General features: G+C 37.1%; 4 protein-coding genes across 8 annotated transcripts in view; 2 read left to right on the top strand and 2 right to left on the bottom strand.

The window, feature by feature from the left end:
* Nucleotides 1-9,728, top strand: part of LOC108360926 (transmembrane protein 87A) — an 18,512-nt gene extending 8,784 nt beyond the window's left edge. The window contains exon 10 of one of the 3 annotated variants that reach the window (XM_017613394.1): nt 9,697-9,728. In XM_017613394.1, the coding sequence (XP_017468883.1) occupies nt 9,697-9,713 (17 nt within the window). In that variant the 3' untranslated portion in view covers nt 9,714-9,728. Of the gene's footprint in view, nt 271-9,696 lie in introns of those variants that run through there. The other 2 variants (XM_017613392.1, XM_017613393.1) reach the window with 2 other exon arrangements.
* On the bottom strand, nt 7,905-9,739 carry cpb (F-actin-capping protein subunit beta). Its single transcript, XM_017613395.1, has 2 exons — nt 9,437-9,739; nt 7,905-8,898 (listed from the first exon to the last, which is right to left on the bottom strand). Exons 1-2 carry the CDS (start codon nt 9,437-9,439, stop codon nt 8,071-8,073), a joined length of 831 nt encoding a protein of 276 aa, XP_017468884.1. The 5' UTR covers nt 9,440-9,739; the 3' UTR covers nt 7,905-8,070.
* A 441-nt stretch (nt 9,740-10,180) lies between these two features.
* Nucleotides 10,181-30,875, top strand: Dlg5 (MAGUK family member discs large 5). 3 transcript variants are annotated; one of them, XR_001847203.1, is made up of 10 exons: nt 10,181-10,560; nt 22,204-22,301; nt 22,367-26,683; nt 27,535-28,131; nt 28,202-28,421; nt 28,491-28,729; nt 28,833-29,062; nt 29,145-29,361; nt 29,923-30,276; nt 30,329-30,875. XR_001847203.1 is itself a non-coding variant. In XM_017613389.1 (9 exons), the coding sequence occupies exons 2-9, from the start codon at nt 22,247-22,249 to the stop codon at nt 30,021-30,023; spliced, it is 5,976 nt and encodes a 1,991-aa protein (XP_017468878.1). In that variant the 5' UTR covers nt 10,181-10,560; nt 22,204-22,246; the 3' UTR covers nt 30,024-30,875. The 3 variants fall into 3 exon arrangements, 2 of the variants coding, with proteins under 2 accessions (XP_017468878.1, XP_017468879.1); XM_017613389.1 differs by having other exon boundaries at nt 29,923-30,875; XM_017613390.1 differs by lacking the exon at nt 10,181-10,560 and adding an exon at nt 12,165-13,075 and having other exon boundaries at nt 29,923-30,875.
* A 10,536-nt stretch (nt 30,876-41,411) lies between these two features.
* Nucleotides 41,412-67,784, bottom strand: spz4 (Spaetzle domain-containing protein 4). Its single transcript, XM_017613403.1, has 4 exons — nt 67,734-67,784; nt 42,680-44,499; nt 42,030-42,577; nt 41,412-41,710 (listed from the first exon to the last, which is right to left on the bottom strand). Exons 1-3 carry the CDS (start codon nt 67,782-67,784, stop codon nt 42,043-42,045), a joined length of 2,406 nt encoding a protein of 801 aa, XP_017468892.1. The 3' UTR covers nt 41,412-41,710; nt 42,030-42,042.
* Nucleotides 67,785-72,089: the final 4,305 nt, after the last annotated feature.

The following is a 72,089-nucleotide window of genomic DNA, read 5'->3' as shown; positions in this document are numbered from 1 at the left end:
GCGTATGGCGTAAAAATGCGCAATTCGCATACAAATGGTGGCACCAAAACGCCACCAAATTCACAGCGCGGCACTACAACCGAGGAGGATGATTTGCGTTGGGTCGAAGAGAATATACCATCATCAATGGCCGATCCAGCGTTGCCGGTCTTGGATTCTGACGAAGAAATCATAAATACGAAATTCGAAGTTTCGAAAATGCAATAAAATTAGACTGTAGTAAAAAGAAAATTTAAACTAAAAACAAAAATGCACGACACAGAAAGAAAGAAAAAAATGATAAAAAAATGAATTATAATATTAATTTGTGATTATTTCCTTTTAAATATTTTCAAATATATTTTGTTTTATTAATTATGATTCGTATAAAATAAGCATTATAAATGCAGCTTTTCTTGTGTTTAAATTCTAATTGCTTATATTTATTTAATGTAATTTTTTTCTTTAACTTTTAAGTGACTACGTAAAGGAAACCTATAGTTTGTATGTAAAACATTGAAAAACAAAATGTATACAAGCATGCACAAATTAAATTTAAAAATGCGAAAAAATACGCTCGAACGAAAATATCAAAACAAGCAGATGTTAAAAAATACTATACCGTTTTTGCAAGAACAAAAAATTGGCTCCTCCCTCCATTTACTCAATATGTGTTCCTAAAATACTAATACCTAGAAATTTCAATTAAAAATTAAAAATTAAAAAATTAAAAAAGTAATGCCACGTGACAGCTGTACACAATTATTTGAAGAATAAAAAGATCAGTGAAATTAAGAAAAATATGTTGTAAAATAAATACTAAAAGCTGCATTTGATACGTGTACTATGAATTTAGATGTAACCGTTTATTTTAGAAATTAAAAGAAACGTAAGTTATTTTGTAAGTTGTAGATAAACTACATATACATACATATGTACATACATGCATACATACATATGTATGTATGCGATAAAAAGCTGCAGCAACTATTATTAATTTTTAAATCCTTGTAGTTTTAAAACATAAATTGCATACGCAAACACATATATACACACACACACACGCACTTACATAGCAAGTAGAATTGTGTGTAATTTAGCATTGAAAGGCCACTGCAAAAACAAACACAAACACATCTATATAAAAAGTATTCTTGTATATAGCTAACAATTATGTGAATATACATATATTTTTTTTTTTAGTTTTTCAGTTAAGATTTAATACTTCTTTCTTATATAAAAAAAAAATTCTGAATTCTAAATACCGAAGAGCCGAAAAACCTACAGCGCGGTGTAAGAAAATAGCGCGACTATGCTAATAACAAAATGTAATAAGCTCGTCAGCTGTAGTTAAATATTTTCGGTGTAAACTTACGTGCGGACTTATACATATACATACATACTTATTTAGATATCATTTATAGTTTAGACTATCAAAAAAAAAAAGAAAGAAAATTATTGAATGCGATTGCGCAAATTAGTTAATAACGACACGCATACACACATTTTTCTATATAAAACAAAATACCCTTTGTATTAACTGTAGTCATGCTTAATTATTTTATCAAAACGGAATAAAAAAAAAATAAAGAGAAACAAAACAATAAAAAAAAGAATTATAAATTAATTGTCATTACGACACAAATAATAATGACCGTCCCGAGTTGGCAGCACCCAAGGCGAACTTACACACCACCTTGTGTAAGTTCGCCTTGGCATGTTGTAGCGGCACTACTAAGCTCTACCTATTCGGTTTTCGGCAGGCCCAAGAAATGGGCAGTTTCGACGGGGTCAGATCAAAGGAAGAGTGGTATAAGTTGAGTGGAATTGAGCTGGCATGTGAAGAGGTGGTTGGTGTCGTGGGGGAGTCTCTACATGCCGTACACTCATTGGGAGTATTGCGGTCGAGTCGGGATAGGTAGCTCTTAAGCCAGCTACAGTATCCAGACTGCAACTGGGCCAGAGTAACGCGGGTCTTTCTTGGTATTTGAATATCTGTGGCTGCTACAGGTGGTGATTGGGCTCCGATCACGTCATTCATAGGCCGGGAGTCGTGGTAGGACACCCTATGAATAACATTGATCACTCGTAGTACATTCTTGTTGTTGTTGTAGCGGTGGTACGACGTCGGGTCTAGTGATTGGTCTGGACCGCGTCCATGTATATGAATATGTTTGATATCGGAAGATTACTGACGACTGTCGGCTAGGGAGAGAGGAAGCCTCAATGTCTACTAGTAGAGGGGAAAGACAAACGGTGTCAAACGCGCTACTAGGACTGTTCTCTCACAGTGAATGCTGTGGTTTAGGCTATGAGTTATTTGGGTGTTTATAGCATTAAGGGCTGTCGTTGTGCTGTGCACTTAACGGAAACCATGCTGATGCATCGCTGGGGTCAGTTGGTGTGTGAAGCACGGGAGTAGCAAGGCCTCAAGTGTCCCGATTTCCACAAATCGGTAATAATGAGAGTGGTCATTGACAAGTTGAGGACCTCGACGAGATATGCTACTCCCGCGGGTCTCAAATGTTTCAGCATCAGATACAAATTCCGTCGGGTGCAATGGATTTGGAGGCTTTCGCCTTCCCGAATGCCACCTTGACTTCACCGCTGGGGAAAGTAAGTGGTGCACTGTTTTTGGACAGTTTGTTCAGGCTCCTGTAGCTGGTTTCTATAACTATTCTCTATCTCTCTCTATTTCTCTACTGGCAGATAATATACGCCATTCTCTACTACTCATAGCAGTAGAGAATAAGGCGGCGAATTCATATCATCAATTCGCCTCGGTTGAGAACTGTTTCAGAAACAAGCTACTGGTCACTCGACATTTAGCTCTATACAGAGACCTCTCGGTTGACCAGAGCATACTCGCACCAAAGGCGGAGTTGCAGGCCTTCAAATGCTCCTCCCACTTTTTCCAAAATCTCTCCAAATTAAGGTCCTTTAAGCGAAGATCCCCGAGATCGACGTGGCGGAGATGTTCACGCTCATTTGCTAGAACAGCCGCATATGACGGGAAATTTGGGCAGACATCTTCGATGTGTCCGGATGGGATGAAACCAGCCGCTGCGGCAGTGACCACTTTGCGGAACTGGCGTTCGCCAGGATGTGTGTCTGTGTGGGTGCGGGAAGGGCGGCGAAGCTGTCCTATGTAACTTCCGCGAAACCGTTCCCATCAGCTTTGTTAAAGTTGATGCATTTAGGTTCGGTGGTCCGCGGAAGCAAAGTCAGTGGCCTTATTGATCGAGATGATTATGGGCAAGTGGTCTGATGCAAGTGTTAGCCATGTTATTTATTTTTATCAGACCTGCGCTAGCAATTGTTAGGCCTTGCGAACCAGAGAAAACTCCACTCGAATTTCGCTTCGGTTAGATGCAACAAGCGCAACGGGTGGAGCCGCCCAAAAACCTGCTTTGGTCTTAGGTAAAACAGGGAATGTCCCATACGGTTTGTGGCCTCTGGGGGATGACCAGGGGCTCTTTGCCACTTACACTCACTCCGTGCTAATCAGAACACTGTAATGTGACACATAAGTCAGATGCCGATCATGACTTGGATGGTGCAACTTTAAGGTATTCTCTGTCTACTCCTAAATGGATGATGGGAATCGAAGCCTTTGGGTCTGCCAACCACCACCACGAGGCAGCATGTGCATCAGAGCTAAGCACAGCAATTGCTCGTAGGCAGCCCCACTTATCGCGCAACCCCCAAACCACGAACACCCTAACAAGATGTACCAAAATTCTTCAACTGAACTGCAACGGACTCCAGCGTATCGATAACCGACATCCAAGAAACGAAGTTGTACAACCACTCAATCTTGCTGAGTTGCATCGGATACAACATGCTCCGCAGGCGCTCAAGCCTGTCTAACGATGATTGTGAGTGGAGTTTGTTATACCAACGTGGCGACCTATGCAATTGGTGGCATCCGACCACCTCGTCATTACGTTCGTGAAACCCGTTGGCGCAGCGTAGTTCAGGACCGACCGGTCAATCGCCTTGTAAGCCCAAGTGCTGCTGGCAAGTGAGTCGAGAATCTTATGTGTCGAACGTAGCTTATTACAAGTGGCGGTGATCCGCTCGGAGAATAGGCTATTGAAAATGACGCCAAGTATTTTGGATGTTTTAACGTCGAGGTTTTGGCGCTATCCACGTTTACGAAAAGGTTTATCCTCACGTCCTTTGTCCTTGTTGTGAAGAGTATGGCGGACGATTTAGCCGCAGACATTTTTCGGTTTCTGGATTTGAAAAATCTTGCAAGGTCGAAGGATAGCCAGTAATCTTTGTAAAGGACACAAAGATGGGGCAGTCATCAGCGTAACTCACTAGGGTAGCCCCAGCTAGTGGAGGAGGGAGTTTAGCTATGACTATATTAAAAAGCTTCGGGGATAGAACGCTGCTTGGGGAGCTCCTTGTTTAATACCACATGGTTTACTCGTAGCGTTGCGTGTGCCGTCCGCACAGATAATTTGTTTTGCCCGATGTGGAAGCGACGAGTCAGGGATGTCATGGAAGGGTGTCGCGTGGGTGACTGTATCGAAGGCTTTGGAAAGGTCAAACGCGGTGAGGGTCGAGCTGCCAAGGGGTTGATGTGGGCTCAAATCCGCGCTTATCTCTGTGCGGTGATGACTTTCAGTGATGTTGTTGTACTATGTATTTCGTTGAGTCCGTCCGTTTTAGTGTTTTGTGATGGGCAGATGCTTATTCAGGTTGGTTAGGAGAAGCGGTTCCATGACGTTTGCCACTGACTACAAAAGAACATTGTCCTGTAAGACTCTTCAATATCCTCCGACACGTTTCCCATATATCGGGAATTTTTAACGAGTACAATGTCACGTTATAAGCTGCGACGTAGTACTTCGAGACTCCCAACGACCCTGTTATTATTGCTGTTGTAGCGGCTCTACTAAGCTCCGCCTGATTCGGTTTATCCATCAGCCGTTGTCAAGCTCAACTAACGGTAGTCCCAAAAAAGGCGCTGTTTCGACGAAAAGGGAGTGGTATGTTAGTTCAGTAGGATAGAACGGACATGTGAAGAAGTGGTTGGTTTTATAGGGCGGAGTCTTCATATGCCGGACACTCATTAGGGGTATTGGGATCGAGTCTGTACAGGTAACTGTTGAGACGTCTTCAGCATCCAGACCGTAACTGGGGCAGAGTACCGCGGATCTAGCTTGGTAGTCACTCCCATTACGGTATTCATAGGTCCAGAGTCGTGGAAGGTTGCGAACCCCCCGCCCATATATTCGAAAACATGCGTTCTAACGTGCCTGGGCAGAGGCTTTTCCTCGAGCCTGTCCTTCTCTATTATGCAGTAAATAATGGTGGCGTCTCGGTAGCGGATCTGATATATTTTACGAAGTTCACTGCCGCGATCATTGCCTCTCTTTGAATGGGCAATAAACTGCCAAACTCAGCTTCGCATGTACCTCATAGCGAACTATGCAACATTAATGGGATGCCACCTGCGAGCCACAGAGCCGATCTCTTTGGAGTATATAACATTACTCGGTATGGGCAAAATTTGCGTTAACCCAGCAGAAATCTGTAATTATATCTTGTGTGTACAATGAACATTTCTAGACTTGTTCGGGGCTCTTTCTTCTCTAGTTTGGAACTTGTTCAGAACCATTTCGGGGACAAATTAAATCCATTTCGGGACTAGTTCACGAGTATTTCAGGACCAATTTGATACTATTTCTGGACCATTGGAAAACTACGATACTAGTTCGGCATAATCTTGCGACTAGTTCCGGACCATTTCGGGACTAATAAGGGACCATATCGTGACCGTTTGAAAACTTGTTCGATAACATTGCGGTACAAGTTCACGACTTATCAAAACCACTACTGGACAATTTCGGGACTGGCTCGGAATAATATCGGGGTAGTTCGAAACTAGTCTCGAAATTATCCTAAACTATTATTGAAGTGGTTTTGAAAAAGTACCGACAAAACTAATTTACAAAAAAAATTATATTAAATTAAGGTTTAATTTCTAAAATAACCTATTTATGTACATATCTGTGCCAGTTAATTAAAGTAGCCTAAATTGGGATAGGTAATTTTTCTTTTAAAGCAATATTTCATTGGGTTCCCAATCAATATTTTAAGAATTATCTGACTATAGATGTTATGAGGCCTAAAACATATATATTAAATTTGTATAGTGCAACTTATTTTTTAGTTCAAAGCTACTTAAACTGACTGGCGCAGATATGTATCCGAATCCCCTAATGTTCTTTTAGGTTATTATCGGTGAGGATATAGCAATTGGGGCTCATGCTGGCTGATTTTTCAACTTTATTCAAAATGTTTCGTTCTTAAAACCGGAGTTATTGTTTTAGCTTTTAAAATTTTTTGTTTTTTTTTATTAATTTATTAATGTCTTGTATAAAATTTTGCACAATTATTTTGCCGTATCAAACTAAATTATCAAATTACAAACCAGACATTTCGGCGGAGTAGATTTTTTTTGGGTTTGATCTTTCTTGTTTTTAGTGTTTTAATACAGCTGTGTTATAAAGCAAAGTATGAATGCACATATATATGTATGCATGTAATTTCAGTAAGTAAATAGTAGTAATAATATTTATTATAATATGTAGAAATAGACTTTATTTTATTGCAGCTAATGCATAAACTTATAATTGTAAATACATAAATCAGAAGTTTGTTTGTAATACATACACATATGCTGTTTTTTTTTAAGTTTATTAAAAGTAAATATATTTATTTAAATTATTTAGAAATCAGCAGTGGTTGAAAGTTTGCTACAAAACCACAGTAACTTAAATATTGTATTAATTGGTTGGGCAGAACAAATAGCATACTATGAAGTTTGAGAAGGAATAAACAATAAAACACAGGCGTGCACGAGGGCCATAAGTCAGGGCGGAGAGATTATATACAATTGACATTAAGAGCTTTTATTTAGCGTTTTTTTTTTTAGTTTTGCAGCTAAACAACAATCAGACTGTGGCTTTTAATAATACATTTTGTATATGTTTTATGGGTTAAGTACACATGTACATATTGTACATATGTACGTATGTATGTATAAATAAAATGTTTTTGATCGATACTGAAGATACATGATATACCATATAATAATTACTTAGCTCGCACACAAAATTTGCATTAATTTAATTCATTTTTAATGTGTTTCTCCCTTCTTTTGTTTTTTTTTTTCGAACTATTTCAACAAGTTTAACAATTGCTACATTTTAATTGTTTACTAAAAATCAAGACTACTGAACAATAATGCAAATGCTTTAGTTTACGTTTTAATGGTATGTTTTGTCCATTATATTTCGATGCGGTAATTTATTTATTTTTTGAAGATTATGCGCACGCAAGTAAATGCCATACTTTAAAGAATACACACATGCATGCGCGAGATAGTACCTAGTATATTCTGCAATGTAAAAATTTGTGAATTCAGTTTGTATAACTATTTTTAAATTTTCAAGCAAAAATCACTTAAGCTAAGCACTTAGTTACGTGCGACTGTTCATTATTATTTTATTCATATAATTCGTCNTGGACACCGACGCTCCAGCTCTGAAAGTATTCAACTCGGAACCCGCTGGTGGTAGCAGAGGAAGAGGGAGGCCCCCACTGCGATGGAAAGATCAGGTGGAGAAGGACTTGGCTTCACTTGGCGTTTCCAATTGGCGTCAGTTGGCACAGAGGAGAAACGACTGGCGTGCTTTGCTGAACTCGGCCAAAATCGCTTAGGCGGTTACAGCGCCAAAAAAGAAGAAGAAGAAGAATTCGTCCAAGACTTGATCTGGATTATTTTGTATTAAAAAAAATTATAATATCAAATATATTGTGTTGCATTTTCTTGATCGCTTGTTTTTACTTTGTTTATTTAATTTTGTTTTTATTAATTAAAAGAATTGCATCTAATTGGTTTATTAGCGTTTAACAGCACATGCCTTAAAACACAATTTAACTGCTCTGATACCGCTAACGCCGTTTATGCCATCCCATCCCTTGCTAATGTTACCACTCTTCGCCGTTTCCATCACCATACTCGCGTATCTCAACTTCATCGTACTCCCCCACTTTACATGCACATGTACTTCAGTTCGATTCCGGCTTTACGTTACGTTTTAGGATCGCCGCAGCCAAATCCTGTTTCATGGCTACCTCTTGTCGCTGGTCAGCTAACGGTTGCACGCTGCGTAGGCCATTTATGATATCCTTCGTCTTGCCGAAGTATATTTCGTTAAGCGTATTGCGTATTTTATTCTCCATTTCCTCTACCATCTTGCCAATGTTTACAATATGTGGCGAAGATTCACTTACATTGGCGTCTTGTTCCGTTTGACGTGTTAACGAGCCGCCAAGATTCATTGTGCCAGAACCTTGTTTGTTTGTTTGCAACCAGAGCATAGCAGTGGAGGTTAGTTTGTAATGTGCCGTTCGCCCCGTAGGTTTTTCTTGCACTTCCACGACGTGAATCGAGTCCCAGCAGCCACGTATTTTCTTATTACCATCGCCTGCTTTTTTAATCAATACTACCGCGGCAAAGCCATGCTCCAAGTCCCACAGGTATACCGAGGAAACGCCTCCTTCATAGTACATTTCGCGATATTGATCGAAAGCGTAGTTAGCTTCAATTTCTAATTTTCGCAAACGGTCTGACGGCATTTGTCCGTCTTCTAATGGGGGATAGTAGGTGTTTGACCACGGTGACCGATAAGAATCGCCATCGCGGTTATAATCGCACAGGAGGTAATCTTTGTTGTGTTCCTTATCTTTTGCGATTTTAAGCGGCTGATCCACTGACGAAAGCAAATCTTCGCATAATTCGGGGGCCAAGTCAATCAAATCAATTAGGTTCTTTTCGATTTGTTGTGGTGGCAGGCGTCTCATCAGATCAAGCGCACTGTCCATTTGTACGTCCGACTAAAAGAAAAATGAACGTTCAACAAATATGGTTATGTAGATTCATTAGAACTTTATGTTATTTAATAAATAATCAAATACGCTTAAGTAGTATTTTAGACAAAATTAGCGAGCGCGCGGTTATAAATTTAGGTTGAGGGGAGCATTACACACGGACCAAATGAAGGAGTTGGAAGAGTTTTACAATAAACAAAGGTTTAACGTAGCAATTAAAGGTATTAAAAAAGATCTGTAGCTGATTTCTCATTGAACTAATAAACTGGTTCACTTCTGAGTTTGACCACAATAACAAAGCCGCGACTAATACAGCAGAACACCAACCATAACATTAGCTTGAATGATTACCATATATGGGCATGGATTTACGTGTAGCAACTCTTGCGCCTGCCCATTGCTTAAGTGCAAGCAATGCACCGGCACACCTTCAAGGCCAGCTTTAAGTTATTTAGATCAAATAGAACTGGCGCCTAATCTATTAATATATTTAATTTGCGACTAATTTCGTGTAGATTACAAAATTATGAAAATTATTACTCACCATTTTGTTTGCTCCGGTTGTTCGTCGTTATCTCCCTTTATATCTGCTTCTTTTTCCGAGTTTTTGCTTCACTTTCAACTTGACCCTATTGTGCACAGTTGTAATTGCTCTAAATTCTAATTTCGTTTACCAAACACAACCCCGAATTGTGCTTAATGAATTTATGATGACGAACTTCAAAAATTTAGTTATTTTTAAACTAAATATTTCAGGATTTCCTGCGTATTAATCCTCTTGCTGGATCTTGTATTTTTTTCTAGTGGAGGTGGGCGAATGAGCAATACACTTTGACAGCCGTCAATGAAGAAGCAGAGAAGAAGAAGTGGAGGATAATGAAGGAAATGTCAGAGAAGAAACAAGCTACTCTATGTGAATAATTTATATGCAGTAAAAGTGGTTTAAAGATTTTCTCAAAAAATTACATCAAATAAAAGTAAACCCGTCATACATTTTCCTCCTACTTTTAAATAAAGCTTTAAAGATTGCATGTAAAACATGTAAACCTTGTTATAATTTTCTGCCGGTTAGTGACAATTTCCTTAGTCCACCCTGTACTTTCGACGTGTCTTGTCAATTGACCCAATTTGCCAGTATTTTTCGATCAATTGTCAAAAGGTGAATACTGGGATTCTGTCATCATTCATATAGGTCTTTTTCTTTTATTACTTCCCTACTTTCGTACATTGCGATAAAAAATTTCACCTTCTCTGCTGAAAAAAATTTTCAAGTGCCTTTTTATTGGAAAATATGTAAAATTCGCGCATAAAAAATAGTGCAAAACATAGCTACATTTATAAATAATACAAATTGTATAAAATATAGTGTGAATAAGTGTTATTGAATGCTAAAAATCCGTGCGAAAAATGGGCGTTAATCCAATAGTGAAAAAGTTGAGAAAAATAAAATAAAAGTGGAGAAGCGCAGAAAGAAGATTACAATAACAACGACAGTAGCAGCAACAACAGGAGAAACAACAAAAAAATTAATAGAAGCAGACAGCGCTAATCATCTCGTACACCGCAGAGTAGTCTACCAGTTTGGAAAGAGCACGAAGTGAAAGGTGGAGTTTTCTTTGCAAAGAGAAACTTTGCATTGCAAGGACGACTACAAAAACAAAAATCAAGGTAGGTGGTGACGACAATGAGGATTCCTTCTGTTAATGACAAAGTGCAGGTGATTCATGTAAATTTGTAGGGAAGTTTAGGATGACGTACAATTTGACGTTGTAATTGCCCCGAATTCCGATTGTACATAAATAAAAATATAGAGAATAAACTTTTTTTTTCATTTTCCGTATATGTAATAGCTTTTCCCTCTTTTCGATCTGCGTGATTAATATTAATAAAAACTTAATTAAAAAGGAGGCATTGAACGTTTAAATTATTCAACATAACTCAAAGTATGCACAAAAGCGATCCCCTTTCTAGTCTTCTCTGCTGCTCCTCTTCGAATGCTTTCAAACTGCATTCATTAAAATGAAAGCACAGTGCATACAGTGCTGTGGAAAAGAAAAGCAGTAAATCAGAAGTAATATAAGATATGAGTATACTGTGCTCGTAAATATTGGAAATGTGAAATCGCAGATGGAGACATATCAGTCATGCTTTACAAAATATATCCGGGTATGCTCATTCATAAACCTTAGTCAACCGACCAAAATTCATCTAAATACGTAAGTACATAAATGTGTATGTGCATGCGGCCAAGGACTACACCCTTAGCGGCATTTCAAAAAACACTGGGTAAATTTTTACACTGATATAACAAATCCGGCAACCAGCCGGTACAGGCCAATTATAAACCTCGCCACAGATAGGGAAATGATAATAACAGGTTTTCTGACGGGTCACTGCAGACTACGAGGTCTGTTGTTGTTGTTGTAGCAGCATACAAATTCCCCAAAGACTTTTTGGGGAGTGTTGCTGGAGTGACAGTCCTTGGCCAGATATAAATCTGGGTCGTTCCGGTTACGTAGACCCGACTGTCGTGGGAACGGACTAACAGGTCTATTCTGCGCTGGTTATAAAAAAAAAATTGGTAACCGGTAAACTCTCTTCGCATTCTGTGTACTCTTGTAACTGACTAACAGGTCTATTCTGCGCTGGTTATAAAAAATTGGTAACCGGTAAACTCTTTTCGCATTCTGTGTACTCTTGTAACTGATAAATTTTATTTCCTTAGGGCCGTTTGCACCATCTCTGGTTAATTTTAACTTTCAGTTAAACATCGTTATAGACGTTATCGACACCCAGCCTGTAACTTGAGATCGATAGGGCAGTTGGTGTGCTTAACTGAAGGATGTACCCCCAGTTAGCGTTAACTAGACATGGTGCAAACGGCCCTAAGAGGTCACCTGCGCTAGGGATCTGGTCGAACGACCTTTGTCGTTGCTGGGAGATGACTGAGGGGACTCCTTTGCACCTGCTTCGCAAGTGCTAGGCGGTTGCGAGAAGACGGGAGAGGTACTTAGGCCAACTCTGCCCAAGTTAAGAACTTATACAATCGCTAGCCCCTGGAAATCTCAAGTTTTTGGGTTCTATAGGATTTGATGTGGTACTGCAAACGGTTTAGGGCACAATAGAGTCTTGGTCGCAGTGCATAGCTCTATTTCAATCTATCTACAACACTGACAATTTTTTTTCGGCGCCTTTAATGAGGTTATGAAGATCGTGAAATATTTCCTACTTATGTGCGGTCATCACAGTGGTGTCGTATATTGTTCTTATTTCGGGGACAGATCACCATATAAAATATTTAGATAAATAAGTGTGCACAACACTGTATGTACTTATTTTTTAAATATTCCAACTCACCAACTCCAGTTGGGTTATGCCAGATGCAGGCAAAGCTGCGTCATCTTAACACCCATCACCCTCTCCCAAATAAAACAATACGACCAACCATATACTAGATACTTAGTAATTAAGTAGCATATGTCTGTATGTATTATACCTACAATTTTTGTTTTTGCTAATTACACGAGAGTTGCTCCATTCAAATCATTCAACCATTGTGTGTGGTGTGCGCAACAGTTGTGCTTCTTTGCATTACCGTCCATTCGGCAGAGTACAACAAGTACATATGTATATATTGTAGTTGTTCCATTTTTTTTAAGTTCGTTGCTTGCGCCTGCTGTTTTGTGGCTTTTTCTCCGGCTGGGTTATTGGTTGGTTAGGCTTGCTGACGCGCAGCTAAGTAGTTGGTTAGATAGCTTGTTGGCCGGCCGACTGTTGGTTATTTACCAGTCTGAGGTTGGCTGGTGGTTATTACTTTGTATTTTAATTGTGAAACGAACACATTTGTAAATCCTTAGTGCGGCGCTTTTGCTTATTGCTCTAAAAAACATTTGTATATGTACTTTGTAGTTCTAGTTTATACTTTTGAGCATTTTATGGTTTATTGCGTGTGCTACCCGATTGTACGAATTTTAGCTAATTTGTGATCGCATTAAAAGTCGGGGCGTGCGAAAAGTTCACAATCACCGGTCGTGCTCGTTTTTGTTGCCGCAGTCACCGTCGCCATCACAGTCATCATCTTTAAACTTCCATTTTGACTTCGGCTTCGAGATTTTTTGTTGTCTTTTGTTGTTGTAACCGTGTGTAACCAGTTACCCGGATTTAAGCCGCTTTCCATGCACGAGTATGTGTAGTGCTTTGTGTTTTTGCATTTTTTATTGAGCTTTACCGCAGTTCATTTGCCCCAAAAACAGCAACAATATGCAGCAGCAACCTAGCAGTTATAAAAAAAAGAATCAAAGCCTTTGTTGGTGTTGTTGTTGCTCGCATTGTATGTATGAAGACTTGAAAGAAAAAAATATTATTTATATATTTTTTTCCATTTGCCAATGCGCGTGTTTTGCAGGTTTTTTTTTGCGAACGTACTCATTTCTGATACATAATATTGTAGGCATGCTTGTGATTGTGTTTTTACCTTAAAAATAGTAAAAAATCGCAAACAATAAAACTTAATGCCGCATTGAAATGTTTCACTGAAAATAAATTAAGAATTTCTAATTGCTCATATAATTTAGTTGCAAAAAACTCTGGTGCAAAATATATGTATTTTATTTTATTTTAGTAGATGTTTCGTCGTCAAATATGCATACGACCTTGTCCACTCATAAAAAAATCAAATTAAAAAGCAGCAGCGTCAGATGCAAATTAGTATATTCGTTTAATATGTATTTTTTGTTTTTTGTTTTTAATTTTTAAACAAACGACCTTAACAATGCCATTGGACACAAGTTTTTGAATAGGGTGACAGTGTCTTAAGTAGAGAATATTGTTGCAAATAATTTTATAAAATAAATTACATACATATGTATGTACATACATATATCGTCATCTGAAATTCCAAAGGCCGCAACTAAGGAAAAATCCAAATTTAACTTTTTGATTGATTATGATTCATCGCATACTAAACTCCATTCCATCTCGCACCTTTGAAGCTAGGCCGAGCACAATATTATCCTCCTGTCCCATGTGGCAATGATTATGGAAGCGCATCTGTTTCTCAGCCTGAATAATAATGTGCCTTCGCGACGTTTAACGCCGACGGCATTCAACGCCATCACTGCAAATACATACATATAAGTAGGATCAGAACCAAAGTCGCCCCTGTCACAGGACGGTGCTCGTCGCGGTTGACCTCTCTCTGTTTCAGGACTCCCCTGACTCGCTCCTTTCAGGTTGAGTCAAACGTCGTCGGTCCATTTGCGGGGTCCTCCAAGGCGTCATGGAAACCCGCGTTACTCGTATGAGCGATGCACCAGAGCACTCCCGCGCAACTGATCAAATGAGATCGGTTTAATGCAATCTACTCAACAGCTATTTCTCAATCATAAACCAATTCCATTTAATTCGACGGCCTTGGCACCTGAGTTACTATTGTCGTAGCATGGTTCTAAGGTCTCGAGCTTTCCGAGTTGGATCTCGAACTCAAAAACCACTGATAGAACCCATTTTACGCTTCCTGCTAATACAAAACAACAACATTGCGGTCCCATCCACAGGCTTCGTTCTTCTTCGATCGACCTTCTAAAGGGACGCAAGAGGACTTTCAAGGAGGAAATACCGCTACCAGACTCCTAACCGATTAAAAAATCCAACTTGCCTATACCTCGTAATAGGTGATTGGACTGCAACGAAGGGCATAGAAATTACATTTGCCTTCAATTGTTGTCAGTAAAAAATTAACAATGAACAAATATACAATTGCAGGCATACACAAGAAGAGATATATACATACATATCTACATGCGTATTAAAAATCAGTTACCTTCCATGCGAATTCCTATCGCCTAGCATAGTTTAATAATTAATTTTAGTCTACTATTATTTTGCGTGGCCTACATGTATGGTGGTTAAACTCGTAACAACCTCGTCTGTTACATTCATATACACATTGACTCACCAACGCTTAACACCCGTTTCATAATATTTTTATTTTTAACTTGTAGAACATATCGCTAACTTACGAGTGAAAAGTTGCTAAGTCTATTTTTAGAAATTTTACAGGGGAGGATAAAAACTTCAAAATTTTTTCTGATCCGTTTATAAATTTCTGATCCCTTGCTATCGCTGGCACCGTGCAAACTATGGTTTAAAATAACATTTCTCCGAAATGGAAAACAAAAGATGTGCCTTTTAGTCCCGACAGGTGGGTTCTGCGCACCACCTTTTCGAGGAAGCAAATTTTCAATTTATTTTATTTATTTGTTTATTTATTTATTTATTGACAGTCTTTAAGACCTATAGAAAACCTTGTCAATTACATTATTAACTTATTTAAGTGATTGCTCTTCTACTAATACTATACATTAACATTTTTCATGTTTTCTTGACCAATTTTTACTTATTTTCAAATACATACTTTATACTTTTGTACACATTAATTTATTGTACAATTAATTAATTAATTATACGTACATTATAGCCTCCGGTTGGGTAGCTGGCGAGGCCTAGTCTCCAGTCTATCATTATGTCCAGCAGGCGGAAAGGCCTAGTTTCTGCTCTGCGTCAATAAAGGCGTTTACCATGGCCGGAAATGCCGAGTTTCCGATCCATGCTCGTAACGACTCTCATATGCTTGTATTTTGTTAGAATGAGGAGGCCCAATGGCAATCTTATATGTGTTTTTTGCAATGCTCATATAATAAACTTTTGAATTTTTGTAAGCTATTGCAGCTTCTCATATCTACGGGCAGTTCGTTAAACATTTTGAAACCTTTATAGTACAAATCTCTCTTTTGATTTTCTGTCTGACAAAATGGAAGTTTAAAGTTATCCCTGACTCTGGTTACATAGGTGTGAGTGTCACTGCTGTACCTAAAGTTATCACTCAAGTATTTCGGAAGGGCTCCATTCTTTATATTATAAATAAACTTCACGCTTTACGTTGCTGTTTACTCAAGAAACAACAGTGTAGATAGCCGTCGACCATGAGTCTAGCTCTGTGGCACCTTACAATTAGTTTTTCTCTAGGATTCTAGACAGAGTGGAGGAATAGTATAGTCGAATAGCGTTTTCTATTCTACAAAAAATGTTGCATTCTCACTGCCCTCTTCTTAGTATTTGTGCGCGGAGGACAATGAGAAGGAAACATTTTTCGGTAGAAAAGAAAATGCCATAAGTTCCGTAAATTACTCGGAAGAGTTTCCAGCACCTTCGCGTGTCCGAATCCGAGGTCTTTCCTCTGCTGAACCGCATTTAACCTAATAGCACTGCAACTAGTCTGGAATTTGCGAATAGATAAAACATTGGAAAGCTTAATATTAATTCCAGAGCTTTGGTAAATGTCGAAGGACGTATGAACGACGTCCACTGTATCCGATTCCATTTTCATTCTGGATGAAGTCCTGGTTAGATACCACCAAAACCTAATTAACTTAAATTATCATGTATCTATGGTAGAAATCCTTGACTATCAAATACCACTAGACCCGACGTTGTACAGACCGTTTTCACGGCAGTCGGGTATACATAGCCAGAACAACCCAGATTTATAACTGCATTTCCAAGTATTTTTCGACAACAACAACAACAAAAATGTATAGACATTCCATCACCGGGAACCTTTATCCCCTTATAGGCCTACCAGCCTAACATCCTTTCTCCTGAAATCCAACCACGCCTTTGTCACCTTTGTTCGGGACCCTCTATGAGTTAGATGCATTTTTAGAATATGATCCGTCTCTTTTATTTGGAAGAGTTCGTTGTATCTTCGTTACTTTTATAGTGGATTTGTATTCCATTTGAATCAAATAAATTATTCCCTCTCTTATTTGGCGCTGTAACCGCCTAAGCGATTTTGGCCGATTTCAACAAAGCCGCTGCTGTACCAACTGACGCCAATTTGTAATGCCAAGCGAAGCCTAGTTCTTCTCCACCTGGTCTTTCCATTACAATGGAGGCCTCCCTCTTCCTCTGCTGCTACCAGCGGGTTCCGAGTTGAATACTATCAGAGCTGGAGCGTCGGTGTATTTGTTTAATGACCCATTCGCTTTTCTTTCTTATTCAACTTAGAAAAGGCTGAACAGAATTCGCAGTTTTTGTTACCAATGATGCGATATCATCGGCATACGCCAGCAGTGGCACGCTTCTGAAGAAAATTGTTCCTAAGCGGTTGAGTTCTGCGATTCTTATTATCTTCTCAAACATCAGACTAAAGATATCACATGAAAGGGAGTCGCTCGTCTGCAATCCCGTTTGGTAGCAAACGGAACGAATAGGAATTTCACAATTCTGACGGAGCTGGTGGTATTGCTCAACGTAATTCTACACGCCAATATTAGTTTCACGGGGTAACCAAATTCGGACATGGCGGCGTATAGTTATCTCCTTTTAGTGCTGTCGAAAGCGGCCTAAAAGTCGACAGATAGATGGTGTGTGGTTCTCGCGGGTCTTCTCCAAGATTTGGCGATATGTGAATACCTGGTCTATGGTCTAACGCCACACTGATAAGGTGCAATCAGTTCGTTGACGGTGGCCTTCAGTATTTCACACAATACGCTCGATCAGACCTTGTAATCAATGACTAGAAGGCTGAAAAATAAATAAATGAAATAAATAAATACTCGTCTATGTGAGACCAATTATGTTCAGCCAGCGTAACCCAACCAAACCGAACGTAATGCCACCTTCTAAATGCCGTTATAGTTGAACCATTCAATCACCACCTATTGCAGATAAAGAACTTTAGCTTCAACGGGGGAGCCACATAGCTTTTGGCGTAATTATGGTCGGGTATATTGTAAGTTGATGAGGGTTTAACTTCAACTCATTTTTCAAGCAAGGGAAATTATAGTTCTTACAGCTACCAAACCAGGGCAGATTAGTTGAAGATGGAGACATTTTTTGGCAAGAGGAATCTGCGCGGAATTAATCGGTCACTAGATCGCACTGTGTGCCTTTTACTCCTAACTACTTACGTACTTATATTGTATGTATAACATCTACTTTCTTGCGTATTTCGTTCACAAAAAGTCAATAGTTAATATAAATTTTATTTATTTTCTTTCTTCTTTGAATACTCAGTACGGCACTTGTTTGTTTTGAGTGCTAACGCTATCTACTTGTTACTTTGTTGGCTATCTTGCCGTGCACTAACAGCATAGATAAGTTATCATATCTCGTTTTTGTAGTTTCATTCTTTTATTTACTTCAGTGCGTAGTCCAAAGAACATAGACGATTTGTATGCTTAGTTATCTTATTTAAAAAGGTTATTAATTTGTGTACTGCGCATAGATTGATAGCTGGTCGATTTATGTATGTAAACTAATGGCATGTATGTACTTCTTAAATTATTTGCTTTGCTAATTGAGTGAGTTTCATTGCAGTCGAGTGGTTAGGAGTTCGTCGAACATCGAGAGTTTTTTTTTCTAAAAGCTGGTTTTCACTAATAAATTTTATTTAAGCGTTGCTTTATTGTGTCGAGTCTACAGAAGATGGTCTACTACTACTTGATTTCGTAGCTGGTCATTATATATTTTTAAAATTATTTTTAAAGGTGGCAATTTTTTTTTGATGTGGCTGAATAAAAGCATGTACCAACACGCTTCAAAACTGTTATCGTTAAAAGCTTTCTTAAACATCTCCTTAAAAATATTTTCGAAATAAAGCTTTTTTTAAACATGTTTCGATTAACATCCATATTGTAATATTTCATTAAAGTAACTGATTACATTTTATTAGAATTTGAAACAGGTGGCAAGCCACTTTAAAAGTATTCTCGAAATAAAGCCTTTTTAAACATCTTCTTTTGACTTGGTATTAATTTGAAATGTTTAATTCAAATTAATGATTAAATTTAACTTTATTTTTAAACATATTTTCGAAGTAAAGCTTTTCCTCATGTTTTGTTTGACATCCATATTGTAATGTTTCATTATAGTAACTGATTAAATTTACTTAGATTTGAAACCGGTGGAAGCCCATTTTAAAAGTATTCTCGCAATAAAGCCTTCTTAAACATCTTTTATTTAACTTGACATTAAGTATTTTTTAATGATTCATTCAACTTATTGATTAAATTTAACTTTATTTTTAAACAGATGGCAACACTCCATAAAAAATTTGTTCGGAACAAAGCCTTCTTATACCTCTCTTTATTGGCATCCATATGGCAACACTTTATTTAACTTATGAAAAAATTTGAATTGTCTTCTAGATGGGTGCCAGTCCTAATAAAAATGTCTTCGTAAAATATTTTTTTTTTAATCTCGTTCGTTTAGCATCCATATTGAAAAATTTTGTTAAACTCATAATTTTAAATGAAATTTAACTTTTTAAGCAAGTGATAGAACTTAAAAAAAAATATGTCGCATGTTAATCCAGTTCATAAGCTATCTTTTTATCCAAATAAAGAGCAACAAACATGTTGACACACTCACTCAAAAATTTTCACATTTGTAATATTAGTGAAATTTCATTTAACTTGTTATTTAAATTGATTTTAAATTCCAAGGCTGGTGGCAACACTCGTAAAAATATTTTCGAAATATGCATATTTTCATTTGATAGCCATATTCAATTATTTTATTTAACTTGTACAATAAATTTTTTTCTAAACCGGTTGGACGGCCCCTTTAAAAATATTTTTTAAATAACGCTTACTTAAACCTCTCTTTAACTTGTCAATTAAATTGATTTTAACTTTGTGAATAGGTGGCAACCCTATTACAGGATATTTGCGAAATAAATCGTTTTCGAACCCATTATGTTTGACGCACACATTGTTGTGATACTTTATTTAACTTATTAATGAATCGATTTTAACTTTTTGAATAGGTGGCAGCCTCAAAAAAGACATTGACAACAAATGTTATTGAATTTGACATAGTGAAAACAAGCCTTAATAGTGCTGACATGCTGTGACCAAGCTCTGAGTGGAAAAATTTGGCCCAAAAACTTCGCTAAATATTTATCTTTTTTTTTTCTTTCCAAGTGTAAAAAGTAAAGCCTAGTCCTTGAAAATACGGATTAGCGTTGTCGTCTTCCTTATCAACCACTCACTCACTTCAGCTAAGTATTTGAAAGCAAGTGAATTATTTTTATTAGTTGTATTAAAATCGTCTATGATTTCCATCTGTCTGGAGCGCGATAAGTAGCGCAAGTTAAACTGACGATTTGTTTGTAAATAGGTTTGTTCGTCGAGCAAAAAATTTGTACGAATTTATACGAATTATCACGATTTTTGCCCAAATCGCGTTCGTGTAGACCAAAAAATTATCCAACACTCAAAAATTGCGAGAGCAAAGTGACAGTTCTCTTGGAGAGAACTTGCAAATTCTTGCTGGAAAAAATTTTGCCAGCAAGAATTCGCAAACACGAAAAACATGTGTGTGGCGCATGGTTCTATTTTTGTCCACGATAATTTGAACAAATAAGTTCGTTAAATTTAAAAATTTGTAAACACGATCGATTTTTTTATGAAAAAATGAAGTAAATACTTGTTGATATAATTAATTTAGTTATTTCCAAATGAACAAATGATTTGAACTTAACTCGGCTGAAAAAAATTGTATTCGCAATCGGAATGCAATTGCAACCAGAGTCGATTTAGGAAACCCGCCAGCTAGTACGATAAAGAAATTGAAATGTATGATAAAGAAAGTCAGAACAACAAGAAATATACATGTATATCCTGTTTTTGTTCATCTGAAAGAATTTTGAAAATTACATAAAAATTTAATATGTTTGAAATGCAACTGTGGACACCAGCTGGCAGGGAAACTTGCAAATTCCCGCAAATTTGCGTTCGTGCAGAAATTTGCAAGTTTCTCAACATGAGAGAGAATTTGAGAGAATTTTTTCTTACTCTCTGATATTTTGAGTGTTGGATAATTCTTGCTGGATTTTCGACGAACAAACCCAATATTTTATCGTCATCTAACGCTTCATCGTTTTCATTTCGACTACGAGACTTGGGTGGAAAAAGATCATTTATTTTGGAATGAATTTCCGTCATCCCTTGCCAAGTTTGGTTTGCACACAAACCGGTTTCGGCGTTGTGCCATCTTCAGAACGAAAAATGACACTGCAGATGGCACAACGCCGAAACTGGTTTGTCTACAAACCAAGCTTGACAAGGGATGGCGGAAATTCGTTCCAAAGGTTCATGTTTTATTTTTCGATACGTTTTGGGGTTGTAATTTTCGTGATTCTTCGTGCCTTACTCTTCGGGATTTTTCGAAAAGTTTTGTAACTTCTAGGCTCTTGGAGATGTGCTTGAACTTTTTTGGGATTTGTTGTGCTAGTTCGGAGTATTTTTCGGATTCTTTGTGCTTTATTTTTTGGGACGTTTTGTGATTATTTCGAAACTTTTCGTAATTCTGCTTGCTATAATTTTCGAAATCTTTCGAGAAATTTTTGTAATTTTTTCGGGACCTTAGGTGATTGACCATGTTTTATTTTTCGAAACCTTTGGATTTGTTTACGCTTTTTCGGGATCAATTGTGATTGCTCTGAAGTTTTTTAGGATTCTTCGTGTTTTATTTTTTGGTGATCTTTAAGTATTTTTGGGGAGTTTCTCGAACTTTTGCACTTTTTCGGCATTTCTAGGAATTATTTCCGGTGTTTTCGGGAAATTTCGAGTTTTTGCGGGGTTTGCAGGGTGCATGTTTTATTTTTCGGGCGTTTTAATAATGTTTCGGAACTTTTCGCGATTCTTCATTTTTATTTTCGGGATTTTTCAAGAAGTCATTCTTTCGGCGGTTACTGGATTTTCTCGGGACTTTTCTAACTCTCGTGACTTAGTTTTCCACACCCTTGTCGAATTTTCGGAAATTTGCTGGATTTCAGGATGTTACAGATGTTACAGTTGTTGTTCGGTATTTTTTGAGGTTCTTCGTCTTTTGTCTTTATAGACATCTTCGGTATTCCTTTATTTTTTATAGATTTTTCGAAATTTATCTGGATAATTTCGATGCTGTTAAAACTTTCAGGACCTTTCCAGATTTTTGCGGACTGTTGGAATGCATACGGGATTTTTTTCGAATACTTTGAAGTTCAAAATTATATTTAAATAATTAACTTGTCTGGCAAAATCAATTGATTGCACTCATTTCTAAGAAAATTACATATAGCGATTTTTCGGTGGAAAATGAAACGGCATTAGCTTCCTCGATTTAATCGAATTTTTCCAAAAATGTCAGCTCCAATTTGCGAATTGTATTTTTAGGGTAAACGAACAAACGACTAAGTTTAAAACACACTTTTATTACTATATTTGAAAATTTACATAACCATCTTCTCCACAATCTTTTCAGTTTATTTTAAAAGTGGCGCTTTCGATTGGAAAAAGATGGTGTGATGGCGAAGATGGCATCTGGAGATCTCTCTTTAACGAGCACGAGTAGTCAAGAAGGTCAGTTAGAATTTGAGTTATGCTTTGAGCTTCATACATTTATACAAACATTTTTTCGCTTGCAGAAGAAAGTCCCGAATATGTTGGCTACGATCGCACGCTTCGACCTTCATTGAACTCGAGTGGCAGCACAAATGCGGCCAATTTGGCCAACAACAATGGCCAAAACAGTGGCAACAGTAGTGGCGGAGGCAGCGGTGTTGTCGGTGGCGGTAGCGCCGGCGGCGGTGGTGGTGGCAATGGTAACAATGCCAATGTTTCAAATGGCAACCAATACGACGTTATGAAATCGCCTTACAGTCCAGCTTTCATGGAACTGAATCAGTTGCGTCATCAACGCGCCGATGCGCTTTGCCGCTGCGAAGAACTGCGCGGTCAGGTCGCTTACTATCAGGAGCAATATGTTAGCGCTATGGCACAGCTGGAAAGCACCGAGCGTAACAAGTATATAGACGTAGTGGCAGAAAATGCGCGGCTCAAGCAGCAGAATACAAAGCTAGAACGACAGCTGATACGACTGGAGAGCGAGAACGGTAATAAGTCGGCGGCAAATACGGCGAATGCGTACTATTACAGCGATGTGTCGGCCGGACGCGGTGGTGGTGGTGGCAGCGGGGGCGGCAGTGGAAAATGTGATGGTAGCTGTGCGGAGAGCGAAAAGCTGCTGGAGGAACTGCATTTGTGCAAGGAAAGAAATGCTGATTTGATGAAGGAGCGAAGTGTAATTGCTGCAGAGCGGGAAAAGTATAAAAAAAGTTTCGGCTCGACACTAGCTGAACTGGATAATGTGAAGAAGGAGCGTAATTTCTATCGTGAATCGCGTGAGCATTTCAATTTGCAACGCGACATAATGGAGAAGGAGATACAAAAGCTGAAGTCGCTACTCTCGGAGGAGTCTAAGAAAGTGTTACTGATAACTGTGGAGCGCAATCGTATCGATGAGGAGCTAAAACAGTTGCTTTCAGAGAAGGATAATGTTTTGCATGAGCATCAGAAAATGTTCGATGATTTGTCCGCAGCTAAGAAAGAAATTGAAAATTACAAGAAAAACGATTTGCTGTACCAGGCGGAGATCAATAAGCTGCATCAGGCCAATGCCGAGTTGCAAAAGCGTGATCTGCTCAAATCCAATTCGTGGTCAAAGGAGTTCTCCGATAGTAAAGATGATTTCAAGGAGGTGGAGAAGCTACGCAAAAGCCTTGAAAAGGCCAATTCTGAAGTGGAGCGTGCGCTGCAGGATGCCGAGCAGGCGAAGGGTGTGCGCGATTGGGCCATTTCACAGCGCGAGAAAATCGTGCAGGAGCGCGACTCAGTGAAGTCGCTCTGTGACAATTTGCGCAAAGAGCGTGACAAAGCAATATCCGATCTACTCTCGGCTATACGTGACAGCGAGAAAATAAAGAAACAAAAGGATGAAGCACAAAAGAAGATCGATGTGCTGAAGGAACAAATTGAAAATCAGAATCTGGATAGCGCATCGCGTCGCAGTTTTCGCATGAGCACATACGAGGCTGAGGATCTGCTGGACATCGAACTGAACTATCATTCCGATAGCGATATTGGCATAATATTGGACGACAGCAACAATCGACAGCTAGTATGCGGCGTTACCAATAGTTCGCCTGCTTTTGGAAAGCTAAAAATGAACGATGTGATTTGCAAGGTTAACAATCTCGATTGTCAAACGATGACCAAGCGCATGGTGCTGGACGAAATACGCAGCAGCGCGCCACGCTGCAAGCTATTAGTGTCGCGCACGCGCCACAGCAAGCGGCACTTCTACACAGTTCATCTGAATATGCAGAATAATATGAATCACGGCCTTAGTCTAGACACGGGTGTCTTCATTTCCAAGATCGAACCAAACTCGTTGGCCGCCTACGAGCCGGAACTGGACGTGGGCGACCGAGTGTTGAGCATCAACAATAAATCTATGGAGGGCGTGCACTCAGTGGATGATGTCATGAGTTTATTGAACGATGAACGCAACGACGCCATCACCATTTTTGCATTGAAGAATGTTCAAGACATTGGATATGGCGATGGGCAACGACGCATGACCACTTCGTCCGCGCAAACGGACTCCATCGACTCCATGCACCGCATGACGAGCGCCAAGCATCCCTCAAAGTTCTCTGAAATGTTGAGCATTTTCAAGAAAATACATATCTCTAAACCCGGTTCCGATGTGGATCACTTCACACAGGAGCATGATGCGCTGGCCGAATTGGATTCGGTGCTGAGTGAGAATTCATCAGAGAAGCCGCGTCGCGGCAAGCGCAGTAAGAAGGAGAAGGAGGCGGCTGCCAAGAGTATGGGAACTTGGCCGCGCGCCAACATTCTCAACGCCACGCACGAAAACCCCACAGGCACCATAGTGCAGCAGCGCGAGAAGAAGCGTCCACCACTGGCGCTCTTCACTGCTGGTCCGATCAATGTGGACAAGGATGATGAGCGCGAGACTTCCGACGAGCAGCCGCCGCCATTGCCGCCGCAGGCTAAACCACAGGCGCATATGCGTAACGGTATTACTGGCGCAGGCAACGCCATCAAAACTAATCCGCATCGCAATTCGAATCCAATACCCGCATCAGCGCTCTTTAGCCCCACACCCGGCGCGTCGGGCATGCCAGGCGTAAACGGCGGCAGCGGTAATAGCAATAATGTTTATGCCAATTATATGCGCCACTCAGTTTATGTGGATCCACAAATAGACAATGTGGGCCTGTTGGGCGAACCGACCAAGCCACTGCAGCGGCCTGCGCCCATCATGGGTGCGAATATGCGCGTCAAAATGCCGCCGGTGCCGGACAAGTATGGCAATCAGCGCGTGCACAACTATCAAAATCGCTATTCGTTGAATATAACGCCCACTGAGTTCTACAAGACTAGCGGCCAGCAGGCTCAGCAACAGGTAATACATGGCGGCAATGGCGCTGAGTTTTTGCCGCGTAAGCCGCACATCTTCGACATGTTGAACAGCGGTAATGGCAGCATGGGCGGCATGCCGCACAGCGTCAGCTCAAGTAAATCACAACCGCATCCAGCACTCTTTGCGCCCTTGAATCTCCACCCGCCAAATTTCGCACGCAGCTCTTCGACAACGCAACAGAATTCATTGGATATGATCTCGATTAAGTCGCAAAACTCTATCGATTCCATATTGTCAGCGAAGAGTCCGCCCATCAGCGAGTGCGCGGTCATAAACCACTATCCGAAGCGTGGCATGCCAATGCCACAGGCTGTCACATCGGCTGCTGGCAAGAATGTCGCCAAGTATCCTAGTGATAGTGAGAGCATTGCCTCGGGCATAATGAGCGGCAGCGTTGGCGGCATAGGTACAGGTGGTGGCGGCGGTGGCGTCAGCAGTGGACTTTTCCATACGAGCAACATGGCCGCGCCGCCACACAATCGACACTCGCAGCTCTTCCCTACATTCACGCAGAATTCCAGCCACCCGCATTCGCATGCCATGCGTCAAATCCGCCACTCTAGTCCGCTTACATTGCCCTCCTCACCACCACTACATGCGCATCCGCACGCCCACGCGCACCCGCCGCATGCCTCTGCGCTGCAACAACAATCGCAACACGGTGTAGTAGACACGGCTGCAAGTAGCGCGATTGGTATACCTACCAGTTCGGTGGATAAGTTCGATATGGACTTTGTTACGCCCGGATTGCCAATGCATTCGCAATATGTGCATGATTACCCGCTTTCTACCGGTCATTATCATCCACACACTGGAATACCTGGCGGCGGCGGTGTCAGCGGTATCATTTATGAAGGCGGCACATTTCCACGCAAGAAGGATCATCAACGTTTGCGTATACCATCCAATCCGAGTGTGGCGAGCAAGAATAGCGCTGGCGTCAAGAATAGTTCCGGCTCCATAGATCATCATTATGGCGGCGGTGGTGGCGTCGGTGGTATGCCCAATGTTCCATCAAGTATGGCTGGCGCACCGCCGACAATGCTAATGCATCATTCAGCTATTGCTGCGATAGCAGCCAATGGTGGTGGCAGTGGACGCGGTTCACCCATGCCACAAGTGCATGTTGAGGTGCTGAGTCATGGCGGCAGTAAGCGTAACTCGAATACGCCGTCGGATTTTTTATGCCCTGGAGACCTTAGAAGAGTCACGATCGAGAAGAGCGATAAATCGCTCGGCATTACCATTCAATGCAATAACAATGGTGGCGGCATCTTTGTATCGACTGTAGCCGACAAGAGCATAGCCACGCGTGCAGGTCTTCAGGTGGGCGATCAACTCTTAGAAGTCTGCGGCTTAAATATGCGTTCGGCTACAAACGACATAGCGGCAAATGTGTTGCGACAGTGCGGCAACTCGATAACAATGCTGGTGCAATATAATCCGGAAAGTGAGTAAAAATAATTTTTTTTTTCTTGATATCGATAAACAAAGTGTTTGATAATTATTTTAATAAGGATATCGATGAGTATTTTTATAACCATATCGATGGAAATACCCATAATTATATCGATAACAATGTTGATAACATTTAGATAGATAAACACTTTAGTAGTTAAAGATACAAATACCCAGCCGATGATTAGTTCAACAAATAAATACATATTCGATGGGTATATCGATATTTCTACCATACATTGAGAGAATAACATCGTTAAAATATCTATCGATAACAAAATGTTGTTGTGTATTATAATGCATTAATCCAGAGAATTAAAAATATCGATAAATACTGGTTATTACGTAAATAAAGTTTAATTTCGTTCATTTTTTTTTAAAACATTGACAAAATTTTTTAACTTTTATGCAAATACATAAATTTCTGTTTCACGTACAGAATATCATTCTGGCGAGTACGAGAGAATTATCGAAAAAAAGTCGATAACCAAAGAAAAATTACCGATGGGTATATCGATAGTAGTTATGTCATACATTTAAAGAATAACATCGAAAAAAATATCGACAATATATCCAAAAACTATGTAATTTACATTGAAAAAAGTTCGTTGTGCATATCGATATTTATTTATATGGAAAAAGTCAAATGTAACGAAAAATATCGGTAAGTTGCCTACAAACGTGCGACCGAACAGGTTACCACATGATTATAGTTTAGATTGACGATCTTTTTTAATAAGAAAAATTTATCAACATTGGTGTAAATACATAAATTTTTGTTTAGTATTTTTTTGGATACCCCACAATTTGATTCACTTCTTATAAAACTCATTGCACTTACAGAATTTCATTCCGGCGAATACGATGGCACCAATAATCTCGAGACTGAATCTCCAGTTAATCACTCTGGCTCGCCAACACCTCGCAACTCACCACGTCCACCCGTACGAACCATGATGTCATCACTACCACCACTACCTATCTCAGCACCCACTAACAATCCGCTGGCACAGCAGACCAGCCTAATGCCACAATCAAGTTCACTCATTTCCACACAATCGATTAAGGATCAAAGTTTTGCCGACAGTTTAGAGAATCAATCGGATATAAGTAGTAGTCAAGATTTGCCATCGTCAGCCGCTACAACAACCACAGCCTCGACGACATCAACTGTTTATGAAGAGGAAGCGCGCTATGTTACCTTGCGCATGGATAAGTCGAAGAATTTGGGCATTAAATTATTTGGTGGCAACAAAGTGGGTATCTTTGTGCATGATGTGCATCCGGGCTCACCATCCGACATCGCAGGCATACGTAAAGGTGATCAGATATTGGAATATAATGGTGTTGACTTGCGTTGTGTCACTGCCGAACAAGCGGCCAATGAGATATCCAAGTTGACGGACACTGTCACCTTGTTGGTGCAGAATAAATTGAAAAGTTCGTCAAGTTTGTTGGTGGTTTGAAGGGAGTTTTTTTTTTGTAAAATCGTTTCCCTTTTTGTTTACAGAATTGAAGCAAATCAAAGACAAGTCGGGTGACTCTTTTTATATACGCGTTGGTTTCGATCGCACTGGTGAGCTGAACGATGGTGACTTGCGTTTTGTGAAGGATGAGGTGCTGTATGTGGACAATACGGTTTTTAATGGCACATTTGGTTTATGGCGCGCCTGGAAGCTGGATGCGAAAGGACATCGCAAGGAGTGCGGTATTATACCAAGTCAAATGAAGTAAGTGGATTGCTACCCATGAGATTTTAATACAAATACGGTTTTTTATTTTTTTTATTGTCACATTAGAGTTGAAGAAGAGTTACGCGCGGGCGAAGTGGTCGAATGTGAAGGCGGCACTGCGCGCCGTGGCAGCACATCGGCGCGTCGCTCGTTTTTTCGTCGCAAGAAACATCAGCGCAGCTCATCGCGTGACTCCACCGAAATTGCCAGTTTCAGCAACACACAGCTAAGCTTCTTTCCTGATTCGGGGATATTAAACGATGATGGCGGCATATTAAGTTATCAGCGTGTCGAACGACTAGATTGTGAGTGAGCAATGTGTTAGACACTTTTGAAGTGTTTCAAAAGCAAAAAAAAAAAAGAAAAATAAATTTAATCTTAACTTTGAATTTTACTTTGACTACGCAGCGCCAGTGCGACGTCCGGTGCTCATAATTGGTCCACTATCAGAGCGTGTTATGGAACGTTTGACTATTGATTTTTCGAATTTATTCAAAATGTGTGAAGTCACATCTATGGATTGCTCACAGGATGCCATGGAAGAAGGACTGCAGGAGAATATTTTCGTAGACTATCGTCGGCGTGGCAATAAATTTGAGTGCACCACGGTAGAGAACATTAATAATGCATGCAAAAATGTGAGTAGGAAGAAAGAAGCAGCAAGTGAGGAGGGGATGCTAATTTTTTTTTTTATTGCTTGTATTCTAAACGCTTTTTTAGGATCGTCGTCACTGCATCTTAGATATCTCCATTTCGGCCGTTGAACGCCTGCAGCGCTTGCAAATCTATCCAATTGTCTTGCTTTTACGTTTCAAATCGGCTAAGCAAATACGTGAAATACGCGATTTTGGTATTGATAAGATATCGGCAAAGGCGGCTAAAGAGATGTATGAACGCGCGCTAAAACTCGAAGCGGACTATAAGCAATACATATCAGGTAGGCGGCAATTAAATAGGTGATAAGTAAATACACTCCCCTTTACTTGAATATGCATATTATTTGTCTTAAATAACCGGTCTCATACTTTTACTTTTTGGTAACTGAAAATCTTATTTTTTGTTTCAGTTTGAAGAATGATAGGTTTCATCCGAGTTTTTTTTTTAATCAAACTACAAAAAAAAAAATCTTATTATTTTTTAATTATCCTAAACCGGTAAGGTGCACTGCGGACCAAAAATCGATTTGGCATAAAGTCTAAGAATGAAGAAACTCCGTTTGAGTATGTATTATTGAGTTCTGAGTTGGCCTACTAAATTTTTGGTTCGATTCAAGGCACTATATCATATATCAGCTATACAACCGATCTGACCAACTTATCTATATCAACTTCATTGTTTTTGGTGTTAAAAAATGCGATAAAAAACGGGGCAATGATGTTAAAAAATGCCATGAAAAAAAGACGTGCCTATTCAATAGAATCGGGGGTGTATACATACATATGTAGCAGATAACAAGTGTGTATATATGTATATCTAATATTTGCTCTGCATTTTACAGCTGTAATACCCGGCGTTAGCATTAAGCATATGTGTACACAAATCAAGGACTCTGTGGACAAGGAGCAGGATAAGCTATTGTGGGTGCCGGTTAGTGGTTGACGTGCTAACGGTGTATAACTGTATTGGATTCAGGTTTAAGCGTGAGACGCACAAAATTGATTTCTAATATTTGTAAGATTTAATTTTGTTTGCAATGCCATTGGGAGGTTAAAAAAAAACGACTACCCTTTGGAGTTTATGGCATCTATGTACGTATGTTTTTTTATTTTTATTTTAATTTAGCTTTTACGTATGCGGCAGTCTTTAGCAAAACTGTTTTATTTTGCTTGAACTACAGATTAATGTCTTGCATGTCAGTAAACTCTGGATTCTTATGCTAAATTTAAGCCCTAATCGCTGCTTAGTATTCTTTTTTTCTTGTATTCTGTAAATTTTTTCGCAATGTTTGGTCATTACCTTACATTTTTAATGCAGTTACTTTACGCTGTTTTTAATTTTAGGTTTTAAGCTGTATTTACTTGTGTATTAACTAATCCACTAAGAAGTATTTTGCATAGTATGATTTGCTTTTAGCTGCTTTTACTATTCATTTAACTACTATAAACTATATTATGAGTTTACTATGAACTGCTTTAACATTTCCTGTTAACTATTAGCTATGTATGTATGTAATATTTTCTAGCTTTAGTTTGTTGGAAAAAAATTGATTTTACCATCGCCCTCATATTTTATTGCTACTCTTTCAATTGAGCTGCCTTAACGCGCTTGAGAACGTAAAGTATTTTCTATAGGTTTTATTTTTGCTTTACATTATTTTTCCTGTATTCAAATGCTGTATTATTATTTCGAAAATGTTTGCGCTTTTCTAAGCTATTCAATTTTATTTTGTTGGTATACTGCAACTGCACTATGTGCCTTTAAGTGGTGCCTCCCACAGAGTGTGAAATTAAATGAAATATATATGTATATTTCAATAAGCATAACTAAAAATCACTTAGCCCTTAAGCCTAATATTCGAAATCGTCAAATTCATACACAAGTGCGCGTATTTGAGTCAGCAACGAAAATTTAATTAATTTTGTTACTATTTTTATTGTTTTATATATATGTAATCTAGTGCAGGCCAAGCCTGTGTTACAGCGCATTCATTATTATTTATACAATGCTTTATAATTTTTTTGCTTTAAATTTTATTAATTTAACAGTGGTACAGGGTAAAAAACAAAACAATATTGCAATTTTTAATAAATTATGTACTTTTATTTACTTATATACATACATGCATGTATTACATATTCATACATACACACTTAAATATAGGTCATTTGTAAAAAAGTTAAAATATATGCACAAACAGTACTCTGCCAACCCATTAGAAACAAAGCAGATATACATATAGCTAAATACATATTTGAAATTTTTTCTACCATTTAATTTGTTAAGCAACCTGTCATGCATGCCAGCCTTTGTATTTTACTTGATACCGATAAGCAGAACTAAAATGTAGAGTCCATTTGAAAGTTTTATATTTGCTAATTCTTGTCCTTGGTAAGTGAATATTTTGAACCAAAATTGACAAGGGTAATGGAAATTCGTTTCAAAATACAGCAAATAACTTCGCGCTTCTTTATTAGCGTTGTTGTTGGGGTGGCGTTCCATGTATAATATTTCTTGGTCGTAAACCGACCATCTTGGGATTGGTTTTTTACTAGAATTAACCTGTTTGCTAATAGTTTTTGGAGATTTGCTTCGAGAAATTCTTGCATATTTTATATTTATATCCCAAAAAGTAGAAATCTTTAAGGAATTGCGCCAAAAATCTCGAGCTTTCAGCTTTCAGAGGGTGCAAAGAAACTGCGAAAGCGGAAGCGTTAAAGTTGCTATTGGGGCTGAGGTTGCAAAAGTTCTGCACACCTTTTACAGAGCCATTTCTAGTAAGGTACTTACCTGAAATTAGAAAAACACTCTGCTAGAGATATCTCCAAGCACTTAGTCGCCTGGCAATACTATATCCATCCTACTCCATCAGAATAGCTGGCAAACAAAATTTGTTGAATTGAATTGCCATAGTACAGCAAAACAGCCTGAAATGGTAGAAAAAATGGAAAAGTAACCCTCACCGTAGCCTCTTTTAATAAAATGTGCTGAATGTGCGGTTCAATGAGCCAAAATTGTGGAGAATAATAAAAAAAAAATTACAGAAATTATGCACAAAAAAGTGGAGGTTGTGGTTAAAAATGAAGACTTGTGGTCAGCATAGTGCTTTAAACAATGAGTTTATTTTCGTATACATACAGGCGTCGGGCGTATCGTATTTTTTATACAAATTTATACATATATGTATGTAAATTCTTTTCTTTGTTTCTAATGGGCTATTGGTAGGCTACTGCATCTTTGTATTGAAAAATTATAGTAATTATGTTTGTATTTAGATATTTCTGACAAATGATTTTTTAAAAATTTGTATTGAAAATTTAAGAAAATTAAATTAAACTAAATCAATATTTTAAATTTTAATGCGCTAAGTTTGTATGTTATTTTAAGAAGCTTCGTTAAAAATTACTTCTTTATTTTTATTCTTTACGCACATACGATTATCACTAGCCTTACAAATCTACGGTGTAAATTGTATGAGACATGCAATTCCCACTGACGAGCAATTATTATTTTTTATTTATTTTAAAGTATTTTTTATAGTTTTAACACGAAAAGTGAGTAAACTTTGTTTTTACGAAATTTTCTTTCAAACGCGCATGATTAAATTTTTTGTTTAAAAGTAATTTTTTGCTTAAAAATAATTTTTTTGCTTAAAAATATTTATATTTTTTTGTGCACTAAGCCAATCGTTGGCGTATAAGCAAGCAAAAATCATAGTTTTATTAAAAAAAAACTTTCATAAGAAATACGTTCGTATTTACTCGTTTTTATTAAGTGAAACGATAATAAAGTTTTCGAAAAACATGTTGCCTTAAAAAAGTTAACAAAGAATTTACTAAATTAACACACTACACTACTTACTTAAAAAAATTCTACACTTAATACTTATACATGCAAAAATTTTAAATGTAAAAAACCAAACAATTTATAAGCACTATAGTATTGTACATTTCAAAAGTAGCATACGTTTAAAGATTCATTGATTTATAAACAGAAGTAAAAAAAAATCATAAAATATATAAAGCTAAAATACATACATATTGTACTACTTATGAAAATGCACTTTAACAATGTATTAAATACAATTATAATGTATATAAAATATACTGTACACATACATAGTATACAACATATTTATGTATGTATTTGCAAACACACACATACAAGTTAAATGATGAGAGTTTGTACTGTTGTACGCTATTGCGAAAATTATGTCAATTATGTGTGTGTGTGTGTGTTTTTTTTTAAATAATCTGAAAAGTAGTAGAATTCTACAAACGCATGAAAGAGACAATGAAAAAGTTATTAATATTATATTATATCTACACAATTATTTTACATATAAAATAAAATAATAAATAAATACCTTTTGCGAAATAATTTTGCATACTTTTCAATTGTAGCTATGACAAGACCAACAAATAGTGACTTTCAGTCCGCGTAAGTGAAATGCGTATAAGTTTTGGAGCATCGTAAGATCCATGTCGAAACTGCGTAGAAATTTCATTCGAGGATAGTGGCTAATCAAACGCGAAGAGATGCGAGAGCTATAGGATGAGGCAGATATTTGACAGCCAACATTTGTGATATGTTAATGTTTTTATTTAATTATTATTTTTCAAACAATTGGTACTACAGGCTTTGGTAAATTTAGTCATAGAGCGATACTCAGTTGAACAGCGCGTGAAAGTAATCCAAACGTTTTATGCAAATGGTCGTTCTGCTAGCAGTGCATTTCACGCATTGCATGCTATTTTCGGTCAATAAGTTAGATATTAAGCATTAGTCCTCTGCGGGACTTTTTCATATCCACTTCGGTAATGGTTGACAATTTCAGGATCATTTCTGGATAGTTTTGAAGTACCCCAAAATAATCCCGAATCAGTAAAAAAATCTGCACTGAAGTAGTCTTGGAGTGGTTCTGAAAAAGTTGTCAAATTATTCCGAAAGGATCTCGAACAAGTCTTAAAACGGTCCCAAATAGTCTAGAACGCGTCTCGACATGCTGCAGACGAAGTCCCAAAATGGTCCTTATATAGTCGGCGACTAGGCCCGAAATGGTCATGAACCGGTCCAGAACCGGCACTAGAAATATCCCGAACTTGTGGCGAAATGTTCCCGAAATGGTCCTGAAACAATCGTGCACTATCCCGAAATCGTCTTGAACTAGTCCCGAAATGAATCCTAACTAGTTTCATATGGCCCTAAACTCGACCCTAAGTGTTCTTGAAATAGGCCTGGAAGGGTTTAGAAATGGTCCAGAATAAGTTTCAAGATGGGCCTGAAATAGTCGTGAAATAGTCTCGAAATGGTCCTGAAATAGCTCCGAAATGGTCCTGAACCAAGTCACAAAGATTCCAAAATAGTCGCCAACTAATCCCGAAATGATCCTGAACAAGTCCCGAAATGTTCCTTAAATAGTTCTGAACGGGTCTTGAAATGGTCCTCAAATAATTTTGAACTAGTAGCGAAATGGTCCGGAATTCCGGATTCACGGTTCAGAAATGATCCCGATCAAGTCCCAAAATGGTCTGGATATATATAGTTCTGAACAGATCCCGAAACGGTCTGAAATGATCCGGAAGTAATCCTAAACTAGTCCGGAAATGGTCTGGAAATAGCCCTGAGCAAATCCATATTTTCATTTGAAGAAGCAACAGATTTTCTGCCGGGTCAGGAAAATTTTAGCCATACCGAGAGCTAAGATGTTTCAACATAAAAAACACTTCACCCAAAACGAGGAACTGTTTTTTTGTGGTTTTTGTGCTGGCGGACTCATCGGATCGTATATCCCCGAAAATAATGCTGGTAACACCGTTACGGCGAACGGTGAACGTTATCGTGACATGATAACCAACTTTTTATGGCTTGATTTAGATGATATGGACATGGACAATATGTATCTGGTTTCAAAAGAACAGTGCCACTTGCCACACAGCACATGAAACAATGGCCCTATTGCGAATGAAGTGCCCAGGACGCATTATCTTACGAAGCAACGAGATCTAATGGCCGCAGAGATGGTCCGATTTGACACCACTGGTCTTATTTTTCGGAGATTAACTTAAAAGTATGGTCTACTATTTCGATAAGCCCAGGTAATTTACACTGCATCCTTCGGTGGTTAAGGCCAAACGTCAAGTGATCAGAAGGCAACACACACTATTTACCCAAAGACGCGTATTACTCTAACCTTCGGGGAAGTTCAGGATGCCATCCAAGCTTCCAAAGCCAATGAACCCGACGGTATATGTTTGTTGATGCGGAAAAAATGGGTCCGATGGGAATAGAATATCTCAACAAGGTCCTCAGCCTCGTAATTCCTGATTTCCGGAAATTGGCGAGGGTGTTCGTACTTCTCAAACCAGGCAACAAATGGGAGTCTTATCGTCTTATTACTCTCCCCTCCCCAGTAGTGCAGACTCGTGAGATCCATTCTATACATGTATTCCATAAAATGCACAGGACCATGACGGCACTTAACATCATTATCACTCCCCGGTAACTCGCGATCTTATGCGCTGGACTTATCAAAGGCTTTTGACACCGTTTGGCATTCCTCGATGCTGGAAGACAAAGTGGCATTCCCTCTTCTACAGGAATTAAAACGGTGGATGTCGAAATACTTGAGTGATCGATAGTCGTCGGTCTCGGGATCATACCTTGAAACCAAGGAGAAGTTTCTCTGATCGCTCCCATGCTGCTGACTGCACGATATTGGCGTGGAGCCTAATCATATCCCCCATGAAATAAACGGCGACTCTTTCATCATCTGATCCAAGGAGGTTGAGCTGGAATTAGGCATCCACTAATTCCGACAGGGACAGCGCCAAATAAGAATTCCGACAGTGATTGGTCCGGGATTACCCGTGACAGGTTATTGTACTTCCCTGCGCATACAACCGCAATTATCAATAAGGTACTGAGCCGTAAGAAAGTTTTCAAATCGCACGCACATGGCATTGCACTCAGGATAGCAACGAGATAACTTTTGATATTGCCTGAGTTACCGCTCGACTGCTATCACAAGGAGCCTCCGAGCAGACAATTTTTGGAAGCAGAGTCTCCTATGTAGATACGTCGGAAGGCATTTCTATTAAATCACGGACGAGATCCAGATATACATAACTCAACCGCTAGACCTGACAGCGTACCGAAAAGCAAAAAGCAACGTCCACGAATGTCATAGTTGGAGTTCAACTACCACCCATCGCAAACGATAAGCTTCAGCTCGTGCGCAACTTTCGAACAGTTACTATGCCAGGCTTAACTCTTACTTATCTAGACTCGATCACGACATACCCAACAGATTCCTGACTTGTGATTGTTCTCTACACATCACCAAAAACTTTGCACTTTCTCCCTCGAATCCACCAAGCTAACACCCTTCTCCATTTAGTCCGATCGCGTTGAAGCAGCGCGTTTCCTGGGCCTACCGTTAGTTGAGCTTGATGACAACGATTGATGGATTAGCCGCTTTAAGTAAGACTTGGTAGCCCAGCTACACCAACAAAAACAACTGACATGTATCCAGGGGAAACCCATTCTCAGACCACATTTATATTTTTGACTGAAAAGGGAGGTGTTTGGCGCGGTCTAATCAGATTCTTGCCCAAAACCTCTGACAATCTGGTTTGTGAGAAGTTTCCTCATGGTTGCAGTACACTCGAAGGATTGCCATTGACTGCCAAGGGTGGACCGCTATTTGCAAACACGCTGACGACCTCCGCCCACTTAACAATGGCTGTCTGCTAGAAGCAAACAGCGGGAGAGAGGGTGATTGACTTCGCCGTGGCACAAAAAACTTTAGTTGGCAGTAGCTGATAACTAGCACCATTGAAATACTCCCTTGGGTGTCCATAAAAGAACGAAGAATCAAGTTGATCGTTTTTCCATCTTTTTTGGTACTTCCACGAAAACAGGGCCATAGATTTTGCACAGAATAGTTCTATCGAAAGCCCCCAAAGACTTCTCATCTTCGTTCGACCACGTTTAGGCGCCATATAAAACGGAGGGCATGATGAGAGATTTGTAGAGCGTAATTTTTATTCGTCGTGGGAAGGCTCTGCTTTTCAATTGCCTATAGAGCCCAAAGTATTTAGCTCCTCTTGCCAAGAGCTATTCTTCGCTTTATCTTGAGGCTGACGTTGTTGGTGGTATTTATGCTGTATCCTAGGTATTCAAAGTCCTTTAGTACTTCAAAGTTATGACTTTCAAACAGTGACGTGCGTCCCAATACGCGAAGACTTTTTATGTGTTACAAGGAGGTAAGTACATTATCTTGCCCTCGTTCACCGCTAGACCAACCTATTTAGCTTCTTTTCCTAGCCTGAAAAATGCTGCGTTGACTTACCACCTGAGTCTCAGGCAAACGATGTCAATATCATCCGCATACGCCAGCGCTGTAGTTCTACAGCTATATATAGTGCCGTAGTATTTCCGATTGCCAGATTGAAAAAGTGGCACGATAGTGAATCGCCTTGTCTAAAGTCCGGTTTCGGGTCTCCAACGGTGCGCAGAGACGGAGCTGAAAGTTGTGCTCAACGCCACTCTACATGGCCCTATTAGTTTTGCGGTGATCTAGAATTTAGAACGGGCGTTGTATAGACAACTTATCTTTGTGCCATAAAAAGCAACTTTAAAATCGGCAAAAGATGTTGCATGTCGATTTGCATATCGAATGTCCTATCCTCCCCAGAATTTGACGTGCTGTGAAACTTGATTAATGATGAACTTAACAGGCCTACACCAGCCGCACTAGCAAGATCCAATCAGTTGGTTCGTGAAGGGCTTCAGTCTTTCACACAGTATCGTTGACAGGTCCTTGTATGCAATATTAAGAAGGTTTACTCCGCGATAATTGGCGCAAACGGTGCTATCTTAATAGCTTAATAGCTGGCACATGCATCCGACCACATCTTCGGCGCCGGGTTTAAACAGCTCAGCTAGGCCGCGGGCCCTGTTGTTTCTTTAAAGCCGCCTTATTGCTGTTCTCACATCGCCTTGGTCAAGTGGAGGAACGCGAGCTTCGTCCCTATATATTGGTACTGGGTAAAAAGCGTTTATGTAGAAGTGTTCTCTCCATATCTCATGTGTCTCTAGACATCTCTTATCAGATTTCTGTCTTCATGTCTTGGAGCACAGTGCACATAAATGGCAAGAGGAAAATCCAATTATATGTACGCTTGGGCTCCATGCAATTCACCACTAATCGCTGAAGCTTCATCATATCCTTGGCCATAAAGGTAAGAACAAGCTATGTATAGCTGCTGGCGAAAAATAGTTCTTGATAGTTGTTGATAACTATCTTAAAGTCAAATAGGTGATAAGATTAAAAATCTAAAACCCCTCCCCATAGTAAAGTCCTAGATCCGAACACTGAAAGTATCCTGCGAAGATATTCAAAATCACGATCGTCATTTTTATTTATTTATTATGGCCTCAAATCGATTTTTTTTTGTATATTTTTTTTATTATTTATGCAGCTAATTACATAGAATATGTAGTAGTGTAGTGTGTACATAAATGTATTTAGAATTTATATAATATATAAAAAAATTAATCATATTTTTATCATAAAAATTATAGCTATACAGCTTTATTCTATCTCGTGTAAGTATCTATAAAAGTTATGTGTCCTATAATATATTTATATATCTACATATTATATACAAATTACATATGTATACATAAACTCAAGTAAAGTGGGCATATGCCATACAACAAACAAACATACATAAATGTGTATGTTTGTATGTGAGCACTTCGTCTTTAAGTATTCAAGGTACATTCGCTCGTGGTAAAAAGGTAAAAATATCGTAAGCGTTATATCTGAAAACTATATTTACAATTGATTTAACGCATTGGTGATGTTTGTTTTTTTCGATTTCCAATTTCGCCTTATAAGTTAACTTAAGATTAACACAAAAAATAACAACAAAAATTTCGACTAGTTGCAACAAAAAGTTATGTTTAAACATACACTTATTAAAGTTATAGTAAAAATAGTACTAAAGTGCGTAAATATTACAAAAAACTTGCGCTAAAAAATAATTAAAACAAATCATACTCTGGAACTACTGACAGAGCAAGTGAAACGTGAGCCGCATTGCATAAAGAAGTTGAGTAACTTTTTTTTTATATTTTTAAATAAAATGTGTTTCTACGTTAGGGTTCTCGCTAGGGCCCACAACCTCCGACGACTTCAACAAAGACTTCCAAACAGCAGTGCTGCGGTCATTTCCCCTAGTGGATCAAAATATGACGTAGCGGTCCCTACAGTCCAGTAGTTCACTTTATTTTTCTACCGTCTCGCCAGATTTACATGTAATTATATTATATTTCATTAAAACTTTGAAAACTCCCCTAATAACTTGAAAGACAGACAGAAGTATTTTTGTTAAGTCAGCTTCGAACATAATTTTTGATGATAAAAATCATCACGTCATCGGTCTACTGCGAGTCGTGAACAAAAAAAAAAATGGCTGCGTTGAACGCCACTGAGGGCGGGGAAAGAGCAAGACAAATTAAAAAACAAGGACAGGACAAAGATAAAGACAATGGCAAAGATGCAGTCAAAGGCAACGAGATGGACAAAGGCAATTAAGAAAGGTAAAGATTAAGATTGGGATTAAGGAGGAGATGAAGATAAAGGTGAAGATGAAGATGAGGTTGAAGAATCTCAAGGAGAATATGAAGGTGCGGATAAGAGATAAAGATTTAAGATGAATATCAAGATGATGGGTAAGATGACGAAGATGATGAAGAAAAAGATGAAGATGAAGACTGAAGGCGAAGATGAAGATGAAGAGAAAGATGACGATAAAGAGGAATATGAAGATAATGATAAAGATAAAGTTAAAGATGAGATAAGATTAAGGCGAAGATTAAGATGAAAAAATAGAGAAATATAGAAAAAGATAAAGATAGAGGTACAAATAAAGACGAGGAAAGAGATAGAGATATAAATTAAGATAAAGACAACAATAAAAAAATATCAGTAAAGATGAAGCTAACAATAAAGACATATAAAGGTTAAGATAAAGAATATGAAATTAAACATGAAGGTAGGGAATAAGAGATGACGAGGAAGATGAAGATTGAATACGAAATTAAAGAGGAACATAAAGATAAAGATTAAGATTAAAATGAAGACGAAGAAGAAGATGAAAAGGAGTATAAAGATAAAGATTAAGATTAAAATGAAGACTAAGAAGAAGATGAAAAGGAGTATAAAGATAGAGACAAAGATAAAGATAAAAATAAAGATAAAGTTACAGAAAGAGATAAAGATAACAATAAAGGTAAAAAAGGGAATAATAACAATAAACACGAAGATAACAATAAAGATAAAGATACATATTTATCTATGATCAAGACTATGAAGGTAAAAATGAAGGTGGTGATAAGAGATGACCAGGAAGATGAAGATTGAAGGCGAAGTTGTAGAGAAAGATGAAGCAAAAAGGATAAATACAAAGACAGAAATAAAGATAAAGTTAAAGCTCAAGATAAAGATTAAGGGGTTATTCTGTATAACGAACGATAGGCAAAACGAACTATTCGTCTGCAGACGACAACCTCTCTGATTACGATTTTAAACTCTATCGGTCGTCTTCGTTTTGCTTTTCATAAATTACGTTGCAATGGTCTCGGTTGCGTTTAAACCGGCTAAAATGATGCCGCCGGCCTAATTTTTGAAGCATTCCTCTGCAGACGAATCGTTCGTGTTGCCTATCGTTCGTGATACAGAATAAGGCTGTTAGATGAATATGAAGACGAAGACGAAGAAGAAGAAATAAAAAAATTAAAATAAAGAGATAAAGATAATAATCAAGATAAAGATAAAAGTATAGATAAAATAAAAGCTAGTCCGAAGGGGTCTTGAAATAGTCCTGAACAACTCTCGAAATGCTGCTATAACAGTCTTAAACTACATAGTTCCTCGAATAGTCCTGAACAGGCTTCATAACGGTCGAAAAAGTCATGAACTTGTCCCGAAATTATCTCCGACAAGTCTTGAAACGGTTCCGAAATTTTCTCTTATTAGTCCCAAACTGATATCGAACTACTTCTAAAATGGTACTCAAGTAGTCCCTAAATGTGACCTGAACTATTCTCGAAATGGTGCAGAACTAGGCCCGAAATGAGCCTGAACGTTCCGAAATGATCCCGAACTAGTCTCGAAATAGTCCTGAACACTTCCTGATAAGGTTCCGAATTATCCCGGGCTAGTCGCGAAATGGTCCTAAACAAGTCGTGAACAAGGCTCGAAATGATCTTGCAATAGTCCTGAACTAGTCCATAAATGCTTATTTGTACACACAAGAAGCAGTGATAGATTTTCTTCTGGCTTACACATGAAGCAGTTACAAATTTTCTGCTGGGTTAACGCAAACCCGAGAGCTAAGATGTTTACACATTAAAAAGTAAGAAAACATTAAGACTTGCCCACTACTACATATGTATGTACATAGTTATAAAACTCACTGCCGAGTTTGAATCTATGGAAGGACGTTACAATTTTAACACCAGGACTTCTGTATTCCCCGAAAAAAGGCTCACTTAGCCAGTTAAGTTGCGGAATCAGCGGAGCTTTGTGGCCCATTATAAACTAAGCACCTTTATAACTTCAAAAGGCACAAATTTTGCCTCTAGAATAATGACCTTTTCTAATTTGAAGATAATTGTATACTACTTATTATAAATTTCTACAGAAACAAAATGTTGTTATTGAACTGGTAGCCTTGCTACTTTCTTTCGCGCATCTTTCTAATCTCTCTAAAGTGTATTCGTAATCGCAAAGCCTCTGTACTTTTAACTGAGCACGCTTCACTTTATATGCAAATCTCTTCAGCATAGCGCCAGTTTACGATTTCAAATGCAAAAGAAAGAAGGAAGGTACCTTATCTCATCACTTCCCCCAATCACTTACTCCACTTGCTTCACTCTCATCATATTCTTAACCTTCGTAAATATCAAATTCCTCTTTAGGTCGATACCAGTCTTCAGTAGCATGTTCGTAGATCGCCTGTCGTACTAGTTGCTCCGCCACATCTATAGGATGCCGCGATCGCTGCTCCTCTGCCGATTCCACAAACTCTTCGTCACTCACCGTGCCATCATCATCGAAATCCGTTTCTTCCACTACCGTCTCAAAATCATCCATACGCTCGGAACGAGGGCTACGTGATGTGGCACGAAACTCCATTGGCATGCCATAGCATTTGCAAATGCAACAAGAGGGGAAACGGAACCAATCGGAGAAAATGCCACGACATTCGTTGTGCGGATCGTAGGCGAGTAAACGATGTAGGCGATATTGCTGTTCGCAGCGGCAACCGTCGCGACAGTACATCTGACGATTTTCCTGCGTGCACTTCTCCCAATGCACATACTGCTCGAAAGGATAGACATTGAGCAGGGCGAGCACTTCGCCGCGGGTATTGTTGGCCCAAAATGGTGCAACCACCTCCTCCTTAACGGGACAGGCGTTGCTGGAAAGTGAAAAAAAGGCAGAAAGGAATCAAGTTATGATTGTAAAGCTAAAGTTTGTTTAATTTCCTTGCTAATGCAATCTCTTATTCTCTATCACTTACATGCCACGCATATTGGGACCGGGCTTAACTTCCTGCTTAAGCGCATCTTGATATAACTGGCCGTCGCGCAGCACCGGTTTTGTAGACGCAGCAGCAGCAGCAGCAGCCGCGGACGGTGTTGTCTGTGGCGGCGCCGATTGTGGTCTTTGAATTTTCTCCCCAGCAATCTCTTCAACATGAGCTTGCTCCTCCTTCGCGTCAGTGGTTGTTGCAGTGCTTGACGCTATTGTAGGTTTAGCTGCCGCAGATAACTCTGCCTGTGTTGAGGTGAATTTCGTAGCGGCTGTTGTGGGCACAACCGCTTGCTCGCTCAACACTGTAATGGGCGGGAAAACGGCTTTATTCTCATCAAAAGCGTGCTGTTGGTTGCTAAGGTGTGCTGCTAACGCCGCGAATGGGTCTGTGGCCACTGCAGTTGCAGCTGTTGGAGCTGTCGGCGCGTTCATGTCTGCGCTAGTTGCGCCGCCGCCGCCGTTTGATAGCGTTGTCCCATTATCGGCGTCTGTTGTGATGTCTGCATCATCAGCGACGGCTGTGGTCGATTGTTGAGCTGATGTACTGCTGTCTAGCTTGGGAGCAAGCGTTGTGGCGCTTTGAGTACGTTCACTTTCGTTGGCCGGTTTTGATTTTAATGTTGCACTTTCTTTTCCATCGCCCGCAACAAATATTGGCTGTAGTCCATTCACTTGTTGCAATTTGAGATTATGCGTTGGCTGTTGTTGTGCAGGCCGTTGTTGTTCTGTATTGTATGCTGGATTTTGTTGTAGAGGTGTGGGTGCGACGGGCGCTGGTGAGTCGGGCGCTTCATTGAGTGCAGATCCCAATGCAGTTGTGGGCGTGCTAACCACCTTGAGTGTTGTGGAGATGGTTGCAGACTCGGAATTATTTCTATGTTCAGTTAGTGGCTTTTGCAGCTGCCCGAGCTTAGGCGATTCAATTATTTGTATATTGTCACCCATGTGCAGCGTCATGGCCGGTGAGGTGGGTATCTCGTAAACGCTATTCGAGGCGAGATTACCATCGTCTTCGGGTATTTCGAGTATGGTTTCTTCATGCAGCACCGTTTCACTAGTGGCGCCAGTGTTTTCCCCCAACAATTTCGGTTCCTCCGTAGTCGTTGTCGTGGTGGTGATCTTAGTTGTGCGTCGCCGTAGAGAGGAATGTGTTGGTCTATTACGATTAACATAGACATTAATGCGCCGTCTATGCCCGCCTCCATTGAAGCTCATATTTGTTCTTCGTCTATGCGTACTACCACCAGCAGGTCTCAGAGGCTGCTCCTCATCCATCTTGGCTTCCACCTTTTCACTAGGCCCCTGGATGTTCCCTTCTTTCCCCACTTCCGGTATTGCCGTCGTCGTTGTAGAAACCGGCCGAAAATGTGGTTCTAATAGCACATCTTTGTTTTTATTACCCGCATATTCTTCTCCTTCCGCATGCATATACTTGGCCGCACGCGCTCTATGCGGCTCTTTCGAATAACGTTCTGCAGCATCTTCAACATCATCTACATCGATCTCATTGTACAGTATCTCATCGCGCAGCACCGAAATATGTCGCATATCGCCATACATGCGTTTCATGAGACCATGATTTTCGTGTACGAATCGACGTACTGCATGCCATGGATATGCAGAGCCGGGTAGATGACAGTAGGCTTGCCGCGTTAGGTCGCAAGGTATGGCAGCGAGTATTTGCGCTCGTCCACGACGTGAAAGTTTCGGCGTGTGCACGGTGCATGAGTTTGCGGAATCGAAACCAAAACCGTCAATTGGCCGACTGATTGTGGTGATGAGTAGCAAAAGGAAGAGAAAATTTTTCTGAAAATGAAATGAAATGAATTGTTAATGCTGACGGAAATGAGTATATGGTGGAGCATCCTACTGTCAAAGTTCCCACGTTCAGGCTTAAGGAAATTTAAACATGACGGTTAAGTTTAGTCAAAGAAATTTGTAAGCAATAAATGAGTTGAGATGGAGGTAGAAATCGATTCACAACATCTAACCTTGCCTAAACCTAACCTAATCTAGCCTAAACTTTCTTCATTTAGTATCGAGCCAACCTTGGATTGGGAAATTTATAAAACTGCGCAAGTGACATCTATACAAACGAGATCTAGAAAGCTAAGAAGTATTCTTGGCAAGTCTTCTGCAACAGCGTAGATGTATGTAATGAATTCTCCCATTAAGACACATTCTTGCGGGGATTCCGCTTCTCTTGGAATATTTAAGCTTAAGCTTCCACTTGATGCCCATTTTCCATGCAACCTAGACTCAGAAGAAGCCTCCGATATGGGAACGGTGAATTGTATTATTTGACTACATTCTAAATATTATTTATTAAGCATAAAACTGGAGAATTTCGGGACTATTTCGGGTCTTTGGGATTAATCCTCGATTTTCGGCACTATTTCAGCATAATGGAGACTTCTTCGGGGGCAACTTCGGGAGCATCGGGATGTTCAGGACTACTTTGGAATTTCCGGGAGTATTTCGGGATTGTCGGAACTACTGCGGGAATTTAAGAATTTTCGGGATTTTCGGAACTAGTTTAGGATTTTAGGAACTGTTTCGAGATTTCCGGAACTATTTAGGGACTTCGGACCATAGCGTCTACTTATAGATTTTCGGGGTTTCTAGGACTATTATTCGGTTTTTATGCCCATTTTGGGATTTGCGAGATCTGGATTTTGGAAATATTTCGGGTCTTTGGGACTACTTCTCGATTTTCGGCATTATTTCGGAATTTTCAGAAATAAAAATTATCTGTGAATTACTCTTTTGTGCTAAGATGAGGTGAGTTAAAGTGAGGTGAGTTCAAATCAGACGAGGTGAACTGATTTGAGGCTGCATAAGTTGAGGTCAGTATACCGTACGGTGTTAATAATAAAGTATTTAGTTTGTAAATAGTTAGCCAGAAGGTGGCGCTCTTGCATTGCTGTAACGACCTGTTGGGGTAGTTGGATAGGAAAGGCTGCTGGTTGATTGTCTGTGGGGATGACCCTGCAGTTTTGGTAAGGTTTATGTTTCTGTATACCTTTTGTGATCTGATTCAAAGGTACTTGAGCTTAGTGATTACTAAGTCTGCGTAAGGCGGACTTTGCTATGTTCACTTGGAAGTAAATACATAAGGTACGCCATGCGACTCTTCCCTCAATTAAGGGCATTTGCTTGCGCTTTCTAATAGAGACAATATTGGCAAGCTACACGTCAGCAACGATAACATTGAAAAATAGTGAAGAAGACATCAGCGACTCTTTATTTCTGCAGCGTGTTAATAGATAATAAATTTGGTCCTTCTACTAAGATTCCTGACGCAACAAAAGCATAGCCTATAAGGTTATATGTAGTCTTCGTTGGGTAGAGAGGTTATAATGGGTCGCGCTTATTATAATCTGCAATACGGACCACGCCACGTTCTAGTTTTCAACGTCTTGCTTAAGGTAGCGCCCGTCAAAATCGTTGGTAAAGTCGTGACAGAAAGGGCGGCAGAGAGGTGCTAGTCGATCTGGATTGGGACACTTTTCTTAGAGGTTTCGAGATTATCCTGGATAACGCGGATTACTGCATATAGACTGGAGCCAATCAGTGTAAGGCTGGATCTAATCAGTTTTTTTTCTACTCAAATACTCTTAAAGAATGACTGTACTGGAGGAAGAAGTTGGAAGGAAGCTTGACGGAAGGATATTTTGAAAAAGAACCCGCCTGTTAGCTGAGCGGTGCATTCGAAACTACTAGTAAAGAAACGTCTGACTTCTGTTTGAGTTGCCTCTGATGTTTCCTAGTTAAACTTATGTATATATGTAGGTACCAGAGCACAGGGATTTTGCCGCAAACTGCGTGCCGGTTAAGTTCGCTTGGAAGGGTATTTTCGAGTCGATCTCGTTGAAAAAAGAGAATAGGAGTATCTTTGACAACATATGGACTACTCTTGCACAGATGGACCTCTTGTCAACTATGTGGGTGCTCTGTGAAAACCACTTTATGTATCTGTGGCTGCATTATTTCCTGGGAAAAGGTGGTCGCAACTGTAAATTTTGCTGGCAATTTTGAAAAGACTTTGCCTGTTGGAAATGTCCACTGTGAGATAAAATATCAATTCCCAACTGTTCAGAGTATGCTGTGGTGAAATCATCTCAACATTTACGGTAAATCCAATATATCGTATTTTTTAGGCTGTAAAAATAGCGTATCCAGCGGGATAGGGGGATAAGATATACAAAAATGGAGAACACCATTTCTAAGATATTGATTAGTTTTATATGACTGCACCACTAACTAAATTTTTGCTAAATTTTCGAAAAAAATGTAGTCAATATGTCGGAAACTAGAGGATATATCTAAAAACTGATAACACCAATCGAAGACCTTATTTCGAAATATATAACCACATCTAGAACTAAAAATCGTCAAAATGGCGCTTACGACAATCTTTTACCCAGGCGACGACATATCTATATACATACATAGATATAATGGCATTGCACTGAAGCTCATGAAAAACGAAATGAATAATAAAAGAAAAAGATGCCAAATGAAAAGAGAAATGCGTCAATCAACCGAGCAACTAACAACAAACAATACCAACCGATCAACCGATCAAGCATGTCCAAGCCGCTGCAATCAGCTCACTATCGCCGGCTGCGCGTAGCTACGGCGGTCTCCGGCACCGTCACAAGCACCACAAACACCAACTCAGCTGTGCTGCTGGGCTGCTGTTTGCGCCGCATGACTGGGTGGGCAGACATTAGCCGACATTATCAGACAGACAGGTACATAGTACAACTCGTACTGCACGTAGTTGTCTGCGCCAAGAGCAGGCTGGTTTCACTTGTGCTTAAGTGAAATGTGAAAAAATTGAAGAATGAAAGAAAAAATAAAAATAAAAAAAAATCAACAGAATCTTGGGAAAACGGTGTATGCCATTAACATTATTGGTGTTCTTTTTTTCTAGCTTTTACTTTGTCTGCGCCCATATTGCGTTTTTTTTTTGTCTTCTATTTATGTACTATGTAAGCGCATACACCGCTTCTTTGGCGGCAAAATGACGGTAAAAGTTGTAATTATGGCTGTATGCGGTGGGCTGTATGTGTATGCTGCAACTGATGCAATTTGTTGCTTTTGTAGTAAAAGTTGTGAGAAGGTGATCAAATAGATGCGCATAATGAGAAGATAAATATGTGAAATATCGCTTTGAAGTATGCTCAATATATATATTCCATTATTCCTATGAAAAGAAGTTATTTTCTGGTAATTCAAATCGAAACGGGCCCTAAGTTCAGTTACGTAAGGTGGGCATCCTTTAAAGGGTTCACTAATAATCGAAACCGTCCTGTTCCCGAATATATACAAATATTTTATACAGAGTCACTCCTGATGTATCGAACGAATAGCTTTGCTTTGGATATGTATGCTCATCACTTATTTATTTTTCCAAAACGCTATTCACATTCCGATGTGGTTACGTTGCTTTTTTAATCATGAAAATAGTAATTAAGCCTTAACAACATTTTTATTAGCGTATTTATAACACCAAAAATCCAAAAAAAAATTTAATTTTTGATTTCCAAATAAATTAATCAAAACATTATTTATGGTAAATGGTTATTTATGGTCTCACTTTTCCTTTTCATATCGACACTATTCACAGCTCTCGCCACAATAAATTTCAACCGAACATGCATATTTAATGCTTGTAAGTATGCCGATTTACATACAAATATGTATGTTTGGTATTACTGCGCATGCGCTGCATACTTGCATGCCATTGCCCTCTAAAGGTAGTGAAAGCTTTTCAAAAGTGCACGGTTGGTAAAATGACTGATTGAGTGGCGGATTTACGATTCACCCGCAACAATATTTCAAACGAGTGCGCAGTGAAAGTGTTGAAATAAAAGTTATAGGCTAGGATTCTTTGCTATTAGGATTTTAAAACATAAGTATATATTTGCATTTTTAATTGTCATTTGTATAAAGTCGTCAGAAATTCCAGAAATTGCACGTTTTATATGGGGTGAAGACAGTACCTCTGGCAGTTAGTCGATGGCTCGAAGTATTCACCGAGGTAGTTTCTTGTCTAGGTTCTAAGTACTGACTTTGAATACTTAGAGGATGCCGGAAGATTATTTAAAACCAATAAAAGATTGTTTAAATCTATTCTAGCTAATCAGTAATCAGTTTTTCCTACAAAGGATTTAGATAACTTTAGCAGTACTCGCTTATACCATTTACTGAACTAGTCAGCCTTCGCAGTAAATAAAGAAGCCCTACATTTTAGCCTCTCTTAGATTGAATTTGATTGATGTTTTGATACCCAAATTACCGTATTTCATTTAATTTATCAAAATAACTGAGTTTAAATTTTCAAAGATGTGGCAATTTAACTCAAAAATATTTCCAGCAGTTATCTTTCTTAAACCTCTTAAATTTAATATCTATATTGTAATATATCATGTTGTTTACCAATTAAATTGCGCTAAACTTTTTAACATGTGGCAACCCTCCTTTAAAATATTTTCGACTGTAAGCCTTCTTAAAACTCTTTAGTTTGATACCTACATAGCACTATTTCATTTACTTTATCAATGTAACTGAGTTAAAATTTTGAAATTAGTGGCAACCCTTCTCAAAAATATTTCCAACAGTTATCTTTCTTAAACCTCTTTAATTTGATACCCATGTTGTAATATTTCATTTATTTTATCGACGTACTTTAGTTAAATTTTCAAACAGGTGGCAACCCTCTTCAAATATATTTTCGGCTGTAAGCCTTCTTAAAACTCTTTAGTTTGACACCCACATGGCAATATTTCATTTATTTATTTATCAATTTGACTGAGTTAAAATTTTCAAATAGGTGGCAACCCTCATCAAAAATATTTACTGCAGTTATCTTTCTTACACTTCTTTAATTTGATACCCATATTGTAATAATTTATTTATTTTATCAATATAATTGGGTTTAAAAATTTTCAAATAGGTGGCAACCCTCATCAAAAATATTTACTGCAGTTATCTTTCTTACACTTCTTTAATTTGATACCCATATTGTAATAATTTATTTATTTTATCAATATAATTGGGTTTAAAAATTTTCAAATAGGTGGCAACCCTCATCAAAAATATTTACTGCAGTTATCTTTCTTACACTTCTTTAATTTGATACCCATATTGTAATAATTTATTTATTTTATCAATATAATTGGGTTTAAAAATTTTCAAATAAGTGGCAACCCTCCAATTTTTTGCGATATCATTGGTCCTGGTATTATACCGCACAATACCAAAAAGAATTATTCAAATCGGTTCAGATGTTCTCGAGTTTTGACGACCGTGACATACGAACACAACATTTTTATATATATAGATTTTTAAATTCATATTGTACTCATTTTTCTCAACTTCGGTGTAAAAAAATGCATAGCTCAAATTATTGTAGAGTGCACCCCATAATACTATACTTAAATATTGCACAATACTCAGAGCTACCATTGTGATTTGATTAAATTTTTTTGAGATGGCATATTTTCAAAAACTATTTTTTTTTATCAAGAAATTTGTATGAGAAAAAATTTTCAAGAAAAAAGCTATACAAATATTTATTTTCATAGAAAATTTTGATGTGTATATGTGTGATTTTTTTTCAAATTTTTTCCTTGCCCCGTTCTCGAGATATTTGGAAAGCTATTAAATCGAATTGTTTTTGTTTTTGTGCTGTAAAATTTATAAAAATGTATTAATCAAGCTCAAATTTCATATTTATTTATTATTTATGTTTATGCATCAACCCTAAAAATTTGAAACAAATCAAACAAACGAAGTGTGAACCTCGTCCGTTTTGGTATGGAACACACCATATACATGTGGGCTATTGTAACGCAGGAATTTATAATAATCATATATACCAGAATATTCCAAGAAATAATCGCGCTACATAAGTCGGCAAGTGCATGCCTGTAAAAATTTACAAGTAAATGTGTAATTTGCTGACTTAAAAAAGCATTTCAAAAGTACTCTCGTAATGCCTTAAATAATTCCTTGCAAATTTTCCATTTATTCTCAACAGCACATAATTAATGCTACATGCATATATAACCTCCTAAGCCAACACAAACACCGAATCATCAGCTTATAAAAGCGCATAATTCGTAGCATAACTCTTATTTGCATGCGATGCATAAGCAAATTTAATTTATATACTCGTACATATGTAAGTTAGGGTGGTGCAAAAATACATACGGACTAAAAAATTTTGAAGTGTAAAGCACATACCCCTAGGATTTTTATAAATAGAAAAAAAGAATATTATTTAAAAAAATATTTAGAACTGCCTCAAAGCCCATGAAGTTTTCCACGTTTTTTTATAAGACGAAAAACACTTCTTTAGAAAAATCCCAGGAGGTAAGAGATTAACATTTTGAATTTGTTTTGGGCCACCCTAATGTGAAAATTTTCACTGTTGCGTCCTCTGGTGGAAGTTTTGAGAAAAAGATAAGTGCAGGAATAGATTCCTCATACCAAAAACCCCTTATAGCATGTTTTTTTTTACAAAATTTAAGCACTTCTTTAAGACACTGCAGCAAAATGCTAAGAAACATATTTTCAAAATTTGGCAAGCTCCAATTTTTTTTTAGACCCATGGTTTATTCGTTATACTCAGTGTTGCCAGAACTTTTTGGATGAACCGGCTAAATTGGCAAATAAAACCGGCTAAAAACCGCTAAAATGTTTCAACTAAATTTCACATGTTTTATTTAAATAAAGCGCGAGTAAAAAGAAGTTACAAATTCGAGCCGGAAAAAATTTTTCCAGCAAGAATTTGCAATTAGGAAAAAGATATGACATGGTTGGCTTTTTTTGTCGACGATAATTTAAATAAACAAGTTCGTTAAATTTAAAAATTTCCAAACTGGAGCGATTTTAAAATGAAAAATGTAAGTTAATACTTGTTTACTTAATTAATTTAGTCAATTCCAATGATTTGAAAGGTACTCGGCAAAAAAACTATCTATTACTATTACTATCTGATATTTTGAGTGATAATTCTCGCTGGATTTTCGACAAACAATCCTATTATCTTCCCTACAAGGCCTTTTCAGACTGACCGATTCTCAATACACTCAAATAGAAACCAATACACATAAAAAACGCTGTAAAAATGTCCCTTCAATTTTAAGGCAGTAAAACAACGACCTTAAGTTAACATCAACCGAGGCCATATGTTGACAAGGGATGCAAAATCACAGTTACACAAAAGAACTGGTCAGATTTTTCAGAAATCCCTTCAATTCTGATGTAAAATATGATGCCAAAAGACTGCAGATCTCCCATTTAGATGACCGGTCATATGACCGGGAGATGTCTCGTAGGATTCCCAGGGAGTTTTGCTTTACATAGAAATTTGTGCTCTTTTATTTTCATTTTGACTCACTTCAGTGTTGGTTCCTTTAATTCAAATTGGCATTCGGTTTTTTGGAATTTAAATAAGTTCTCAGCAAAAACGTTTGTTTAAAAAAATACATATGTGTACATAGTGCTTGAAAATATCTATTTTTCCATTACCTTAAACCTTTGGGAGTGGGCAAAAATTATGTTTTTTAATTTAGGCAGAATTGAATATGCGCTATCTGGGAAGACAATATCTACATGTAATATTTATTCTGTTTGTTGGCACTATATCCAAACACAAACGCATCTTAAGTGTCTTAACAGTGAAACAATTTCTTATTTTCTAAGTTTGCGAATAAAACTTCACACTTAAAATTAAGACATTTATAACAAACATTTTATGAAGAAAATCCCTTCTTCGTTTAAAATAAAAATAAGCGAAATCGGCCCAATTTCATACAATCCTGCCTGACATGAAAATTTTCTCCACGATAAGGCTAGCAGCCATTTCTAACAGATTTTGGGTCGCTTAGTCAAAAATGGAAACATATATACATATTTGAAATTTAAGAAAACAAGGCAAATAGCAAAATCGGCTAAAAACGGCTAATTTTTTTCTGCAAAACGGCTAACAAATCGGCTGCCGGCTAAATCGAAATTTCTCCGGCTGTTTGCTGTCGCAACCGGCTAAATCTAGCTGGAAAATGACTAAAATGGCAACACTGGTCATACTTACTTAGAATTACACGTAGAATCCTGTTGTGCTATACGCGCATAGCCGAAAAAATCTCCCATTCAAATTGACCCGTCCTAATGTTGGTACATATGTATATGTACATAATTTTATGCATATAGCAAAATGCGTGTAAAAGCCCTCATAAACGGCTAAATGCCACTTCATTCCAATTGCTAGTAAAAGTGTTAGGTAATATGCGTTGTTCCGCTTAAATTAAGCTTTTTATTTATGCTTGTTTATACGGGGTGATGGGCTTGTTTGTGTAATAGCACTGTCGCAATTATGCTAATCGCGTTTTATTTTCCGACTTGACTTATGTTGATTATAATTTTATTATATGCAAATGGAAAGTGTATACTTGTCTGTCTGCTCAATTCACCTGTTAGCTTATGTTTTATGATTCGATTTGGTTTTTTATTCGATTTTTGATTTATATTGTTATAGTAGTGAATTGTGTTTGCCTGTATGTTTGTAGACATTTGTACTAGTACAACAAGAAAAGAAACCATCAAACAGTCAACGAAATGGAATGCTGGTAATATTTGTATGGACGATTGTAAAAATGTCAAAAGTAGGAGTTTTCTTTAAGCTTCCTGAAAATATGTTTGGAGTGTACCGCTATATTTTTTTTTGCCTGATCCCAAAGCTTAAATGAAAATCGCAGTATGGGAAGTGCTTAGTTTATTAGTTCATCTTACATTCCATTTACCCAGAAGTGATCTTCCGATTCCAGGAAAAAGTGGCCAGCAAAAAGGCGGTAAAGTAGTTCTTCAGATCTCGTTGTTAATACTTTCGGCATGAAGGATTTATCTCTCTGTTATCTTCCTATATTTTCCAGTAATGTCGCGCTTCCTTCTTCACCCAGAAATAACAATGGCGGTAATATCTGTTGCTTCATTTCCCCTTTATTTCATTTTGTTGCGGTAACCAAATGAGGTAAGCCAGTTCCCTGGACGTGATGAGTTAATAAAAACTGAAGGTAGTCACACACCAACTTAATGGATACCTCGTATGCTTCCATTTTCTATGTATGTACTTTCTTACTTTTAAATAAAAGTTAATTAGGTCTGAATTTTTGCAAATTTCGGACGCCATATATAATTTCGCAATTTGAAGTTTCAAAAGCTAGTTTGAAATTTGTAATGAGCGAACTTAAGAGCCTCTGAATGCCCAATTTTATGAAAATTCAGTAATTTCCGCTACTCTTATTGGCGCGAGTATGCGCGGATTTTCTTTTCGTAGATCCTTAAAGGGACCTTTTAGTTAGTTTTTGGTAAAGGAATGAGCATCCTACTCGGCCTTACAAATTAGTTATACCTTTTTGGAGAAAATATTTCTTGAAAGATAAGCCGCGTTATTAAGGTGCTGATAATTTAGCAACCAAGCGTTAATATGTATATTTCATATGAAATCATTATTTTTCATATTTTAGAAGCAACACCAAACCAGCAATTACTGTTATAATTGAAAGTTTCCATTAAAAAAATGGTTAAGAAAGCTATCAACTCATAACTGTTAGAACGTGCCACGATCGAATTCGTTAAATAAAATGGATTCAACAGCTTGCTTAGCAGATATTATTAAAAATACTAATCAGTTTTGAGTTGGACATTTCTGAATAGCTTTACTCCGGTTACTATATCACAGTTTTAGAATATGCCTTTTTCGCGTAAAACATGGATTTTCCGACCACTGTGCGACGCCGTGGTAAGTCATCACCATACTAAATGTGGCGGCTTAGGTCGTTCAGGTGTCCCAGTTGATTCAGCTTTGTAGGAAAAATAACCTTGATGTTATATTTATGTATGTGGAGTCAAACGTCGGAAACCAACGGAACGGTGCGGATCTTATTGTTTTTTAAACAGGTGGCAACCCTTTTAAAACTCTAAGTAAAAAAAGATCCCTCTCCGGTCTATACAGAGTATATTAGAGAAAATCTCGTCAAAATCCGTTCAGTAGTTTTCGAGATTACCGCGTACAAAGAATCTCGACTTTCCTTTATACTATGTATAGATGGGTAACAATGAAAAGGCTTTATTTCCAAACTAAATGTAAGAAGTTTAAAAAATAAAACACGAAATTTGTTTGTTAAAATAAAATTATTTAATAAGCTAAATGAATTATTACAATGTGGGCACCACCAATTCAAATGGGGTTGAAAATGCCTAATTTACAATCTAAGAGTGTTGCCACCTGTTAAAAAAATCAAATTCAACTTGAATTGAGGGAATGAAGCAATTAAATTACATATGTATCAATGGAAGAATGTCAGATGGAAGAGGTCGTAGTTGGAAAATATAATGAAGAGGGTAGCCACCTGTTCGAAAAACCGCATTTTATTAAATTCTTTCAATAAAATGGTTTTAAAAACCTTTCTTACTAAACTAATTAAAGGAATTAGGTAGTTGAAATATTTATTACAATTTGGTTGTCAGACGAAGTATTTGAAAATATTTCGAACTAGGTTAAAAATGAAAAATGTGAGAATTGTCAATAGGTTGAGTTTCAAGGAGTTAGCAAATCGGGTGAGGGCAAACTAGTTTCATTATATATAAGTTATGACTCTAGTGAACTATTCCTTTAACTTACATAAAATGGCTGCCTGTTTAAATATAAGATTACTATAAAAGCAGTTAAGATAACAGAATTTTACTTGACAAATGTAATTTGCTATGGCTTTGGATTAATCTTGGGGCTCTAGAGGAAAACACAAGCAGACGTGTACATATGTATTTGTTTGAATGCAAGTAGGTATGTACATATGTTGGTTGAGTACAGTGTCAGGTATTTGTCAGTCAACAAAATTCACATTTTTTAATTAATAACAACTGTTTCTTTCCCATGCAACAGATACATATACATACTAAATATGTTTGTCTAAATGTATGCACGTATTTTTACTTGTTCCAGTAAATGGGTCGGTCACTGTTAAAATAGCGAAAAACAAACTCAGAAACAACTACTGTTGACTTCTTCGTTTTGCAACAATGTGCGCCTTAATGAACCGCGGTAGTAAAAGCATTGTACGATAGTTGTAGAAGCATAGTAAAATTCTTTTGAAATTGTAATAGAATAATATTTAGTTGCAAACGTAGAAAAGTTTTTAGTTAAATAACCGTTTTGACAAAAGATACATACATAACTGCGTCCTAGTACAAGTGCCACCTCGTGGTGTCGCCATATCAGCGAAATTCACTGCTGAAACTCTTTTTCTTCCTAGTTGTAGGGATGAATGGATCAGATGGGTAGCACGCTTCATAAAACCTAATCGCTCATTCGGTGCTACTTCCATCCACACAATGGACATAGCGCAGCATGCCTATCGTAAGGGGAGATCGGTCGATAGCGCTCTTCTCGAAGTGGTCGCTACTGCTGAAAGGTCACTTGAATACGGGGAATATACCCAAGAAAACTTCTTAGATGTTGAGAGCGCTTTCAACAACGTCGAAACGGGAGCTATTAGTAAGGCTCTGGAGGTGCACGGAATCCATTTGTATATAGTGGCATGGATCGACTCGATGCCGAAAGGCAGACTAATCAACGTAGCTTTAGGCACAGAGTCCATGCTTAGAAGAACCACAAGAGGAACTCCGCAGAGAGCGGTCTTATTCCCCTACTGTGGCTCTTGGTGTTAAATTAACTGTAAAAAACTTTAAAGTTAGGAAAACGAAGGCAGGTAGCGAGCTGATGACTTGATTATACTAATTTTCGGCAAACTCTTGCCCACAATTAGTGAGCTGATAGAAGCCTCACAGTTTCCAGCTGGGCCAAAGAAAACTAACTAAACCGATGGCTCAAGGATGGAAAAGGGAGTCGACTAGGGTCTATAATTCAAGGACCTGCAGTGCCTTTTCTGGCGGAGATCGAAATATTTGTGCATCGCTGGCTTCACAGAGTGTCGTCGAATCCTCACTATCTTGCGTGCCTGGATATAGCAATATGGAAGGGAATGGAATTTATGGTAGCGGAAAGCTAAAGCTATGTACCCATCGTGACAACTGTGAGATTTCAATATCCTTATGGTCGAGCCTAAATAAGAGTCGTACTGAAGAATTACAAACGCTAAACAAATCTGCAGTAAGAGCGCCATCGATGGCGTATACCAACCAGCTTCCCCTACACTTTGAATGTTATTGCCCTACCCTAATATGCTCCATGCCTCCTGGCTGCAAAACACAGTCAAAGTTAGCATTGCCAGATATCAAGCAGTGCCTTTATCGCTGGCTGGCTTGAAATTATTTTACTCACCTGTCTGATAGCAAAAATTTGTCATCTAAAATTTAGTTTGGAAAATATGTAATTTTAAATTTTAACAGGCTAATAAATTTAAAACATATTGGTGCAACCGGGCATATGAATACTTAACTCATCTGAAAATATTTTTTTTTGTTAATTTAAGATTAATTTTTCCTACACCTAAGTATGTGAATATGTACATATTTCCCACAACTCTCACCTTCCTTGAATAAGTTACTTGTAAAGCCATTTTTTTATCTTCGATTCAATTTACAATTTATGCTTTCCTCCGCATTACCAATGAGGCATATAATTTAACTGTAAATCACTTGCAATTTACGTGCGCACATACCTTAACGTGTAATTATAAACGAAATAATTATTTACTTGGGATTACAGCTTTGCGCTCTCTTTGTCAGTGAAAAAGGGAAAGTATGAAAAACTTGTTAGAGTTTGTGGTTTTCTAGTTTTCTTCTTGTTACAAAAAGTTGTATGTAAATTGAATTCGATTTGAACACTTTAATCTACCTGGAACACTAAAGTAATGGTGAAATAGGTTTTGAAAGTGGGAAGTAATGCTTTTTTCTTTAAATAGTAAAAAAAAGCAGTGGCTGTGTTGTTCAAAAGTGACATTTGAATAGGTTAAAATGCTTCAGAGTCCTGTGATGGTTACTTGACCTTTAATTTTGCACTGTTGTGAGCTTGCGAAAATGCGCTGTACGAAAGAAAACAATCCCGCGAAAGGAGTCCGACTTCTTTTATTCAAAAAGGGTCTAGGAACTTTTACTGACCGCCAAAAACAGCAATTGAAACTATTAGCCAGCCGAAAAATGTTTTGTTCTTCTGTAGGAGGAGATGGTTTGACGCCCTTTCGTTTCCTCTTAGCTTAAAAGATTCCTTACGAAGAAAGTTATTTATTTAGTTGTAATCATTGATAGTAAACTTTTATGAAAGTCTCACGTTGAACGAAATACGTCCAAAGCATTAACAGCGATCTGGCAATATAAATAAGTGTTTCGTAAAACATGGGATCTGTCACCAAGAGTGATCAGAATTTCGATCAATATCAAAGGTGAATTTTCAATGCCACAGGATTATCTATATATATAATACGCGAAGGGATTTTTTGTTCAGTAGCTCGTTTCTGTAACTCTTCTCCACCGATTATTTCTCTACGTCATTCTCTACTACTTATTAGCAGTAGAAAACTGGGTGGCGAATTCATATCTCAATTCGCCTTGGTAGAGAATTGTTACAGAAACGAGCTACAGGTCATCAGATCTGCACCGTTCGTTCGATTTTCAAAAATGAGATGCCAAATAAAAGGGGTGCAGATGTGCAATAAGGTTTTACTTTTTTGAAAAGAGTTGCCACCTGTTAAGAAATTAAGCTCAAATTATTTAATAAGTTAAATCAATTGTTACAATATGGGTACCAACCAAAATGGGGTTGAAAATGATTTAAGAGGGTTGCCACATATTTAAAAAATCTAATTCAATTCAAGGTATCAATATATAGGTTTCAGACAAAAGAGGTTTAAGAAGGTAGTAGTTTGGAAATATTTTGAAGGGGGTTGCCACCTACTGCTGGAGTCGAATTAAATTACTTTATATCCAAGTTATATGAAATATTTTTAAATGAATGTCAAATTAAAGTGTTTTAAAAAATCTTTAGCTTGACAATTTAGAATATATTTGATGTGTATTTATGAGGGCTCGCCCCAGTTTAAAAGGTTAAATAAAAATTATTTAATAAGTTGAGTGAATTGTTAAAAGATGGTTATCAAGGGAAACGGGTTTAAAATCCTTTATTTCTGAACTATATTTAGGAGGGTTGCCACGTGTTAAAAAAAAATCAACTTAGTTCATCAGTTACTGGAAATATTTACAACCATATGATATTTACAAATTTTTTTTTAAATTATTTTAATTATTTTTAATGTCGTATTATGTTTAATTATACATAAGTTACATGATATTTTAAAACATGGGCATCAAACGTACGAATTTTGAGAAATATTTAAATTGAAAATTTCGAATTTTTTTACGGTTGAAAAAATTAAAATCAAATTATTTAATAAGTTTAATGGATTGTCAAAAGATGGTTATCAACCGAAATGGGCTTGAAAATAAATCATTTTTGTACTGTATTTAGGAGAAATGCCATGTGATCTAATTCAACTTAATTCATCAGTTATGTATCACAATGCCGGACGATAAAAAGATTTTAGTTTGAAAATACTTTTAAAGGAGTTGCCACCTGCTTGAAAAGTCGAATTTGTTTTACTTATACACAAGCTAAATGGAGTATCGCAATATTAGTGTGAAACGAACAAGTTTTAAGAAAACATTAGGCTGATTACATTTTTAATTAAGATTGCCACCTAGTTCCGACAAAAAATGTTATAAGGTGAGACTGCATGTAAAATGGCTATCGTAGGCCCTGGTATACTATATATTTATTTGGGACTGCATGTATTAGTTTGAGTTTTAAACGGAAGCAAGTTCTATTGTATTATCGCTATCATAAGATCCGCTGTCGAGGTGCCTTTCAGGTCATGTTCCTCCTGATAAAGTCGTTACAGGGTGGGAAGTCTGCTGAACGCTTCACAATTGCACATTCTTCATTGATGCACAACCTGCTTTGGTCAAAATGTGCTATGCAAAAATTTCGCAAGTATCAAGTAGCTATTCTCCGCGTTAACGTTCAGTCCTTTATGGTCTGCGTCGCCAGAAAGCTGAGGCTCATCACAAAATTGCCGCTGACGATGACTGAAGCAGTTAGCGTAGCTGATTTTCCTTCTACATACTTTCATCAGTAGAGTTTGTTAACCAAGAGCATCCATACGATAAAGCTTTTGCTGGTGTTGTATCCCTAGAATAGCGCCGAGATCTTTCTATAGCCTAAAATTTTGCTTATTCAACTCCCTAGAACGGAGTGAGCCCATGCGAGTTGATGCGAACTATTAAAGCATACTTTGAGACTCGGTTATCAAGTATACCTAAAGGTAGTTCATCCTTTTGTCTGAGCTCCCGAAAATAGGAACAATAAAGCTAAGCAGTAGCTTGCCTGGGCGTGGTCTGTAATGGTTGTACGAGTATTAATATATTTCTCAAGCAAATGCCAATAGATATCCAGTTGGAACTGCTATAGAAAAACACTAGGAAAGCTTAGAGAGTAGAATCGGATTAGTCTGTATGAGGTAAAACTGCGAGTTAATTAGTGTGTAAATACCACTTATAGTCCTCGGACTCATAACTTACAGCTATAATTAAAGGTTCAGTGAACCTTTTCATGGCGAGACCTGATAAATATAACTAGAGGCTCGTCTAAGAACGACGGATATTATGACGGATATATGAATTTGTTTGTTATTAGAAAACAAAACTATTGATTTTTAATACTTTAACTTTCAACAATAGCAAAAAAGAAAGAAATACGATTTTTAAATTCAATATCATAATATGATATACTTACTTACTTGGCTGAGCAGAATAGCTTGTATATAGCTTTTTCTGTCGACAAAGTTTCGACAAACTTAACAATACTGTTATCGATATACATATAACGGTACTTTTTATCGTTGTATGTATGCATATCGGCGCTGTTATTGCCATTTATTGTTATTATCATAGATATATATCGAAATTGTTATCGATATGAAATTAATGTCAGAGATTTATCAGTATTATAAACACACTAAAACATTATCGATATTTTTATATATAGCATTTATCGAAATTTTTTTAGATATTTTTTTTATAGTTTCTATCTATATATTTATCGAAATCAGTTCGTGTCTATTATTGAAACGGGCTTCCGTATTTGCATTGATATAAATATTTACCGATATCCTCTTAGTGGAATACAATTCCCTTTATTTTATTTTTTTTAATACTTCTTTTTTCACTTTAAATGGCTTTATTTTATTTTTTTGCTCAAAAGCGAATAATTATACTCCCAAGTATACATACATATGTACGCACACACATTTAAGTACATACATACATACTAACATACATAGTTGCATTGCTTTCCCAAACGGCTCATCTGTTCAACTCTTCTTCGTCATTCCGTAATCACCATCACTTCAATTACCAATCAATCGTAACAATGTTGCTAAATGAATTATTTATATACAAATAAGGTGCCGTATAGTAAGCAGTAAAGTGAAGAAACTTCAAACGAAACAAGCGAACATATGTATGTATGTATGTAGTATGTATGCAACTGGCAACTTGTTTGTTACATTTAACCAAATTTAGTAATTCAAGCAATGAACAGATGGTGAAATTTTTTCTATCCATATTCCAACCCAGAAGCGGAGTTCTGAGCAAAAACTTGTAGGCTGTAGTTGTTGTTGTTGTTGGTGCTGTTTGTGTGGGAAAAGAAAGAAGCGAAGTTATTATTAGATATGTTTGCAGGTTGTTGCTTATTGAACTCTTTTGAAATTGTTGATCTAATGATATACGTTAATGATCGTTTTGGTTGGTTAAGTATAAGCCGCAGGTAGTAATTAAGTGGCAGTTAAGTGGCATCTATGTATCTATGTATTACTTAAGTGAAATCAGTTGTAAAATGTGTGTGTTGTATGTAGAGGAGAATGCTTACATATTTACCAACGTATGTTTTAATTTTTTGAACTTTTAAAGTAGCACAATAACTTTGAAGTTAATCCATTAGTTAGTTGAAAGAAAGTTAACGTAATTAAATGATTTTGCACTTGCATGCATATGAACACATACATATATAAAATTGCGGAAAAACATATCAAGTGATCGATGGTGACCAGCTTGCAAAGTATTTGCAGATTTTTTTTTGTGTCTGCCAGATATTTTTAAATAAAAGTAATATAATAACATAATCGAGTCTCAGCAGCTAACTACGAGCTCTTCGTTTTTCAAGGGGCTATGTACCTTAATGGTTAGTGCAACAACTCCACCAAATTTCAACAAAATCCGTTATCCTTTACTTGCTGTGCTTTGTTTCATGTGTAGCCCATTTTTACTTCAAATGACTTATGACACAAACCTGCGAATATTAAACGACTTACAATTTTGCCCATGTTTGTATGAATGTACATATATGATGCTTTATAATTTCTTACTACAGCTGCAACAGAACATGGCAGTATAGTCATTAAAAAGCCAATGGATTTTCGGTATGTACTTCAACTTGCGATGGTCACGTTTATATGCGAACGCTATTTTCAGGCTGCACTGATGTGATTGTTAATATATACTCTGACATCGATTCTAGCGCATGCATCGGGATATTTATCACTAAAGTTGGGTAGTTGAAAGTATTTTAGGCCTGTAAGCTTCATTGTTTATCATAAAAAGACTTGAGCGGCTGATTCACTGGTATATAAGGGCAGATACCACATAGTATATATAGCACAGCTCGCCTACCACAAGGGTAGTTTGGTCAACAACGCTCTCCATGAAATGGTCAAGATAGGGCATAGTTGGCTTCTAGAAGCTTGGGCGAACTTTTAAAAATATCAAGACAGAGGCAATTAGTAGAGTTCTGATGATATAAAGCATCCATAAGTTTATAGTGGCATGTATCTCAACGCAAGTGTAGCCCCAGACTAAGTCCTTGCTCTGGTGCACGATAATTGATTCCCTACTTGCCAACCTGAATGACTCTAATATCAACCCCCTTTCTCCTTTTCTCGGCCAGTTTTTTTTTTAAACAGACAATGCAAAGAATACTGAATATCGCTGACACTTAGAGCAGTCTGAGGCCATTCACACAAACCTCACCAAAACTAGCGTGGCGCATTCCAATAGAAGGAGATAGTTGAACGGCCTTGCTTCAGCTTCCCTTAAAATGTATACATAGTATACATATGTAGATGGCTCAAAGATCGAGGGTTGGGTTGTTGGAGGTGTATGTATACTCTGAACACCCGGGGGAGATTCTCTAATTTCGTCTTCAAGACCAATGTAGCGTTTTCAGGCGAAATTGATGGAAATCGACAGGGCCACAAAACTGGTAAAGTGTGATATGATATCCCAAGCTGATATCTACATACATCCTCATTCACATCCAGGCGGCAATCAAATCCCTTATGAAACAGTCGACAATCTCCATGGCAGCCATGAACTAGAAGGTTGAGACATTTCGTTCAAAGGTGATACAGGTTCCGGAAGATATTGCGACATTGAGGAAAATTGCAAGGCCGATGAACTGGCACGATTTGGCACCAAACTCACTATTGAGGATATAAATGATAAAATAGGAGTATCCTTATAATCTTGCAAGCTACTTATTTACGAGAGGCTTAACAAAATAGCGAACGACAGATGGCATGACGAAATCACAAAAAAAAAACTGCCAGGAAATTGTGGCCGGTGCTAAAGAAGTATAACGCTACCTAAAGGTGAAAAGGTTCCAAGTCCATTAGTTTTCAAAATTTTGTTTTTGATGAAGAATGGCAGGTAATACGAAACTACATCGAGTTTTCGCCTCTGCTGAACAATTTCAAAAATGGACTTGGCCGCTTTTCACACTTAGGTGACGAAAATATCTATTATAGTAGAAAACCGCCTAATTGGCAAGCATTCCTATCGACTAGTCGTACGATTACATGACTTCTGTAGTAGTTGTCAAGATGTCAAAGAGGAGGGAGCGATTCTAAATCTGTTGCGCCAGTGCCCTGCTTTATCCAGACGAAGACTCTCTACTCTGGGTATACAATTATTCGATAGCTTGGAGGAAATCAGGAATTTTCTAAAATTCCTGCGAAGTCCAAATTTGATGACTGCTCACTTTTCGTCTTCCGAAACTTACTGTGACTAGCGTACATTACAACCCCATTCGCCCTTTCTGCTTAAAAAGGGGTTAGACAGCAGAATACATTTGCTGTGGGTGCTGGGTTTTGTAGAAAAATTAAAAAAGAAGGAAAAGTTCAGCGCCTTCATCTTGGTCGGCAGGCTGTATCGGAGATACAACAACATACTTCGTACTTTCGTTGTTTGCACAAAATTGACGACTACTACTGTCGCTTCAACCATGAAAGTAGAGGTTACGAATATTAAAAACAAAATGGAAATAACTGCCACTGCACAATGGTTCAAAACTGGCATTTACTCTTCAGTGACACGGGATTTTTATACATTAAGATAAAGCACGTTGCGTGGAGCATAGACAAACTTACGAGTGAAAAAAATTTCTCAAGTTCAAAACTATCCTAAATATCTTTTAAGTTGGAACCAACAATACACAACCACAAAATTTCATTGAAATAAATTAAGCGTTTTCGGAGATTAGCGTAAACGAACACAGTGACACAGGATTTTTATATATTAAGATGTTTACTAAAATTAAATTTTTTTGGAGTATGCAGTTTTATAGGTCATTCATTTTTAGTTTAATAAAGTGCAAGTTGCAAGTTGATATGATAACAAACGCTTTTATTTCCCATTTAGCATGCAAATGTGCTTCAAATGTTGTAAAAAAATTATAAAAAATCAACGTGAATCATACTAAAATAGAGTGATTTATAAACCTGCATACCCAAAAATCTAAAATTCTAAAAAATATATATATTTTGGTGAACGTTTTTTTATAACATTTAAAATTTTTTCTGTGAAATTTGTTTGCTAGCTCTCAACTAGTTTTTATTATGTAACTAGAACAGGAGAATCGATTCTCTTCAAAATTGCTACTTTTTCTGCCTTTGCATTAAAAAATTAATATAATCAAAAAATAATAATACAATTCAAAAATCTGACTCAACTAGTCTGTTCCAAATTTTATAGGCTTTAATTAAAAAAAAAAATTTATCGCACGCTAAATGCCAGTTTTGAAGTACTGTGTAATAGCTGTCTCAGTTGTCAAAATTTAATTTCACTAACAGACCAAATTTTAAGGTATATATTGCCAAAATTTCCGCTCAAATTTTGCTTTTGCTTTCCTTCAACTGAAAACATTCACTTACTTTGCACAAAGGAAAAAAAAAAACCAGAGTAAAAAAATATAATAGTTGCACTAACTTAGTTGCTTGATTTTGAGTTTGTTGTCTAAAAAATCAATTCAGCAAATAAAGGGCAAATAAAAAATTAAAAAAGATGAAAAATAGAAAAAAATATATGTCAAACCCAAATCCAATGACATTTTAACGGCTGAAGCGCGCCAAATAATGTGACTTACATTATCTACTAAGCTTCGTATTGCTCAACAAATACGAATATGTATGTACATTAGGGCGGGCGATTTGTATGGGAGATTTTTCGACTATGCGCGCATAGCACAGAAGGTTTCCATGTGTAATCCTAAGAAAATTTGCCGAAGAAAGAATAGGTCTGAAATCAATTTGTAGTTTGCCAAATTGCAAAAGAAGGTTTCTTCCCATTTTGCTGTAGGGTCGTAAAGAAGTGATTAAATTTTGTATAAAAAGGGGTTTTTTGAGTTCTGCCCTTATCTTTTTCTTAAAACATCCACTAGATGACGCAACATCGAAAATTTTCACATTTATTTCGAAACCTATTTTCGAAATTTGGCAAACACCAAATGAATTTTAGACCCATGGTTTCTTCGGCAAATTTGCTTAGAATTACACGTGGAATTCTCCTATGCCATACGCACATAGTAAAAAAAAATTGGCCCGCCCTAATGTACATAATAACCAATTGTATAATTACATACCGATATGCGTACACATGTGTGAATGTATGTATGTACTTAAATATGTACATATGTATCCATGCGCATACGTGCTTATATGCGCCCGCATATAAAAAAATTAGACTCTCCTTTACGCACTCATTTGCCCACATCTGCGCACTTCTCCCTTATCAGCGTACAAACATACGTGTTATGAATGCGTTTTAGTTATTGGCCTCTACGGCTTTATTTTGTTGTAACATTCTTTATTCTTTTTTTTGTGTGTGCGTAAACAATTCACTTTGGTGTTCACATTCGCTTTGCTAAAGAAAGTGAAATTTTTATCTATATGCATACATACTACATACATGTGTTTTTACAAGTATAAACAAAAAAGAAAAGTATGTGAACGATAAAAGGAGCGTTTGCCAGAAAAAAAGAAAAAGAAAAATTGGAAATGAGAAAGGTGCGCGAACAAAAATTATAAAAAAAAAAAAATTAAAAATGGAAGTGATTGCGTTAATATGCAAATCACATGTAATTGGTGCTGTTGCCTTATTTTTTATTTTTTTTTTTTTGGACTTTCAATTGCCATTGCATGCACGTGATTAATTGCAATATATAACTATAGGACGTAGGATTTTTTTCGATGGCAGACACCTTGTGTTTTGTAATTAAGAGCTGATTAACAGATTGGATAAACTTATATAAATATGTATCTATGTACATGGAGATCGAAGTACAGATACCTTAGGTAAACAAATTTTATAAAGACCCAAGATACTTATTTCAAAGCTGAGAGAAATATGAAAAGCATATAATGAGCTCATTCCAATTAGAGGTGGCAGCGATTAACCATTTGACTAAATTAATCGTTAAGTTTTGTGTTTTATTAAGCGATTATTAATCGATTAATTGTAAAATAATCGTAAAAATATTTTCAAGAAATATGAACTCCGTAGTTGTCTAAAATTGCGAATATAAATATATATAAATATATTGAGGATCCAGTCGAATCAACTTTTGGTGTAAAACAATGGATGTTGCTAAGATTAATGAAATATTTTTGAGAATTGGGATATTTATATAAAAACATCTTTGCGCTAAAAACCGGAGCGGTTTGGGTATAAGTCAAAAATTACTCTTATATACAGCGGCGAAAATATAAATAGGGAAGAGGCCGTTGAGCATAATGGGGCTAATTTTCTTTCGACTATTTAATGTTTCTTATTTTTTTAAGAAAGTGTAGCTCATGTAAGTCAAAAATTCTAGCCTTGTAAAAAATTAGAAAAAATTCGAAAAGTTCCATTAAAATTATAAGCTTTTTAATTAGATTTCTTAGAAACATTCTGAGTATGAAGTTTTTTAGCATATTTTAAGTATGCAGAACTTGCCTTTGATAAGTGGGAATTTTTTTTTGGTGAAGGTTGCTCATTTTCTCGATACAAAAAATTGGAATTGGAATTTATGGAAAAAAATGCGCGAACAAAAAATTTCCAAAAATTAACGGTAAGTCCTGGTTACTTCAATCCTGCACTTTATTCTAATATTGGCAAAACTGCATACCCAAAAAAAAGCCTAAAAAAATCGGATTAAAATATTTGAAATTTTCATGAACATTTGTTGAAATACGACGAATTTTTATAAATGCTCTACAAGGTTTGAAATTTTGATTTACGTGATTTTTGTAGAGAAGAAGCCATATTTTCATAAACAAAAAAAAAAAATAAAAATGTTCCCCATTTATATTATCGCCACCGTTTATACCCCCTACATGGAAGGAATAAATCACCTGAAGTAAACTTTGTCTTTATATTGAAAATCTATTCGCTGATTTTATTCCATTTCATCTCGCTGCATGTTTTGTTTATTAAAACAACTGCAGTTCAGCTTGAATAACCCCACACCTCAATTTCATCTCACTACATTGCAGTAACAAAAGACTTAAGCTGCGAACTCGCTTTCAAAGGCATGCAGCAATGTAATATTCTCTACTTCACGCAGCGTGGGAACTTTGTTGAATATCGCAAATTTACAAAAAGAAAATCTACGAAAAACGAAAACACTTTATTTATCTACTTACAATTAACGTTTTTGATATTTTAAAACGTTTATCCATATTTATGTATTCCATTGTGTTTTCTGATTGTTGCCGTTTTGTTGATCGTTGTTCCGGTAATTGTTTAATGATTGCCGCTTAATTTGTATTGTTTTGTATTGTTATTTTATTATTTATTTATTTTCATTTTTGTAACAATAAGTTTATTATCATACACTACACTTTTTTGTGGATTTTCATGAATATTCTGCAGCTGCATGCAGCCCGAATTTCATTATTCCAAGTCATTTATGTTTAATCAAACTGATGAGTTGGATAAACTATAATTATTTAATGAAAAAAAAATCATTTAATTATGTGTATATTAGAAAAAATGTAACACAAGCTTTTATAAAAGTTTACATATGCTAAATTTTAGCTCTTTTGAAAAATAATAATTGCATCTTCAAGTTGGTTAATATAAGTTTAGTTTAATTTTTGTGCTACAGCCCTTTGTTTTGGCTATAATTTTTTGAAAGTTTTCACTTATTGTTACCAGGATTTTTTTCACCGTACCGATATCTTGTAATTAGTTTATACATTTGTTAAATTGTAAATCACTTCTCTCTGTGGCTTCGTGCCTCGATTTGGAGCTATGCTTCTAGAACATAAGCGTAAGGTGATGGGTCAGCTTCAACGCAAAATAAACATAGATGACGTAAGCAGTAAAAACTGGATGCTAATGTGAAGAACTTGGTATTAAATGGCCATTGAAATATTCAATATATTTCAGGCAGAAGCTTTTTCGAAAAGTAAAGTCTTGGATTTCGTCCGCAGTAAGACAGAAAGAGGCTTCACTTAATATGATAGTCAAACAGCGATAAAAAAAACGTACAAAGCAGAAGAAATATTTCTGTTTGCAGATCCTAAGTATATGGCAGGAAGTGAAACAATGGATTACCTAGTTTCGCTTGTTAAGGCAGCGTGAGCCAAAATGAGTTATGAAACCCTCTTAAACTTTAAACACGTTTCAAAAAAGAATGCAAGACTTCGTATGTGGGGTTACCAAAATTTAACAGGAGAGAGTAAAACCTGTCTTATTTCAACACGGTTCTCTCTTTTAGCCCTAATTATCTCTACCTTTTATATCTAAATATCGACATTTGGGCTTGATGTCAGGAGTTTCCGGTGAATCAGGAGCTTCAGGTAATTGCAAGGTGCCGCAATTTAGCTAAAGTAATGTAGAAAAGAACGAGGACAGGTATACGGTATCATGGCCTATCTACGGCAAAGACACTAACTCAAAAATCATCGATCGATTACCTCCGCTTCGGAAATAAATAGTTAAGTATCAGATGACTTCGATAATTTCGAACCACTAGGAATTAAGTAGGTTCACCAGCCTTTGAAATATTGCAGCACTCGATGCCCAACTCGCTCGATGAAGCAATAGCGAATGCAAATTCGATTGGTCATAGTGTTGAGCCAAATCCGGATAGGATTTCAATGAAGGAAACGATCTTCGTACATACCTAACGACCAGCAATGTAATGGGGGAAGCCTGCACACTGGTAGCCGCATATGAAGTAGATCATCTACTCCCGTCTCCCTGTGAGCAGGCTAGTACATCCGAAAAGGATACTTTCTGGAGCGGAAAAGAAACGTTTCAAATAGCTCAGCTACCCATGGCCAGAGGTGGGCTAGAACTGGCGTCGATAATCGCGGACATTGAAAAGATTAATGGCTCGGTTAACTCTACTTCTTGCTAAAGCTATTTTCCCAAGGATTGGACCTCTGCCAATGGGACTCGGCAGTGTGAAGAAAAATTTTAGTGCCTGCATTTTCCGATCAGACTGGATGGCGCCAAAGGGTTTTCAGGAAAAGATGCTGAAGTGACAGTCCAGATATGAGTATATGTTTACGCCGTATTTATAGTCCGATTCCGTTCCTATTTGAAAAGCTTGTTTTATAAAGTTTTTTTTGTTATTAACTTTTTTCTTTGTAAAACTATAAAAACCGAAAATTAAAAGAAAATTTATAAAAAAATATAAATTGAAAAAAAAAAGAAAATATGAATAAAAAAAAATTTCTAAAAATTAAAAAAAAATATTTTTAAGGGCTGCTTTCTCAGGTGGGGTTTAAAATTTATGGGCAGATAAACACAAATGTTGTGTCCGAAAAAATGTGCTTGAAGGTTAGATAAATTTTAAAACCTACTTGATAAAAAGGCGCTAAGAGAATAAAATTTATAAGAAAATTTAAATAAAAAAATAAATTAAAAAAGGAGAAAATAAAACAAGCTCCTAAAAATAAGAAATAAAAATATTTTTCTGTTCAAAGCTGTAGTCTCAAAATTAAATGAAAAATAAATTTAAAAAGAAACAAAAAAATAATAATAAAAAATTAAATAAGGTTCTAAAAATTTATTTATAAAAATATTTTTTTTTTCAAACAAGAAAATCTAAAAATTAGAAGGAAATGAAATAAAAAACTAAAAAAATTTAATTATAGAAAGAACATGCTCAAGTGCATTTTGTCAGGAGAGCTTTTTCCATGAAAGTTGGCAAGGGAGCTTTTTTGTAAGACTAGCATAAGCAAAGTCTTTCAAACTGCCATGCTCTTTCAATTAGCTTACAAAAGAGTTGAAACTAAAGTGCTTATCATACATATCATAACTATACGACAAGTTTTGACTATTTTTTATTACTTTTCCATTTTAATAATTTTTTTAACATGGTTTATTTTTTAACAAAAACCGTGTAAATCCAAGTTTAAGGCATTGTGCAATATTAAAATTGAAATTAACAAATTTGCGTGAAAATTTCGAGGTTTTTGTTAGAAATATTTTAAGTATGCAGTTTTGTAGCCCATTTAGTTTCATTATAATAAAGCATAAGTTTGAAGTAGCCAAGACCTACCGTAGATTTTTGGGATTTTTTTGTTGAAGGTGTTGCTCATTTTCTCCATATAAAAAAAGAAATTTCGAAAATACTTCGCACTGAAGTAAATGACAGATATCGTCAACAAACAAAAATTGCCAAATACTCTCAGCTACTTCCAACTTGCACTTTATTATACTAGAATTGGGATACAAAAATGCATTTCTACGAAATTGAATTTAAAAGCTGGAAATTTCACTGAAAATATGTTTTTTTTTTTTTTAAATATTGCACAAAGACTGAACCTTGGATTTATATAATTTTTTTAAAGAATAAACTATATTTTTATAAAAAATAAGCAAACTTAAAATATAATAAAATAAATGGTCAAACAATTTTTAGTATATAGGTTTCGTAAAGTTATGATAAGCCAGTTAGTATACATTTTATTTGCTGTAAGTAAAAAGTGTCTCGGCTCAATCTGATACGAAGCGCGGATTCACAAGCAAAATTAATATTTTTTTTTTAAATTTTATAACACCAATACTTTTTTATATTTTTTGGTTAGGTCTGAAGTTTTCTGGCATTCTTTAATTGTATATAGTACAATTAATACTTTAAGGAAAATAGTTACTAACTATATAACTGAAAATTTGCACGACTTTCACTGCTGAGCTCCGCTGAATATATGTACTTTTGTAATGTTAAAGTATGTGGAATTATTCTCAATTATGTTTTAAAAATGTATGTATACACCAATTTCTATTAATTTCAAAAGTAATCACCAACATCGGTTTCGTAATTTATTTAGTAGTCAATGAATACTATTCGGTAAGTATTTTCTTTTTTTATATAAAAAAAAATTACGTAAAACTTTTATTAAAAATGAGTGCACTGTTAATATAGCGTTGAATTTATTTATTTATTTTTCTCGCTCACCACAAAACTAATTTCTCCAATTTGCCACTTTTCTAACTACGTGTATTGCCTTTAATTTTATTTCATATAATTTCACAACACTTCATTTTACTCCAAAATGCTCCACATTCGAACACGCATGTGCATGCTTCATCATACGAATAAATATGCACGTAATATACCTTAATTCCCTTTTATGAGTATTTAATTTATTTAGCATTTGCTTTTGTTGTTTTTTTTTTCTTTGTTTTTGTTAAGTTCTTTAAATCGATTCTTATATTTCACGAGTACTTCCTGCTAGCTAGCAGCAGTTCACAGAATAACTAAATGCCAAATGTACTCGCAGTACGTACGACTTGGTTGTGCTTGAGAAGAAAATAAAGAAGAAAATCACGTTCACACGCTTGGCACTCACGTTTACAACTGTGCGCCGTAAAAGCGGCGAAAACATCATCAACACCAAATGGCAAGCAGCAAACAGCAGACTGCGGCAGACAGCAGACGGCAAACAAAAAAAAAACAAAAACAAAAAACAACAAAGCAGAAGACGACGAGTTGAGCAGCAGCTAAGAGCGCGGCGACGAACCGCGGACGAAGAAGGCAC

Source organism: Rhagoletis zephyria, unplaced genomic scaffold, assembly GCF_001687245.7.
Source record: "Rhagoletis zephyria isolate East Lansing unplaced genomic scaffold, Rhagoletis_zephyria_1.1 Rzeph_scaffold_00655, whole genome shotgun sequence".
Lineage (NCBI taxonomy): Eukaryota > Metazoa > Arthropoda > Insecta > Diptera > Tephritidae > Rhagoletis > Rhagoletis zephyria.
This window is presented reverse-complemented; position numbering and strand designations above follow the sequence as displayed.

Coding starts and splice junctions, on each gene's coding strand:
- Dlg5 (XM_017613389.1), top strand. CDS start 22,247: ATGGCGAAGATGGCATCTGGAGATCTCTCTTTAACGAGCACGAGTAGT. Junction 28,132..28,201: donor GGTGCAGAATAAATTGAAAA/GTTCGTCAAGTT, acceptor TTTTGTTTACAG/AATTGAAGCAAATCAAAGAC. Junction 29,063..29,144: donor TTAATAATGCATGCAAAAAT/GTGAGTAGGAAG, acceptor ACGCTTTTTTAG/GATCGTCGTCACTGCATCTT.
- spz4 (XM_017613403.1), bottom strand. CDS start 67,784: ATGGAATACATAAATATGGATAAACGTTTTAAAATATCAAAAACGTTA. Junction 44,500..67,733: donor AAATATCAAAAACGTTAATT/GTAAGTAGATAA, acceptor TTTCATTTTCAG/AAAAATTTTCTCTTCCTTTT. Junction 42,578..42,679: donor GGTCCCAATATGCGTGGCAT/GTAAGTGATAGA, acceptor TTCACTTTCCAG/CAACGCCTGTCCCGTTAAGG.